At 44.2% G+C, this 72089-nt stretch overlaps 1 protein-coding gene, 1 long non-coding RNA gene and 2 pseudogenes across 2 annotated transcripts; 2 read left to right on the plus strand and 2 right to left on the minus strand.

The window, feature by feature from the left end:
- Nucleotides 1-16278: 16278 nt before the first annotated feature.
- Nucleotides 16279-20236, minus strand: LOC140721521 (uncharacterized). Its single transcript, XM_073036336.1, has 3 exons — nucleotides 20224-20236; nucleotides 18833-18866; nucleotides 16279-17509 (listed from the first exon to the last, which is right to left on the minus strand). Exons 1-3 carry the CDS (start codon nucleotides 20234-20236, stop codon nucleotides 16279-16281), a joined length of 1278 nt encoding a protein of 425 aa, XP_072892437.1.
- Nucleotides 20237-25512: 5276 nt separating this feature from the next.
- LOC140721501 (uncharacterized) lies at nucleotides 25513-49403 on the plus strand. The gene is made up of 3 exons (XR_012097393.1): nucleotides 25513-25751; nucleotides 38030-38133; nucleotides 49079-49403. It is a non-coding gene; the product is annotated as an uncharacterized lncRNA (long non-coding RNA).
- On the plus strand, nucleotides 39925-42195 carry LOC140721568 (uncharacterized; annotated as a pseudogene).
- Nucleotides 49404-59518: 10115 nt separating the features above from the next.
- On the minus strand, nucleotides 59519-64521 carry LOC140721522 (uncharacterized; annotated as a pseudogene).
- Between the last annotated feature and the right edge of the window lie 7568 nt (nucleotides 64522-72089).

Raw genomic sequence — 72089 nt, forward strand, 5'->3', positions numbered from 1 at the left:
CAGGTGTAGTCTATTGCTGCTGGCTTGTTTCTAAAGCATTATGGTTCATAACAAATTTGGGACCTGCGTCCAGGATATGAACAAATTTGGGGGCTATTGATCGATTAATTATCGATTTGACTGGGGAAATCCCTTTTGATTTATTTGTCTGTGGAAATCAGCAGCAATGGATACTGATAAATTTCTGGAAGCGCCAACCCCTGAGGCATTAGGAAAAGCCAAAAAGAATGAATTGCTGACTGTTGCAACTGGGCTGAACTTTAAGGAGTAAGGGGGTGTGAAGGAACAGGGTAAGCATAAAACTGGGAGAGCAGGTAAAGTTCAAAAATAGGGGTTTTATTCTATAATCTAGGCGTCCACCCCCTTTTTCAGAGACTGGGATCCCTGGTTCAATCGGTAATGATGTTGTGCATTTCAATGTGTTCACCTCTCAGTCCTCGATTCTCTAAATTAAAGGGTTATCACATTTGATCTTTCTTCATATGATGACTCCACAACTCCAGGGATCAGTCTGGTGAATCTTTATTGCACTCTCTATAACAAACATTCTCTAACCTCTTTGTTAATCCTCTGTGGAATTAATTTCCATTTTCTGCAGCTCCGTGTTGCCCCAACCACTCACCTCCCACCCCAGTCACTGTTTCCACCTTCCCACCTCCTCCCTCACATGGATCCACCTCTCACTCCACATCTCTTGCCCCATCCGTACCCCTCACCTCGTTTTTCTGACTATTTCTGTCCACTCTCAGTCCAGAGGGAGGGTCTCAGCCTGAAATGTTAACGGTCCATTTCTCTCCACACTGAGTTCCTCTGACAGTTTGTTCTTTGGTCTATATAACCCGTGTTAGTATGGGGAGTGGGATTCCAAGTACAATCTCAACAAAACACACATAATTGTCACGTTTCCCGGATCATTGGCCCCATTTGCAGGTCAACAGTCTGCCGGTGTTTGCCCCCCAATGTGGTGAATCCCTCTACTCGCCACCACCGTGGGCTCAGACGGTTCCACAGATTTCCACCGGGACAAACATCCTGTCCGCCCCACTCACACCATCTATTTCCTATCAATAAAATCCCTCCTCTCCTTCCCCGGGGCACCGGCATCAAATCGACGGGCCGAACGGTCTCCTACCGCGCGGCGATACATCAGACTCCGGCCGCAGGAGACGCTTCACAAACGCCCCAACTTCCCTCGGAGGGAAATGGAAATAAATCAGAAAGCGGACATTTACTCCGCTGTGATGGGGAGTTCGAGGTCGAAGCGGGGGTAACGCCCTCTCGGCTTGTTCGCCTCTGTGACGGCTGGTAATGAGTGATTGACATCGCTTTGCACTAATGGGAATAGCGCAGCTCCTGAATTCTCAGCTGTCAGCGGTGAGGGAGGGAGTGGTCATGTGATAATTAGCCCAGCTGTTAAACTGATAATGCTCGAGCTCACTAGCACGTGGATGACACCGCGCACGTAAGGGCAGATCCCGGTGTCAGAAGCGAGGGGGTGTCGTCGTTACGTCACCTGTGGTGGTGCGCTCGCATTTAAAAGCACCTTAATGGGCGTTCCTTGTGATTTCGGTGGGACAACAACATTAATCACGGGTTTCATCACTGAATCCAGTGTTGTGGGATGTAAAGTCCCCTGTTATGTGTCCGGCGGTGCCGTGTTGTTGGTGGAGTGGGCAGCGTGGTAGTTGTCTCGATTCGGGTCACAACACCAGAATTGCCAGCGGGGTCCACACACAGTGTATTAGTCAACAGAAAACCTCTCGTCCCTGCAGTCTCCGTCTCCTGGTAAACTCAACACCCTGACAGTGTGGACCATAGGTTTCCTTCCTCACCCACCCCGTTTTTATTCACTTTATGAACATACAATCAAACCGTGCACGGTATATACTCTGTGCATATACGTTGTTACTATTGTGTTGTGTTGTATTGGAGCCGGAGTAATAATTATTTCGGCCTCATTTACACTTGTCTGCTGGAAATCTTGAATAAACATTTCAGCAGCTGCAGCGTCACATTTCTCTCAGCGTTATTGCGGCAGAGCGCCACCTGGTGACAATGGAGTCCACAAATCAGGGGGTCCTGTTATTGTGGTAAATCACCACCAAGTGGCAGTGTTATCCACAAAAGGGAGAGGTTTACAACGGTAAGGAGGGGTGTAGGGGGCTGGAAGCCAACTGCATGTGTATGAAGTGCCAGACCTGCCCCAAACCACTCTCCTCACCACTAGTCAGGGTCCCAAACTGTCCTTCCATATGAGGCAACTTTTCAACATCGTGCCTGTTGGGGTCATCTACTGTTTCCAGCTTTCCAGGTGTGGCCTCCTCGACATTAGTGAGACCCGATGTAGCCGCTGCATTCTGCACTCTGTCCCGATGAGGTTCTGCAGATGTTGGAGATGCAGAGTAACAGACACAACATGTTGGAGGAAGTCAGGAGGTCAGGTAGCTTCTATAGAGGGGGTAAAGCAAAACAGAGATTTCCTGCCGAGACCCTTCATCAGGACTGGAAGTGGGAAAAGCCGGAATAAGATGGTGCGGGGAGTGGAAAGAGTCAAAGCTGGTAGGTGATAGGTGAAGCCAGATAAGAGTGAAGGTGAGTGGGTGGGGGAGGTGGGAGATGAAGTGAGACGCTGTGAGGTGGTTGGTGGAAAATGCAAAGGACTGAAAAAAAAGGAATCTGATAGGACAGGAGAGTGGATAATGGGGGAAAAAAGTAAAAGCAGAACCAGAGGGAGACAATCCGCAGTGGAGAAGAGAGAAGTGTGGAGACAGAGTGGAGGAGACGGGCGTGTGGGTTGATGAAAAAAAAAGGTAGAGGTAGAAGTTAAAGATATCGATGTTCATGTCATTGAGGTGTAAACTACCCGGATGTAATATGAGTTGTTGCTCCTCCAACCTGAGAGTGCACTCATCGTGTTAGTTAAACAATGAACCGGAAGGGAGAGTGGATTAATAATTTCCCCCTGGGATCCCTATTAAATCAATCCTCTCTCACCTTAAACCGGTGCCCTCTGGTTGTTGATTCCACAAAAGTGGGGAAAAGGACTGCGCACATTCCCCATTTCTGTACACTCATAGTTTGGAACACCCGCATAAGGTCACCTCAATCTCCTGCACTTCAAGGTGTGAAATCCCAACCTGCCCAACCTCTCTCCAGAGCTCAGTCCCTCGAGTACCGACACCATTCTCGTAAATCTCCCCTGCACTCATTCCAGCTTGACGTCCTCTCTCCTGTAGCAGAATGACCAAACACGAGGAAATCTGCAGATGCTGGAAATTCAAACAATGCACACAAAATGCTGGTGGAACACAGCAGGCCAGGCAGCATCTACAGGGAGAAGCACTGTCAGTGACGAAGGGTCTCGGCCTGAAAAGTCGACAGTGCTTCTCCCTAAGAATGCTGCCTGGCCTGCTGTGTTCCACCAGCATTTTGTGCAGAATGACCAAAACTGAATACAATAATCCAGGCGCGAATACCCTAAACCTAATGAAACCTCACTGGCCTCTTCTCCAGACCATGAGCCATGAGATATCGGACAGAGGCTGCTCAGCCAATCGAGTCTGCTCCGCCATTCCTTCGTGTACAATTGATTACCTCTCGCAACCCCATTCTACTGCCTTCTCCCCATAATCTTTGAACATCCCTTTAAAATACACTCAATGACTTGGCCGCTACTCCGTTCATGGGAATGAATTCTAAAGATTAAAATTCTTCCTCATCTCTGCTCTCAGTGGATGCCCTATACATTGAGGGCTGTCCTCTGGTCCCAGACTCACACAGTACAGGGTGCATCTTCTTCACAGCCACTCTGTCGAGGCCTTTCAATATTTAATAGGTTTCAATGAAATCCCTTCTCTTTCTTCCAGACCAGCGAGTACAGGGTCAAAGCCGTCTAATGCTCCTCATACTTAACCACTTCATTCCGGGAATCATTCCCATGAACGTTCTTCGGACCAGCTCCAATATGAGAGTATCATTTTCTCAGATAACCGGTCGGAAACTGTTCACAATACACCAAGAGCGATCTGACCAATGCGTTTTAAAGCTACAGTGTCACATCCTTGTTCTTATATGCTAACATTACAGTTGTCATCCTTCATCAACACAATCTGCAAGCAAACCTTTAGGGACTCCTGCTCAAGGACTCCCAAGTACCTATGCACCTCTGATTTTTGAATTTTCTCCCATTTATTTTTTTCTACGCCCCTATTCCTTCTACAAATTGTACATGACCATACACTTACATACACTGTGTTACATCCGCTACTTCGATGCCTGATCGCCAGACCTATCGACGTCCTTCTGCAGACTCCCACTTCTCTCTAAACTACCTGCCCCGTACGTATCCTTGAATCAACTGCCACGTTCGTCACCAAGGTATCAAATCCGTTATCCATATCATTCAGATTTGAAATGAAAAGATGCGATCTCAATACCAGCCCCTACGGAACATCATTAGATACCGACAGCAAAACAGAATTGCGCACATTATTCTGACCCTGTCTCCCTTGTCGGTCAGACAATCTTCGATCCATAAAAAGTATCTTTCCTGTAATTCCGTGAGCTGTGATCTTATTAAGCAGCCTCACATGCAGCACCTTAAAAACATAGAGAACCTGCAACAAAATACAGGCCCTTCGGCCCACAAAGCTGTGCCGAACATTTCCTTACATTTCCTTTTGGACAGGAAAGGAGTGGAGGGTTATGGGCTGAGTGCGGGTAGGTGGAACTAGGTGAGCCTAAGAGTTTGGCACGGACTAGGAGGGCCGGAATGGCCTGTTTCCGTGCTGTGATTGTTATATGGTTACCCTAGAACTACTTAGACTTACCTATAGTCCTCTATTTTTCTAAGCTCCGTGTACCTATCCGGAGACTCTTAAAAGACCCTATCGTATCCGCCTCCACCACCGCCGCTGCCAGCCCATTCTATGTACTCACTACTCTCTGCGTAAAAAAAACTTTACCCCTGATATCTCGTCTGTACCTATTTCCAAGCACCTTTAAACTGTGTTCTCTTCTGTTTGCCATTTCAGCCCTGGGAAAAAGCCTCCGACTATCCACACGATCAATGCCTCTCATCATCTTGTACACCTCTATCAGGTCACTCCAAGGAGAAAAGGCCGAGTTCACTCAACCTATTCTCATTAGGCATGCTCCTCAATCCAGGCAACATCCTGGTAAATCTCCTCTGCACCCTTTCTATGGTTTCCACATCCTTTCTGTAGTGAGGCGACCAGAATAAAGCAAATTACTCCAAGTGGGGACTGACCAGGGTCCGATACAGCTGCAACATTACCCCTCGGCTCTGAAACTCAATCCCATGGAAGTGCAATGCACCGCATGCCTTCTTAACCACAGAGTCAACCTGTGTAGCAGCTTTGAGTGTCCTATGGACTCGGAACCCAAGATCCCTCTGTTCGTCCACACTGTCAAGAGTCTTACCATTCATACGATATTCTGCCATCATATTTGACCTAACAAAATGTACCACCTCACACTTATTTGGGTTGAACTCCATCTGCCAATTAACAGCCCAGTTTTGCATCCTATCAATGTCCCGCTGTAACCTCTGACAGCCCTTCACACTGTCCACAACACTCCCAACCTTTGTGTCATCAGGAAATTTACTAACCCATCCCTCCACTTCCTCATCCAGCTCATTTATAAAAATCAGGAAGAGTAGGGGTCCCAGACAAGGCCCCTGAGGCATACCACTGGTCACGGACCTCCATGCAGAATATGACCCATCTACAACCACTCATTGCTATCTGTGGCAAGCCACTTCTGGATCCACAAAGCAATGTCCTCTTGGATCCCATGCTTCATTACTTTCTCAATCAGCCTTGCATTGGGTAGCTTGTTAAAGATCATCTGAAAATCCAAGCAAACAACTTCCTCCGCCTCTGCTTTAACAATCTTGCCTATTATTTCCTCAATGAATTCCATGAGATTTATCCGACACAATTTCCTCTAAAGGAATCCTGCTGACTTTTGCCTACTTCATCATGCGTATCCAATTACAGTACCCAAAAACACTCACCCTTAATACACTCGAACATATTCCTGACCACTGAGATCAGACTAACTGTCCGATAATTTTCGTTCTTCTGCCTCCCTGTCTTCTTAAAGAGTGGAGTGACATTTACAACATCCTAGTCCGCCGGAACTGTTCCAAAATCTAGTGACTCGTGATAGACCATTACTCATTACTTTAAGAGAACACTAAGGGGGAACTTATTCGTTCAGAGGCGGGGAGAGTGTGCACCGAGCTACCAGAGCAAGTGGCAGGGACGATGTCAATCTTTAGGAGAAGCTATGAAGCTCATGTCCAAGGATGAGAAGGATATGGAGGGCTATGGTCCAGGTGGAAGTTGTTGGAACTCGGCAGATTAATGCTTTAGCACGGACTAGATTGGCCGAATGGCGTTTGCCTGTGTTGTAATGTTCTATGACTCTAATACTTTCACAGTCTCTTCAGCTACCTCCTTCTGAACCTGGGGTGTACACCTTCTGGTCTAGGAGTCTTATCGACCTTCAGGCCTTTCAGTTTCCAAAACACCTTCTCTCCTTGGTAAAAAACATTTATCCTCACTTCTGCCCCAGATACTGCTGAATGTTTAGCATTTATGTAATAAATTTAATGACACAATTGTAGTGGGTGACTTCAGTCTGCAGGAGGATTTGTAAAGTCAGATTGGTGTCAGATCGCAAGAACATGCCTAGGAAATGGCTTTTTAAGTAGCTGATGGTTGAGCCTACTCGGAGAACTGCGATCTTAGATTGGGTGTCGTGCAATAACCCAAATCTGATCAGGGAGGTTAATGTAAAGGAACCATTAGAAGGCAGTGATCATAATATGATTGAATTCCTACTGCAATTTGTGAGGGAGAAGCATAGATCACAAGCGTAGTATCGCAATGGAATAAAGGGAAGTACAGAGGCATGAGAGAGGTGATTCCCCAGGTGGATTGGAGAAGGATATTGGTGGGGATGACGCCAGAGTAGAAATGGCTGACGTTTCTGGGAATAGTTCATAATTTACAGGATAGGTATGTCTCGCAGAAGTAGTTCTCAAACAACGGGGCTGGGCTGCCGTGGCTGACAAAGGAAGCTAAGGACTGTATAGAAGCGAAGGAAAGTACATATAAGGTAGCAAATGTGAGGAGTGAATTAGATAATTGGGTATCTTTTAAAATCCAACAACAGGCAACTAAAAAAAAGCTATTTGATGGGGAAAGGTAGGAAGGCAAAAGAGAGCAAATTATAGTCCAGTTAGCCTAATCTCAGTGGCTGGGAAAGTGTCGGAGTCTATTATAACAGATGAAGTTTTGGGGTACTAGGAGACTAATGATAAGTCAAAGCCTGCATAGCTTCTGTGCAGGGAAATCTTGCCTGACAAGTCTGTTAGAGATCTTCGAGGAAGTCATAAGCAGGATGGACAAACGAGAGGCGGTGGATATCATTTACTTGGATTTTCAGAAAGCATCTGATAAGGTGTCACACATGAGATTGCTTAACAGGATAAAAATCAGAAGAAATACAAGCATGGATAGAGGAATAGCTGACAGCCAAGAGGCAGCGAGTGGGATTAAAAGGAGCCTTGTGTGGTTCGCTAGCAGTGACTGCTGGTCTTCAATGGTCAGTATTCAGTCCACTACTTTTCAGATCATCTGTCATTGATTTGGATAATGGAACTGATGGCTTTGTGGCAAGGTTTGCGGATGATACAAAGATAGGTGGAGTCGTGGGTAGTGCTGAGGAAGCAATGCGATTGCGGCAGGACACAGGCAAATTTGAAGAATGGGCAAGAAAGTGGCAGATGGAATAGAATATTGGGAAATGTACGATAATGCACTTTGGCAAAAGGAACAATAGTGAACTATTATCTGATTGGGGAGAAGGTTCAAACCACAGAAGTACAGAAGGAAATATCAGTCCTCGGGCAAGACTCACATAAGGTTAATTTACAGGTTGAGCCTATGGTAAAGAAGGCAAATGCAATGCTGGCATTTATTTAAAGTGAAGTAGAATATATAAGCAAGGAGTTAATGCGAGTACTTTATACGTAGGCTGCAGTTAGAGTATTTGGGACCCATATCTCAGAAAAGGTGTGTTGTCGTTGGAGAGAGTCCAGAGGATGATTCCGGGAATTAAGGGGTTAATTATGAGAAGCGTTTCCCAGCCTTGGGCCTGTACTCCTGCAGTGACCTATGTTTAATAAATGTACGGGGGGGGGGGTGGGGGTGTAAAATCTCACTGAATCCCACCGAATGTGGAAAGCTCTAGATCGGGTGGATGAGGAGAGGACTTTCAGCATGGTGGAGGTAGCCATGACAGAGGGCACAGCCTCAAACCTGAGGAGCGACCTTAAGGGGGATTTCATTTAGTCAGAGAGCAGTGAACCTGTGGAAGTCCCGGACACAGACGGTGGTGGGGTCCAAGTCTGTGGGTACATTTAAGGCAGAAGCTAATAGTTTACAGATCAGTCGGGGCATTACAGGATATGCCGAGCAGGCAGGTGTATGGGGTTGAGTGAGAACCGGGATTAGCCATGATAGAACGTCAGTGCAGACTTGATGGGCTGAATGGCCTAATTCTGTTCCTATGTCTTATGGTATAATACTGCTAGTGTCTTACACAGTGAATATTGACACAAAATACTTGTTACGTTCAGCCGTTATTTCTTTGCTCCATTACTAACCCGCCAGCATCATCGTCCAGCGGTACAATATCAACTCTTGCCTCTCTTTTACTCTTTCTATATCTGAAAGACTTCTGGTACTTGATATTATTGGCTCACTTACCTTAATTTTTCATCTTGTCTCTCCAGTGTGTGTGTTTTTGTTGTCTCCTGTTGGTTATGTAAAAGCTTTCCAATCCTCTCACTTCCCACTGTTTTCCTGCTGTATTATATGGCGCCGCTTAAAATCTGCGGATGCTGGAAAGCCAAACAACACAAACACAAAATGATGGAGGAACCTAGGAGGCCAGGCAGCATATATGTGAAATAGTAAACAGTCGACGTTTCGGGCCGGGACCCTTCGTCAGGACTGGGAACAAAAATATGAGACCTCAGAGGAAGAAGTGTGGGGGTGAAAGGGGTGGAAGATGTGGTAGGTGAAACTGGGAGAGGAAGAGTAGTGAAGGAAAAAAATTCTTAGGATATAATTTCCTAAACAATTCTTGAAAAACCATTGCTAATGCCTCCACATCTCTTCAGCTACTTCTTTCAGATCTCAGGTGACCTACTTACCTTCAGACCATCTCTGCTTTGCAAGAACCTTCTCCCGAATAACGTAACTTTACACATTCTGACCACTGACTGACTCCTCTTGAGACCAACACGATGCTAATTTTCCTAATCACCTGCATGACAATCCCCCATGACTATTGTAACATTGCCCTTTTGGTACGCATTTTCTATCTCCCATTGTAATTTGTGGACCACATACTTACTACTGTTTGGTTGTCTCTATACAATTCCCATCAGGGATTTTTTTTCCCATTTGCTGTTCCTTAATTCTACCCACAGATTCTACATCTTCCAACCCTATGTTACCTCTTTCTAATGATTTTATTTAATATTTTACCAACTAAGCCACACAACCCCACTAGCAGCTTGTTCTTTCAATAAGCATAGAAGTATCTGGGGAACAAGAGGACCCGCAGATGCTAGAAATCTAGAGAAATACACAAAAACTGCTGGAGGAGCTCAGCATATCAGCCAGCATCCTCAGAGATTTGAGGGGCGAAGAACATCTCAGACAGAACTACATTCAGCTCGACTTCTTCAGTCTGCAGCGAATTCAAGTGAAACCTCTTCGCCCACAGAATGGTGACTGTTTGGAACCCATCACCACAGGGAGAGCGAGAGGGGAACAACAGGTGAGGATTTGAAAGATCTGTTGCGGAACAGAATCAATGGCAGGGTCCAGCCGGCCTGAGTCGACTCTCTGCTGTACACTAAGTGTGTAATAAATTCACTAAGTACCGGAGACAGTGTTTAAGATAGAATTGATTCATTTGTCACAGATCTAGTCCCATTAAAGGTGAATATGCAGCAGAAGAAACTCCTCCCGTGCCTGGTGAGCAGCAGCAATAATTGCAGAGTTCAGCACCTACAATCACTCTCGAAATTGCATTCAGCAACGGTGATGGACAAACATCCAGAATGCGGCTTATTGAAACTTTGTCCCCAGTGTGAACCCGGTAGTGTGTCGTAAGTGTAACACGCTGTAAGGTTTCACTGCTGATGTAACGGCCTCTCTGTAGCAGCAATGTTTAGGTTACGACTAGAGATAACAGGGTGTTGGAGTGCAGGGTTATCCAGTGACTAAAATATTCGTTCTTGTGAGTCTGGAAGAGAGATTTTTGTGGTCTTTTTCTGGGAAGAGATGAGAAGAAGAGAGTGGGCCCATTTTCTTTTTTTTTTTTGTTTACTTCAACAACCATACAGTCAAAATAAAAATTATAAAGCTCAATCGTTTAATCACATATTGTGTAGTGTTTGTTATTTTGGGGTGCTGATTTTTAACAGGGGACACATCACGCAGCATCCCAAACGAGATATCTTAAGTTTGGACAGGCTGGGGGACAATCACCCCCTATATTAAGCTGCCTGCCGAAGCAAGAGTTGCATAAGGTTAGACGACTGAGTGAATCGCTTCCCACATTCACAGCATGTGAACGGCCTCTCCCCAGTGTGAACTCAATGATGCACATTAGGTTGATTTCGCTGAATCTCTTCCCAAAGTCTGAGCAGGAGTTCGGCCTCTACCCCGTGTGAGCTCGCTGGTACCTCTGTAGTTGAGATGACCGAGTGAATCCCTTCCCACACACTGAAGTCTGAATTATGCTTCTTCGTCGATGCTATGCTGCAGGCTCCGTGTAGCCGCGTACCCGACATGGCACCTTAGGCTGTACTGGCGCCCATTCCTAAAAATGTAACTAAGCGTCGCAGCGACGCAGAACGCAAGAACTGTGATTGGCCCGCTTGGTAGCAGACAATTCCCATTTCTTTTTCAATGTTTTTATTAAGTTTCAAAATTAATAAGCATAGCAATAATAGTAATGATACAAAAAGATCGGGATTACATTAATAATGGTTAACATGTAAAAGCAGATTCCAAATGACAAATATAGTGTAACCTCCCAATCTCATAGTAACTAACCATGAAAAAGATATTTTATAAGGGGAAAACACCCTAAACTAGAAAAAAAAACTAAACTAAATAAAAACAAATAGAAAAAGATTGGGCTATCATATCACAACGGCTGAAATTATTTGTCGTTAACTCCACTTCTCTATACATGAACAAAAACTTATTACACAAGATTCAGAAAGGGTCAACTTACATCATATGCAAATATTGCATAAATGGTCTCCGAGTCTCTTCAAATTTAACCGAAGGATCCACAGTACCACTCGTATTTTTTTTTCCAAGTTTAGACATGCTAAGGCTTGGGAAAACCTTTACAATGTAGTAGGGGGATTGGAATCTTTCAAGTAAAATGGATCTTCTGGCTATTAATGTAACAAATGCAATTAGACGACAAGCTGATGAGGATAGTTGACTACAGTCTATCACTGGTAGTCCAAATATTGCAGTAACTGGATGTGGTTGTAAATCAATACGCAGAACTGCTGAGATAATATCAAAAATATCTTTCCAATACTGTTTTTAGAAGAGGACAAGACCAGAACATATGTGTCAAAGAAGCTACTTCGGAATTACATCTATCATAAACAGGATTTATATGGCAGTAAAAACGAGCTAACTTACCCTTGGACAAATGAGCCTTATGAACCACTTTAAATTGTATGAAGGCATGTCTGACACACACTGAAGAGGTAGATAGATAGATAGATAGATAGATAGATAGATAGATAGATAGATAGATAGATAGATAGATAGATAGATAGATAGATAGATACTTTATTCATCCCCATGGGGAAATTCAACTTTTTTCCAATGTCCCATACACTTGTTGTAGCAAAACTAATTACATACAATACTTAACTCAGTAAAAAAAAAAATATGATATGCATCTAAATCACCATCTCAAAAAGCATTAATAATAGCTTTAAAAAGTTCTTAAGTCCTGGCGGTAGAATTGTAAAGCCTAATGGCATTGGGGAGTATTGACCTCTTCATCCTGTCTGAGGAGCATTGCATCGATAGTAACCTGTCGCTGAAACTGCTTCTCTGTCTCTGGATGGTGCTATGTAGAGGATGTTCAGAGTTATCCATAATTGACCGTAGCCTACTCAGCGCCCTTCGCTCAGCTACCGATGTTAAACTCTCCAGTACTTTGCCCACGACAGAGTTGAAAAATTTTCTCCCATTTCTGTATAGGTAAAGGTATCTGATGTTCTCTTTCCCACCCATTCTTAATTTTATCAGAAATACCTAAGCGTATTTTCATAATTAAATCATGAATAAATTATACTAAAGTCTTCTGATAGGGATTTAAACTGATTTTTTCCCGTAACTTCAATTCGATGTAATATTGGAAAGGAAGGTAAAATAACATTAAAAAAGTTTCTAATCTGTAAATATCTGAAAAAGTGTGATCCAGGCAAATTATATTTAGTAGAAAACTGTTCAAGACATAAAACAATCATCCATAAATAAGTCACGAAAACATAATTTTCCCTTTCTTTTCCATAAAATAAAAGCTTGATCAATTCTAAATGGTTGAAATTAAAACATAGATGTAATAGAACTTGGAAGGATATATTTATTCAGTCTAAAAAGTTTACAAAATTGAAACCATATTCCTATTGTATGTTTAATTATTGGATTTACCATTTGTTTATTCAATTTAGTAAGTGCAAAGGGGAGCCCAGCCCCTTAAATAGAAGCCAGTGAAAACTCCAGTACAGACCCACGCTCGAGGTTCATCCATCCTGGACATTGCATTTCATCAAACTCTTGTGTCCAAAACATTAAATATCGAATATTAATTGCCCAAAAATAAAATCTAGGATCCGGCAAAGCCAAGCCGCCTTCCTTTTTTGATTTCTCTAAACCTTTCTTAGTTAACCTGCGATTTCTATTCTGCCATGTATATGAAATTTTAGAATTAATAATATGAAAAAAAAGATTTAGGGATAAAAATTGATACTGCCTGAAAGAGATACAGAACTTTAGGTAAAATAATCATTTTAATATCATTAATGCAACCAATCATGGATAAGGACAATGGGGACCATTTAGTAAACAATTGTTTAACATGATCAATTAAGGGTAAAAAAATTAACTTTAAAAAAATCGTTGTGCTTCTTAATAATTTTAACACCCAAATAAATAAAATAATCAGCAGCCAATCTACATGGTGATTGTCTTTAAATTGAGACTTGCATATTTAATGGAAAAGCACACTTTTATTAAGATTCAGTTTATAAGCAGAAAAACTAAAAAATGAGCAAATTGTGTTATTACTACAGGAATGGATTTCTCTGGATTAGAAATATATAGCAACAGGTCACCTGCATATAGTGATACTTTATGTGTCCCATTCCCATAAGTAACAGTGAATATGATGGGTAAATCATGAATATCGTTTGCCAAGGGCTCCAGGCCAAAATCAGATACTAAGGGGCTCAAAGGACAGTCTTGTATAGTACCTTAGAAAAGCCTAAAGAAAGCGGACCTCTGTTGATTAGTGAAACAGAAGCCAAAGGTATATGATATATCAATTGGATCCAATATATAAATTTTGGGCTAAAATTGAATTTCTGAAGTATATTAAAGAAATATTCCCATTCAAATGTATCAAACACCTTCTCGGCATCGAGCGAGATAACACATTCTGGAGTCTTAGATAAGATAGTGTATACAATGTTCATTAACCTCCAAACATTAAAATGTAAATAACGATTTAAAAAAAATCTTATCTGATCCTCGGAGACAATTGTGGCAATGTCTTCTCCAATCTAATTGCTAATATTTTATATAGGATTTTAGATTCCACATTCAACGAAGATCTAGGTCTGTATGATGCACATTCAGTGAGATCTTTATCATTTTTAGGAATTAAAGAAATAGATGCTTCATAAAAGGATTGTGATAATTTACTACAAATAAAGCATTTTTTAAAAAATTACCTAATCGGCGAGAAAGTAAATCAGAAAAAAGATTTTTAAAATTCAGCTGTATACATCCGGACCAGCTGCTTTATCAGAATTAATTGAATAAATTTATTCAATTTTTATTTCCCCTTCAGTAATGGGTGTGCCTAATACTAAATGTTCATCAACTGATAATTTCAGAATATTTAATTTCCTTAAAAATTCATGCATTATGGTAGAATCATCAGGAAATTCTGATTGGTATAAAATCCTTGAAAAAAATTGTTAATTTCATCATGGTCAACTGTCAAAATACCATCTCGTTTACGAACCCTATTAATCTGAAGTTTCGCCAAAGCAGCTTATAATTGGTTAGCCAATAATTTACCCGAATTATCACCATGTATATATATATATCTATATATATATAGATATATATATATATATATAAATGACACTTAGTTTTAAGTAACTGATTCTCAATCGGGGATGTTAATAACAAGCGATGTTTCATCTGAAGTTCAACTCTCTCTTTATGAAGCTCCAAATTGGGAGCAATAGAATATTTTCTATCAGTTTCTTTAATCTTATCAACCAATGTACGTATTTCATTATTAATTTGTTTTCTCAATCTAGTAGAGTATGAAATAATTTGTCCTGGGATATATGTTTTGAAGGTATCGCAAAATATCCCACAGAAAATTGTTTTGCTTCATCCACGGATTTAAACCATTTGAATGATTTATCAGGCAGAGCAACCATTAGGCAAGCGGGATATAACAAAGCTGGACAAAGATTCCTCTGATATAATTCTGACATCACCATTTTAAAACGCAATCTTTCTTGTATAACCACAGGACAACAAAGATTCTGATGCTCAGTAACTCCTTTCTAACGAGCAATCCGAATGAATTCCTCCTTAGTATTCACATTGTGACATCGAAGAATTACATGACATGGTTTTAACCCTTTTGATGGTTTTGTTTGCAGCGCCTGATGTGCGTGGTCGAGTGCAGGAAGAGAAGAAAAAACCTCCGAGCCAGAGACCTCCATTAAGAATTGAGAAAAAAAACTGAGTAAGATCCCGGCTCTCAACGTCCTCACTGAGTCTATTATTCGCAAATTCAGTCTGTGGCTTCGACTCTCCAAATCAATAATCTTGACTTTGTTCTGCTCCAATGTATGAGTGGTCAAAGATCATTTCTTTTACAAAGAATTCAACTTGTGATCTCTCTGTTTTTCAGCTTTAATAAGCTCTGAAATTTGCCGCTGCTGTTTTTTGTTCTTCTTTTCAAGTGTTGCCAATCTACCTTTGCTCTCCTTTAACCATACTTCCAAGGTAGTAAATATTTCATCAAGTTTTTCATCCAAAAGATTTGAGATAACCTGTAAAGTAAGTTGAAACATTTTAGGCTGTTCAAAGACATCTTCTTTCTTTCCATTTCCATAACTGGTTTCCTTGCCTTCAGCTAATGCCTTTCTTCCTCTGTAAGCCATTTTAGTCGATTAAAATTCAAACTCAAACATATAAAAGTGTTATAAACACTTTGATAAAGATATTAAAGGGTGGTAAGTAACTTTAAAATGAACGGAGCAAAGCCCGAAAGCTACCTACTCCATGTAGCGCCTCCAAGAGAGTTTTTTGCCTAATGTAGCCTAACGCGCCCATTCCCAAAAATCTAGCTATGCATCGTGGCGACACAGACTGCAAGAACTGTGATTGGTCCACTTGGCAGCAGCCAGTTTCCTCCTCTGCATTTCCTGTTGCTTCAAATTTGGAAAGTGGACCACGTCGAGGAGAGATTAAGTGAGGAAATCAGAAAATAAGTACATTTGCACGACTCTTCACCGGCACACAATAAAGACTTGAAAATGCAATCAAATTTGTGGAAGGAAATTTCCACAAACATCGGTTCGAAATAGAAAAACTTCTCTGTTTTCTGCGCTGCAGTAATTTCAATAAGAGTAACTCTTGTTCAACATCTATTAGCTCCAACTCCAACAAGATGAACTCAGCAGTCACCATCGTTCCCAACTCCACACGAGTCAATTCAACACAGTGGCCTAGAACACCAATGCCAACTAGTGTTCTGGCAGAGTGACACAGACACATAAACACAAAAGTAGAAATACTCACAACTGTGTAGACGACATGCATGGGCTACTGTGTATGCTATGCCGTAGCGCCTACTGAGAGGTATAATTCAGGCTTGAGCAGATGAATGGCTACTTCCCAGAGTGAACTGACCAGTGTGCTTGTAGGTGGGATGACTGAGTGAATCCCTTCCGAGAGGAGTAGTAAACGGCCTCTCCCCAGTGTGAACTCGCTGGTGTCTCAGTAGGTGAGATGACAGACTGAATCCCTTCCCACATTCTGAGCAGCTGAACGACCTCTCTCCAGTGTGAACTCGCTGGTGTAGCTTCAGTTTGGATGAGCAAGTGAATCCCTTCCCACAGTCTGAGCAGGTGAATGGCCACTCCCCAGTGTGAACTGACTGGTGAGCCTTAAGTTTAGTTGAGCACGTGAATCCTTTCCCACAGTCCAAGCAGGTGAATGGCCTCTCTCCAGTGTGAACTCGTTGATGTACCTTCAGATGAGATGACTGAGTGAATCCCTTCCCACAGTCTGAGCAGGTGAACGGCTTCTCTCGAGTGTGAACTCGCTGATGTTGCTTCAGTTCAGATGAACGAGTGAATCCCTTCCCACAGTCTGAGCAGGTGAATGGCCTCTCTCCAGTGTGAACTCGCTGATGTACCTTAAATTCAGATGAGCAAATGAATCCCTTCCCACAGTCTGAGCAGGTGAACGGCCACTCCCCAGTGTGAACTGGCTGGTGTCTCAGTAGCTGAGATGACAAAGTGAATCCCTCCCCACAGTATGAGCAGATAAATGGCCTCTCCCCAGTGTGAACTAACCTGTGTGCTTGTAGGTTGGATGACCGAGTGAATCGTTTCCCACAGTCCAAGCAGGTGTACGGCCGCTCCCCAGTGTGAACCCGCTGGTGAGCCATTAGGGTGGATGACTGAGTGAATCCCTTCCCACACACTGAGCAGGTGTATGGCCTCTCCACAGTGTGAGCTGACTGGTGTCTCAGCAGCTGAGTTGACAAAATGAATCCCTTTCCACAGTATGAACAGGTAAACAGCCTCTCCCCAGTGTGAACTGACCTGTGTGCTTGTAGGTGGGCTGACTGAGTGAATCGCTTCCCACAGTCTGAGCAGGTGAATGGCCTCTCCCCAGTGTGAACTCGCTGATGTACCTTCAGTTTAGATGACTGAGTGAATCTCTTCCCACAGTCTGAGCAGGTGAACGGCCGCTCCCCAGTGTGTACTCTCTGATGTACCTTCAGTTTTGATGAGAAACTGAATCGCTTCCCACAGTGCGAGCAGGTGAACGGCCGCTCCCCGGTGTGAACTCGTTTGTGAGCCATTAGGGTGGATGACTTAGTGAATCCCTTCACACAGTCTGAGCAGGTGAACGGCCGCTCCCCAGTGTGAACTGACTGGTTTGTCCACAGGTGGGAAGACCTACTGAATCCCTTCTCACACACAGAACAGGTGAATGACCTTGTCCCAGTGTGAAATTGCTGATGTCCCTTTAGTTGAAATATCCGTCTGAATTCATTCACACCGTCTGAGCAGATGAATGGGAATCGCCTGTTTAAAATGACAGGCATGCCAGTCAGTCAGATGACCGAGTGAATCCCTTGCTCCACTTCTTAAATATCTGGACAGAGACAGCAAAACCGGCGTGGTGTGTTTTAGATTCCCGTAGAGAAATTTCTTGTCATTTGTAACCTGTAAAAAGATTTTAAAAAATGCATCAGTGGGTGTAGGACAACATTTCAGATGAGATCACTTGAGTTGTCATGGTGTGATCTGACATCACACTGTTACAGTAAGGTTCAACACAAGCTGGAGAGAGAAATGATCTTCCAACTGGGCACAGTGCTGGTATCTGGAATGAGCATTGAACGCTCTGATGTTCTTCCTGTCTCTATAAGAATGGGGCATTTCTGCCATCTTCAATCTGTGACCTTGCTCAGTTTGACTCTCTCCATTGCTATTATTCCCTGTTCCCACTGAGCTGCATGGATGCCTGGCCCCACAGTAACTGAAACAGTAACTGTAAAAAACTTACACTGATATACCCTCGGTATCTATTTCCAAGCACCTTAAAACTCTGCTCCCTCGTGTTAGACATTTCAGCCCTGGGAAAACAAACTCTGGCTATGCACATGAACAATGCCCCTCATCATCTTATACACCTAAAAAAGGCTTTCAACATAAACAAGGAAATTACACAACGGCCGAAAGGTTATCGGGGACCAAATTCTCCACAACCACAAACTGTTCCTGCTGCTACCATCCAGGAAATGGTACCACAGCAAAAGGATCAACAGGCTCCGGGACATCATCACCACCAGGCCATCAGACTGGTTAATTGATTTCTATGCTTTCTTGACTGTCCTATATACAAACTAATTATTATAAATTACACCTTGCACCTTTAGATGGACACATAACATAAAGATTTCTACTCATCTATATGAAGGATATAGATAATAAAGCCAATTCAATTCAATTCAATTCACCCTCTCCACTATCTATTGTCATTCTGGCTCCAATCCTCCTTGCTACTTACTTTAAGTGCATCACCCACCCCGCCCACATTACCTCTAGCAAGCCTTACCACTAGGATATTAGTCACCTCTTGTTCTGTCCCCTGAACTAACGAATCCTCTCTCATCTCTTTGACTTTTCTCTGTCAGGTAATTCCCCCCAACAGCTTCTAAATTGATTTACCTGTTGTTGTGTGAGATGGCCACAGGAGTACTCTGCGATGGCTATTTAACCTCATTCCCCTTCCTGACTTTCACCCAGTTTCCTGTGTCCTGCACCTTGGGTGTAACTCACCTCTCTTCATGTCATATCCATCACTCCCCTCCAACTGCTGGATGATCTGGAATTCACCCATTTTAAGATCCAACATCTTAAAGTGCAGGGTTACAAGCTGCAGTTGGTTGCATATCTTCTAGGTGAGGACATCAGGGACACTGGAGGTCTCCCCTCCCTCCCTCCAATACCCCCTCTCACTTGTAATAACCAGTGTGCACATAAATCTTGTACTGTGCATTTTTTACCCAGTGACAACACGTGCACAGTGAATTTTACATAGAGAGATATTAATTTTCACAGCTAGCAAATCACTGTCAATAGGAACTTTGATCTCCTCTGGGTTTGATCGAGTTCATCTGCCCTCTCACTCAACCTATGTAGCAGGCCTGTAACGGGTAATGAAGGATTTTCTCACCAAAGCTTTTGCATATTGTCCATATGTGGTTTGCTTGCTAAATTATGCTTTAAAAAGTCAGATTTCCAAATATCACTCCACTTCTTCCCTCTTGCAAATTCTCCAGCAACTTTTGCATCACCACAATACACACAAGTATCACCAGTTTCTGTATTCTACATAAATATTCCCCCTGAACCCTCCCCCAATGACTGAAGGTAGTGAACTCAGTGATGGCAATGCCAATGAATATGAAGGGAAGGGCAGTTCTCTGTCTCACTGGAGTCTGGCACATTTGTGATGTGAAAGCTACTTGCTGCCCAGGGCAAAGGTGTTTGGTATCATCATGTACCCAGAGAGAATGGGTCAGAACATGTTCTCACCGGTAGCAAAGTCCAGAACGAGACGAGGTAGCTCAAGCAACACACACAAAATGCTGGAGGAACTCAGCAGGCCAGGCAGCATCTATGGAAAAGAGTACTAATGCTGAGTTCCTCCGGCATTTTGTGTGTGTTGCTTGGATTTCCAGCATCTGCAGATTTTCTCTTGTTAGTGATTGGAGATAGAACAAAGGTGATTTTCTCAACTGGTGATGTTAAAGACCCGATGTTGTTCCCTTTCTCCGAGTTCCCAATCCTTGCATTTAGATAGCTGGAGCTCATTCTGTCTGAGAGATCCATCGGTTCCAATGCCCTCATCAACCGGAAGCTCCCCGGGGCCCGTGTAAGGAACGTGGGGCTGAGAGAGAAGGACGAGAGCAGGACTGTCCGGGATTGCTGGTTACGGTGTTCGGAGTTCACAGGAATTGTCCTGAAATCGGTGTTTAAGATAAAAAAAAATGGATATTTGCTCTTACCTGCACCCGACATTTTCAAAGCCTTCTGTGTACCTCGCGCATGCGTGATACTCTGAGACGTCACAGCCCTGACGCCTGCGCATTTCATCGGTGCTTCAACGCCGGTCAAAAGTTTTTAACGCCGGGCATTATGGGTAATGAGGGTGCCATGAAACATTTCTTCAAGCAGCGGTTCAATGTCCTTACCTCATTTTTTTTCGTGTGTGTATAGAAAAATCTGCAGCTGTTTTAACGCAGAAAGCGGCTCACAGAAACAATATACTCAATATCAACGTGTATCTAATGCCAAAGTAAAATGCAGATATTTAACACAGGAGATTCGGCAGTTGCTGGAAATACAGAGACGCACACACACAAAACGCTGGAGGAACTCTGCAATTCAGAGAGCAACTAAACAGCGGAGTACACAGGCTAGGCATGCGGAAGGGGCTCTGCCTAAACGTTTTCTATTTATTCCTCTCCAAAATTTCTGCCTGATCTGTTGATTTCCAGCAGTATTTTGCAGAAATGAACCATCTTTTTTTCTCGGTCAATCAGTTTCCAAATGTTTCTGATCTTTCGTTTGTAGCCATATCCTGCTGGTTTGATTTCTCTTCCTCCTTGTAAACTCTAGACCCCATCTCTCTCTCTGGAGCCCCAAAGCCCTGACTCAGGCTGGCAACTCTTCGGTTTCTGACTCTGCACCATCGAAGATTCACTCGCTAGTCTGCTGTCAGACTTTAGAGGTGCATTGTGTTACGAGACCGCAGGTTCGTTTCCTGTGAGTGTCGCTTTAAGTGCCTGAGTGAGGCGGGGCTGTGACGTCAGACACAAGCTGCGGCAGCCTGAGGGAGCGGGAGCAGGAGAGGGAGAGGGAGACAAGCTGTTGGAACTTCAGCGTGTGACTGCTATAGGCTGCAACTCTTCCATGCCCAAAAGGTTGGGTTGATCTGATCATCGGCACGCAGTGCACAACGGATGTGTGACTGTCACTTCGTATCATCCATATGTGTGGATTTGCTGGAGTATCCTGTGGTATCACTTTTGTTGGCCCTTACCTGGAATCGGGGTGTTCTGTGGTAACCACTTGAAGACAATATTCCTGTCACTGTCACCTGGTGATATTTCTAAGTGGATTTCGGAACTAATCGACGGATAAGATCTTCGGCGACTGTTATTACGTTTCCCCAGCGTGGAATGTGTGTGGAATTCTTCGTAATTGCCTTCTCTCTACATGTTCGTGTGGATTTACAAATCTCTCCTCTCACTCACTTATTCCGTGGATTACTGAACTTTTCCACTTTACCATCTGAAGACTTTAAGCATTGTTTCCCGAGCTTGATCGTTTGGGAGCTATATATACGCATTACACTGTTAACTTCTGTTTATTTCTTTTAATCCTTTATATTTGGAGTAGATACTAATGAAGAGAGTGGTTTTCACATCCAAACCAGACTCCATTAGTGATCTATTGCTGCTGGTCCGTAACAATTGCAACAACCCAGCTGTCTGAGGCACAATCCTTTAAAATTGGTGAAAATGACCCAAAACGTTGAAAAGAGCAGGGAAGAAGGAGTTTAACCATCTTCGTCCAGAGCCCTGAAGAACGTCACAACCACAGTGAGCTCATCGTCTTAATCAGCCCGGAGAAAATCATGCAGGGAATTCATGCAGGTGTATAAGATGATGAGAGGCATTGGTCGTGTGGATAGCCAGAGGTTTTTTTTCCCAGGGCTGAAACGGCTAACACGAGGGGGAATAGGTTTAAGCTGCTTGGAAGTAGGTACAGAGGAGATATCAGAGCTAAGATTTTTAAAGCAAAGAGTGGTGTTTGTGTGGAATGCACTGCCAGCGATGGTGGTAGATGCGGATACAACAGGGTCTTTTAAGAGACTCTTAGATAGGTACACGGACCTTAGGAAAATAGGGGGCTATGCGGTAGGGTAATTCTAGATAGTTTCTAGAGTAGGTTACATGGTCGGCACAACCATGTGGGCCAAAGAATCTGTAATGTGCTATAGATTTCTATGATTCTATGATAGATTTTGATATTCTGATATGGAACAGAAACATGGGCAGGGACCTGAGACACGGAATTTGATACAGAAGTGATTTATCTGTCACAGATCTACAATATTAAACACCGGTCTAGTTTAAGAACAGCAGAACAGCAGAACAGACTCCTCCAATGCTCAGTGACCAGGGTTCAGTCCTGGGTGCGATGAGCAGCCGCAAGAACTGCAGAATCTGACAGTAACAGTCCCTCATGAACCTGCAGCTGCCTTCAGTCACCGTGATGGTTAAACATTTAACACAGAGCTGGTTTGAACTTCCTCCCTGATGTGAAGTTGCTGGTGTTGCAGCAGCTGGGATGATTGAGTAAAACTCTTCGCTCACTCCGGACAGAAATGTGGCCTCTATTTATTGTGAACTCACCGGAGCATCACAAGGTGGGTTAACTAAATGAGTCTCTTCACACACATGGAGCAGGTGAACGGCCGCTTCCCAGTGCGAAGCTGTCGGTGTATCTGCGATGGCCGACTGAATCCCTTCCAAAATGAGAGCTAGTGAATGACGTCACAGTGCTATCAACGTCATCGCGATGTATCCAGACAGATCGCGGACAGGGACACGTGTTCGGGCTCTCCTTGTAGCGAGTGAGGCGCTGTCTTCTCCAGCATCTCCGCCTCCACATTCAAGGATCGGCGGCATTCAAGCGCTGGTGAACTGACAGATACAGCGGAACTAACGTGCTGTTGTGTTGGGATTCCCAAACACAAATCCTTTGAATTTTCTACACTGTTAAATGTAGAAACTACGTCAGTGGGTGAAGGACAACATTTCAACTCAGATAATTTTAGTCTCCTTGGTGCCTTCTGAGAAAAACTATGTTACAGCTCAAAACAAGTGGGAGGAATAAGACTTCATCTTCTAACTGGCTAAAGTTCCCGCATCAGGCACAATATCAAACTCTCTGCTTCCCTCTCTGTATCAAAATGGATCATTCCTCCCCTTCATCAGTCTGACTTGGCTCAGTTTGTCTGTCTCCTTCGCTTTCTGAGCATGCGCCACACACCGACTGAGGTCAAATTTTATTTACACGGCTGTGACTAGAGACTTTCTGATTAGTATGTCCCTCCCGGCATTTGACGGTGGTAAACTCAGAGTCAGCAATGGTATTGAACATCGGGAGTAGGTGATTAGGCTTTTCCGTTGGAGATCGATAAACTGCCGGTAGTGTGTGTCTGGATGAGTGGGTCGTTTTCAGACTGGAAGGAGGTAGCGTTTGGAGTACCCCAGAGATCAGTCTCTGCCCACAGTTGTTCACAGTTTAATGTCCTGGCGGAGGCAGCGAGATGTGAGATGTCCCAGTCTGCTGGTGACGCAGAAAGAGTGGAGTTGGGGGAGGGGAGGCTATTCACATGCAATTTCGTAGCTTTGCAATCAGTACATAGTGCACTGTGGGGCTGCAGTGACGGGTTCCAATCTGCTAATTAAATTTGCTGACAACACTACTTTGATCGGCCGAATCCCAAACAATAACGAGGCAGCATATAGAGAAGTCATCACAGCGACACAGTTGTGTCAAGAAAACAACCTCTCTCTCATTTTGACGAAAACAAAGGAGCTGGTTGTGGATTATAGGAGGAATGGAGACAGGGAGCACATTCAACATTTCCAAGTCTGTTATTGACACAAAATGCACATTTTAATATTGATCTCGACACGATGTATTTTATATATTGTTAATGACACAAAACATATTTACAGATTGTTACTGACAGAGAATCGTATAATTTGTGTTCCGTGTGCTATCTGAATGTACTTGCCTGTGATGCTGCCACAGGTCAGTGTTTCTCTGTCCCTGTACCTTCCCGTACTTGTGCACTTGGCAATAAATTCAACAGGACCTGAGAAATCTCAGTGAGATTTGATTAGTGATGATCATCTTGGCAGCTCGGTAGGTCGAATGTATGAGACAGTACACTGTTAAATGCAAAACCCTGAACAGTGTCGATGATCAGAGGGATCTTAGACTCCAAGTTCATCGCTTCCTGAAAGAGACTGCACAGATTGATCGGGTGGTTAAGAAGGCAAATGGCACGGTTGTCTTTATTAGTTGAAGCATTGAGTTCAAAAGTCGGGAGTGGTGTTGCGGCTGTTACGAGCCTGCGGTCGTACTGTGACTGTTTCTTTAACAGCGCCGGCGTGAGGAGGCGGGACTATGACGTCAGTCACAGGCTGACAGCGCTGACTGTGGACTGAACCATAAGAGAGAGAGCGATCGGCAGACAGGCAGTCGGCCAGTCTAAAGAGAGAGAGAGAGAGACTGGAAAAGCTGATCGCTTCAGTTAGTCGCAGCTGAGGCTTGGAACTCTCCTATGCCCACAAGAGTGGGTTGATCATCGGTACACGGAACCACAACGAATGTGTGTGGCTGTCACTTCGTATAATCCATAGGAGTGGGTTTTGGAATATATTGTGTTAACCCTTGCCTGGGTATGTTGTGTGGTAACCCCTGGAAGACGGTATTCCTGTGACAGGTCACTTTCGCTGATAACTCGGATGTGGACGGATTCAACGGATAAGAACTTCGACGGCGGTTATTTTGAAATAACGGCCTTTTCTCTACGTTTCGCCCTGGATTACAAATATCTCTGTCCCATCATTTATTCCGTGGATTACTGAACTTTCCTACTTTACCATCTCAAGACTCTAAGCTTTGTTCCCTCAGGCTCGATAGTCTGGGAATTACATTTATACATATATACACTTAACACTGTTAACTTTCCTTTATTTCGGTAAGTTACTATATTATAAGTAGATACTAATAAACAGATTGTTTTAACCATCAAAACCAGACTCCAGTGTGAACTCTATTGCTGCTGGTTCGTTTCTAAAACGTTTCAGTTCGTAACACAGTTTTATAAAAGTAGTTAGACCACATCTGGAGTGTTTCATACAGTTCTGGTCGCCCCCATTCTCGGAAGGATGTCGGGGCTTTGGAGAGGGCGCAGAAGAGGTTTACCAGGACACTGCCTGGATTAGAGGGCATGAGCTATAACGGGAGGCTGGACAAACTTGTGTTGTTTTCTCCAGAGCGGCGCAGGCTGGGGTGAGACTTGGTGGACGTTTATAAGATTACGAGGGGAATAGATAGAGTGGACAGACGATATATTTTTCCTGGGGGTTGAAATGTCTAATACATTTAAGGTGAGAGGAGATGTGAGCGGCAAGTTTGCTTCTTTCCACAGACTAATGAGTAGCTGGATTCTCTGCCTGGGGGGGGGGAGGGGGTCACCACTCCTGACACGTGATCCCGTTTGCCCCTCCCATTTAACCGCAGATGGGCAGCATCTGCGCGTCTGTTTCCGAGGCCCCGCCTCCCGATGATGTAACAATCTCTTCGCGCATGCTCACAGTCTCCGGGTGGACGGAGTTATCCTCTCCGCTCAGAGCTGAAGTGGGTCGGCTATGTGTTCGGGAAAGCCTTTCGTCTCTTCCGTCGGGATCTCTGTCTGCGGGCCGAAGGTATCACTTTCCCATCGGTGAGTATTGAGACCAATCCCGAGCGGGGAGATCCGATGTTGGTCGTGAGCTCCGAACTGAGGGCTAGTTACTCATTTATTTTCCAATTATCGGGGCTCGTCAGAAATGTGTCGACTTCACTTAATCTGCATTGAACGATCCAAACCAGGAGCCCTGGTTGTCTGTTTCCGCAGAATTGAATTGGAAGTCCCGCCGACAGGTCACGTGAGGCTGTGTGCTGCACATTTGCCCCGCCCTCCGCTTTGTGACGCCAAATCACGTGGTGTGATTTTGCCCACTGAGTTCCATTAACTTCCCCGAACTCGCCTCGTTTCCTGAAGCTCCTCACATTTGTCCTGGAGCTTTATGGCTGTTGTGTCTTCTCCCGGACTGGGGTGGGTGAGAAAGGAGAACGTCCCAGGTTGTGGGGATCTTTGATTTCACAGCCTGCTTTACCGAGGGACTGGGAAGTCTAGTGGGGAGAATGGTTTCTGTGATGTGCCGATCTGTATCCAAAGGTCTCTGCCGTTCCTCACAGTCACGGGCGGAGCAGTTACCATGCAAAGCGTGAAGTGTCCGGATGGGAAACTTTCTATGGGGTGTTGATAAAAATTTGGTGAGGGTCAAAGAATATATGACAAAGTTCTTGTTGTTTCTTCTAACTTTGTTATTTCTGAATGTTTTATACAGTAGTATGTATCATTAATTCAGTAGCTGTGGTGTGTTCTGACGTCTCCGGATCGGCTTTTCCGTGTTTACAACAGTGGAAATAGACCCGTGAGTCTGGTGTTCAAATCGTGTTTGGAAATCCCCCCCCCCCCCCCCTCACTGTCACCAGTCTGTCATTCGGTGGAAATCAGGCAGAATCTCAAGTTGCTGAAGATCTGCACTAAAAACTAAATGTTTGAAGTCATTCTGACAAAACATCATTAGATAGATAGATAGATACTTTATTCATCCCCATGGGGAAATTCAACATTTTTTCCAATGTCCCATACACTTATTGTAGCAAAACTAATTACATACAATACTTAACTCAGTAAAAATATGATATGCATCTAAAATCACCCTCTCAAAAAGCATTAATAATAGCTTTTAAAAAGTTCTTAAGTAGTTTACTTAAATGCATTGAGTCCTAACCCCGGCACTTTAACATATCTTACTCCTGGCGGTTGAATTGTAAAGCTGAATGGCATTGGGGAGTATTGACCTCTTCATCCTGTCTGAGGAGCATTGCATCGATAGCAACCTGTTGCTGAAACTGCTTCTCTGTCTCTGGATGGTGCTATGTAGAGGATGTTCAGGGTTTTCCATAATTGACCGTAGCCTACTCAGCGCCCGTCGCTCTGCTACCGATGTTATACTCTCCAGTACTTTGCCCACGACAGAGCCTGCCTTCCTTACCAGCTTATTAAGACGTGAGGCGTACCTCTTCTTAATGCTGCCACCCCAACACGCCACCACAAAGAAGAGGGCGCTCTCCACAACTGACCTATAGAACATCTTCAGCATCTCACTACAGACATTGAATGACGCCAACCTTCTAAGGAAGTACAGTCGACTCTGTGCCTTCCTGCACAAGGCATCTGTGTTGGCAGTCCAGTCTAGCTTCTCGTCTAACTGTACTCCCAGATACTTGTAGGTCTTAACCTGCTCCACACATTCTCCATTAATGATCACTGGCTCCATATGAGGCCTAGATCTCCTAAAGTCCACCACCATCTCCTTGGTCTTGGTGATATTGAGACGCAGGTAGTTTGAGATGCACCATATCACAAAGTCCTGTATCAGTTTCCTATACTCCTCCTCCTGTCCATTCCTGACACACCCCACTATGGCCGTGTCATCAGTGAACTCCTGCACATGGCAGGACTCCGAGTTATATTGGAAGTCTGATATGTACAGGGTGAACAGGACCGGAGAGAGCACGGTCCCCTGCGGCGCTCCTGTGCTGCTGACCACCGTGTCAGACCTACAGTCTCCCAACCACAGATACTGAGGTCTATCTGTCAAGTAGTCCACTATCCAATCCACCATGTGAGATTCTACTTCCATCTCCATTAGTTTGTGCCTTAAGATCTTGGGCTGGATGGTGTTAAAGGGACTAGAGAAGTCCAGGAATGTAATCCTCACAGCACCACTGACCCCATCCAGGTGAGAGAGGGATTTGTGCAGCAAATACGTGATAGCATCCTCCACTCCCACCTTCTTCTTATACGCAAACTGAAGAGGATCCCGGGCGTGCCTGGTTTGTGGCCTCAGATTCTGTATTATCAGCCGCTCCATGGTCTTCATCACGTGCGACGTCAAGGCAACAGGTCTGAAGTCATTCAACTCCTTTGGTTGTGGTTTCTTCGGTACCGGGACAATACAGGATGTTTTCCACTGTCTGGGTACTCTTCTCTGCTCCAGGCTCATGTTGAAGATGCGCTGTAGTGGTTCTCCCAGCTCAGTCGCACAGGCCCTCAGTAATCGTGGGGAAACTCCATCCGGTCCAGCCGCCTTGCTGGTACAGATCTTCCTCAGTTGACCTTCCACCTGTGCAGCCGTAATCCTGGGCGTGGGCAAGGTCTCCTGTGAGTGGCTATTTTCCTGTGAGGGAAGTAAGAGGGAGGACAAGTAGAAAGACAAGCCTGGTGTGGAGTTCTGCGGTGAGGATGAGATTGTGCTGTCGAACCTATTGAAGAAGTTGTTCAGCTGGTTCGCTTTCTCCACATCTCCACTTATGTTTGCCCCCCCGCTTTGCACCGCATCCGGTGATGATCTTCATCCCATCCCACACCTCCGTCATGCTTTTTTTCTGCAGCTTTTGTTCTAGCTTCCTCCTATACTGCTCCTTTGCCCCCCTTATCTGTACTCTGAGTTCCTTCTGAACTCTTTTAAGCTCCAACCGATCACCATCTTTAAAGGCCCTCTTCTTCTGATTTAGGAGGCCTTTGATGTGACTAGTGATCCAGGGCTTATTATTGGGATAGCAGCGAACAGTTCTAACAGGAACAACGACATCCACACAAAAGTTAATATAGTCCGTTGTGCATTCAGTGACCTCCCCAACGCCCCCACAAAGCCCCCCTTGCAGTACATCCCAGTTAGTAGTACCGAAGCAGTCTCTCAGGGCCTGTTCAGCTTCAGGAGTCCACTTTCTAAAAGAGCGTGTAGTAGTGGGATGCCTCATCACAATTGATTTATATCTGGGCTGTAACAAAACCAGGTTGTGATCAGCTTTCCCCAGTGCAGGCAGCGGGGATGCACTGTATGCATCCTCTACGTTTGCATACAGTAGGTCAATCGTCCTATTACCCCTGGTGTAACAATCCACGTACTGGGAGAAAGCAGGTAGTGGGGTGAACCAAATTGGTAAGGGTGCTGAGGAAGAGGATTTCTTAGAATGTGTGCGGGATGGTTTTCTGAACCAACATGTCGAGGAACCAACTAGAGAGCAGGTCATTCTAGACTGGGTATTGGGCAATGGGGAAGGGTTAATTAGCAATCTTGTCATGCCAGGCCCCTTGTGTAAGAGTGACCATAATATGGTGGAATTCTTCATTAAGATGGAGAGTGACATAATTAATTCAGAACCAAATGTTCTGAACTTAAAGAAGGGCAACTTTGAAGATATGAGACGTGAATTAGCTAAGACAGACTGGCAAATGATATTTAAAGGGTTGATGGTGGATAGAAAATAGGTGCAGGAATAGGCCATTCGGCCCTTCGAGCCTGCACTGCCATTCAGTATGATCATGGCTGATCATCCAACTCAGAATCCTGTATCTGCTTTCTCTCCATACCCCTGATCCCTTTAGCCACAAGGGCCATATCTAACTCCTTCTTAAATATAGCCAATGAACTGGCCTCAACTGTTTCCTGTGGCAGAGAATTCCACAGATTCTCCACTCTCTGTGTGAAGAAGTTTTTCCTCATCTCGGTCCTAAAAGCCTTCCCCTTTATCCTTAAACTGTGACCCCTCGTTCTGGACTCCCCCAACATCAGAAACAATCTTCCTGCATCTAGCCTGTCCAATCCCTTTAGAATTTTATACATTTCAATAAGATCCCACCTCAGTGTTCTAATTTCCAGCGAGTATAAGCCTAGTCGATCCAGTCTTTCTTCATATGAAAGTCCTGCCATTCCAGGAATCAATCTGTTGAACCTTCTTTGTACTCCCTCTATGGCAAGAATGTCTTTCCTCAGATTAGGGGACCAAAACTGCACACAGTACGCCAGCTGTGGCCTCACCAGGGCCTTGTACAGTAGCAGTAGAGCCTCCCTGCTCCTGTACTCAAATCCTCTTGCTACGAATGCCAACATACCATTTGCCTTTTTCATCGCCTGCTGTACCTGCATGCCCACTTTCAATGACTGGTGTACAATGACACCCAGGTCTCGTAACACCTCCCCTTTTCCTAATCAGCCATTCAGATAATAATCTGTTTTCCTGTTCTTGCAACCAAAATGGATAACCTCATATTTATCCACATTAAATTGCATCTGCCATGAATTTGCCCACTCACCTAACCTATCCAAGTCATCCTGCATCCTCTTAGCATCCTCCTCACAGCTAACACCGCCGCCCAACTTTGTGTCATCCGCAAACTTGGAGATGCTGCATTTAATTCCCTCATCTAAATCATTAATATATATTGTAAACAACCGGGGTCCCAGCACTGAGCCTTGCGGTACCCCACTAGTCACTGCCTTCCATTTTGAAAAGGTCCCGTTTACTCCCACTCTTTGCTTCCTGTCTGCCAACTAATTCTCTATCCACATCAATACCATACCACCAATACCGTGTGCTTTAAGTTTACACTCTAATCTCCTGTGTGGGACCTTGTCAAAAGCCTTTTGAAAATCTAAATATACCACATCTACTGGCTCTCCCCTATCCACTCTACTAGTTACATCTTCAAAAAATTCTATAAGATTCGTCAGACATGACTTTCCTTTCACAAATCCATGCTGACTTTGTCCGATGATTTCACCTCTTTCCAAATGTGCTGTTATCACATCTTTGATAACCAACTCTAGCATTTTCCCCACCACCGACGACAGACTAACTGGTCTATAATTCCCCAGTTTTTCTCTCCCTCCTTTTTTAAAAAATGGGGTTACATTAGCCACCATCCAATCCTCAGGAACTAATCCAGAATCTAAGGAGTTTTGAAAAATTATCACTAATGCATCCACTATTTCTTGGGCTACTCTGGGATGCAGACCATCTGGCCCTGGGGATTTATCTGCCTTTAATCCCTTCAATTTACCTAACACCACTTCCCTACTAACATGTATTACCCTCAGTTCCTCCATCTCACTAGACCCTCGGTCCCTTACTATTTCCGGAGGGTTATTTATGTCCTCCTTAGTGAAGACAGAACCAAAGTAGGTATTCAGTTTGGTCTGCCATGTCTTTGTTCCCTATGATCATTTCACCTGTTTCTGACTGTAAAGGTCCTTACATTTGTCTTGACCAATCTTTTTCTTTTCACATAACTGTAAAAGCTTTCACAGTCAGTTTTTATGTTCCCTGCCAGCTTTCTCTCATAATCTTTTTTCCATTTCCTAACTAAGCCCTTTGTCCTCCTCTGCTGGTCTCTGAATTTCTCCCAGTCCTCAGGTGTGCCACTTTTTCTGGCTAATTTATATGTTTCTTCTTTGGACTTGATACTATCCCTAATTTCCCTTGTCAGCCATGGGTGCACTACCTTCCCTGGTTTATTCTTTTGCCAAACTGGGATGAACAATTGTTGTAGTTCATCCATGCGATCTTTAAATGCTTGCCATTGCATATCCACCATCAACCCTTTAAGTATCATTTGCCAGTCTATCTTAGCTAATTCACGTCTCATACCTTCAACGTTACCCTTCTTTAAGTTCAGAACCTTTGTTTCTGAATTAACTATGTCACTCTCCATCTTAATGAAGAATTCCACCATACTATGGTCACTCTTACCCAAGGGGCCTCGCACAACAAGATTGCTAACTAACCCTTCCTCTTTGCTCAATACCCAATGTGGAATGGCCTGCTCTCTAGTTGGTTCCTCAACATTCATATGCAATGGCAAGCATTTACAGATTGCATGGATGAACTACAACAAGTGTTCATCCCAGTTTGGCAAAAGAATAAACCAGGGAAGGTAGTGCACCCGTGGCTGACAGGGGAAATTAGGGATAGTATCAAGTTCAAAGAAGAAACATACAAATTAGCCAGAAAAAGTGACACACCTGAGGACTGGGAGAAATTCAGAGTCCAGCAGAGGAGGACAATGGGATTAATAAGGAAAGGGAAAAAAGATTATGAGAGAAAGCTGGCAGGGAACATAAAAACTGACTGTAAAAGCTTTGAGAGATAAGTGAAAAGAAAAAGATTGGTTAAGACAAATATAGGTCCCTTACAGTTAGAAACAGGTGAATTGATCATAGGGATCAAGGATATGGCAGACCAATTGAATAACTACTTTAGTTCTGTCTTCACTATGGAGGACATAAATAATCTTCTTGAAATAGTAGAGGACCGAGGGTCTAGTGAGATGGAGGAACTGAGGGAAATACATGTTAGTAGGGAAGTGGTGTTAGGTAAATTGAAGGGATTAAAGGCAGATAAATCCCCAGGGAACTCAGAGTACAGATAAGGGGGGCAAAGGAGCAGTATAGGAGGAAGCTAGAACAAAAGCTGCAGAAAAAAAGCATGAAGGAGGTGTGGGATGGGATGAAGATCATCACCGGATGCGGTGCAAAGCGGGGGGGCAAACATAAGTGGAGATGTGGAGAAAGCGAACCAGCTGAACAACTTCTTCAATAGGTTCGACAGCACAATCTCATCCTCACCGCAGAACTCCACACCAGGCTTGTCTTTCTACTTGTCCTCCCTCTTACTTCCCTCACAGGAAAATAGCCACTCACAGGAGACCTTGCCCACGCCCAGGATTACGGCTGCACAGGTGGAAGGTCAACTGAGGAAGATCTGTACCAGCAAGGCGGCTGGACCGGATGGAGTTTCCCCACGATTACTGAGGGCCTGTGCGACTGAGCTGGGAGAACCACTACAGCGCATCTTCAACATGAGCCTGGAGCAGAGAAGAGTACCCAGACAGTGGAAAACATCCTGTATTGTCCCGGTACCGAAGAAACCACAACCAAAGGAGTTGAATGACTTCAGACCTGTTGCCTTGACGTCGCACGTGATGAAGACCATGGAGCGGCTGATAATACAGAATCTGAGGCCACAAACCAGGCACGCCCAGGATCCTCTTCAGTTTGCGTATAAGAAGAAGGTGGGAGTGGAGGATGCTATCACGTATTTGCTGCACAAATCACTCTCTCACCTAGAGGGGGTCAGTTGTGCTGTGAGGATTACATTCCTTGACTTCTCTAGTGCCTTTAACACCATCCAGCCCAAGATCTTAAGGCACAAACTAACGGAGATGGGAGTAGACTCTCACATGGTGGATTGGATAGTGGACTACTTGACAGATAGACCTCAGTATGTGCGGTTGGGAGACTGTAGGTCTGACACGGTGGTCAGCAGCACAGGGGCGCCGCAGGGAACCGTACTCTCTCCGGTCCTGTTCACCCTGTACACATCAGACTTCCAATATAACTCGGAGTCCTGCCATGTGCAGAAGTTCGCTGATGACACGGCCATAGTGGGGTGTGTCAGGAATGGACAGGAGGAGGAGTATAGGAAACTGATACAGGACTTTGTGATATGGTGCAACTCAAACTACCTGCGTCTCAATATCACCAAGACCAAGGAGATGGTGGTGGACTTTAGGAGATCTAGGCCTCATATGGAGCCAGTGATCATTAATGGGGAATGTGTGGAGCAGGTTAAGACCTACAAGTATCTGGGAGTACAGTTAGACAAGAAGCTAGACTGGACTGCCAGCACAGATGCCTTGTGCAGGAAGGCACAGAGTCGACTGTACTTCCTAAGAAGGTTGGCGTCATTCAATGTCTGTAGTGAGATGCTGAAGATGTTCTATAGGTCTGTTGTGGAGAGCGCTCTCTTCTTTGTGGTGGCGTGTTGGGGAGGAAGCATTAAGAAGAGGGACGCCTCTCGTCTTAATAAGCTGGTAAGGAAGGCGGGCTCTGTCGTGGGCAAAGTACTGGAGAGTTTAACATCGGTAGCTGAGCGAAGGGCGCTGAGTAGGCTACGGTCAATTATGGATAACTCTGAACATCCTCTACATAGCACCATCCAGAGACAGAGAAGCAGTTTCAGCGACAGGTTACTATCGATGCAATGCTCCTCAGACAGGATGAAGAGGTCAATACTCCCCAATGCCATTAGGCTTTACAATTCTACCGCCAGGACTTAAGAACTTTTTAAAAGCTATTATTAATGCTTTTTGAGATAGTGATTTAGATGCATATCATATTTCTTTACTGAGTTAAGTATTGTATGTGATTAGTTTTGCTACAACAAGTGTATGGGTCATTGGAAAAAAGTTGAATTTCCCCATGGGGATGAATAAAGTATCTGTCTGTCTGTCTGTCTGTCTGTCTGTCTGTCTGTCTGTCTGTCTGTCTGTCTGTCTGTCTGTCTATCTGTCTATCTATCTATCTATCTATCTATCTATCTATCTATCTATCTATCTATCTATCTATCTATCTATCTATCTATCTATCTATCTATCTATCTATCTATCTATCTATCTATCTATCTATCTATCATGGTCTGCATCCCAGAGTGCTTTAGAAAGTAGCCCAAGAAATAGTGGATGCATTAGTGATAATTTTTCAAAACTCCTTAGATTTTGGATTAGTTCCTGAGTATTGGAGGGTGGCTAATGTGACCTCACTTTTTTAAAAAATGAGGGAGAGAGAAACCGGGGAACTATAGACTGGTTAGCCTGACATCGGTGGTGGGGAAACTGCTAGAGTTGGTTGTGAAAGATGTGATAACAGCACATTTGGAAAGAGGTGAAATAATAGGACAACATCAGCATGGATTTGTGAAAGGAAAATCATGTCTGGCGAATCTTACAGAATTTTTTGAGGATATAACTATTAGAATGGATAGGGGAGAACAAGTGGATGTGGTATATTTGGATTTTCAAAAGGCTTTTGACAAGGTCCAACACAGGAGATTAGTTAGCAAACTTCAAGCACACGGTATTGGGGGTATGGTATTGATGTGGATAGAGAATTGGTTGGCAAACAGGAAGCAAAGAGTGGGAGTAACTGGGACCTTTTCAGATTGCCAGGCTGTCACCAGTGGGGTACTGCAAGACTCAGTGCTGGGACCCCAGTTGTTTACAATATATATTAATGATTTAGATGAGGGAATTAAATGCAGCAACTCCAAGTTTGCAGATGACATGAAGCTGGGCGGCAGTGTTAGCTGTGAGGATGCTAAGAGGATGCAGGGTGACTTGGATAGGTTAGGTGAGTAGGCAAATTCATGGCAGATGCAATTTAATGTGGATAAATGTAAGGTTATTCACTTTGGTTGTAAGAACAGGAAAACAGATTATTATCTGAATGGCTGATTAGGAAAAGGGGAGGTGTAACGAGACCTGGGTGTCATTGTACACCAGTCATTGAAAGTGGGCATGCAGGTACAGCAGGCGATGAAAAAGGCAAATGGTATGTTGGCATTCGTAGCAAGAGGATTTGAGTACAGGAGCAGGGAGGCTCTACTGCTACTGTACAAGGCCCTGGTGAGGCCACAGCTGGCGTACTGTGTGCAGTTTTGGTCCCCTAATCTGAGGAAAGACATTCTTGCCATAGAGGGAGTACAAAGAAGGTTCAACAGATTGATTCCTGGAATGGCAGGACTTTCATATGAAGAAAGACTGGATCGACTAGGCTTATACTCGCTGGAAATTAGAACACTGAGGTGGGATCTTATTGAAACGTATAAAATTCTAAAGGGATTGGACAGGCTAGATGCAGGAAGATTGTTTCTGATGTTGGGGGAGTCCAGAATGAGGGGTCACAGTTTAAGGACAAAGGAGAAGGCTTTTAGGACCAAGATGAGGAAAAACTTCTTCACACACAGAGTGGTGAATCTGTGGAATTCTCTGCCACAGGAAACAGTTGAGGCCGGTTCATTGGCTATATTTAAGAGGGAGTTAGATATGGCCCTTGTGGCTAAAGGGATCAGAGGTATGGAGAGAAAGCAGGCACAGGGTTCTGGGTTGGATGATCAGGCATGATCATACTGAATGGCGGTGCAGGCTCGAAGGCCCTAATTGCCTACTCCTGCACCTATTTTCTATGTTTCTATGTGTGGAAAATTAAAATCTCCCACAATCACAACCTTGTGCTTACTACAAATATCTGCTATCTCCTTACAAATTTCCTCCTCCAATTCTCACTCCCAATTAGGTGGTTTATAAGACACCCCTATAGGTGTTACTATACCTTCCCCATTCCTCAATTCCACCCAAATAGGCTCCCTAAATGAGCCCTGTAATCTGTCCTGTCAAAGCACCGCTGTAATATTTTCTCGGACAAGCATTGCAATACCTTCCCCTCTTGCCATTCTGATTCTGTCACACCAGAAGCAACAAAATATTGGAATATTTAGTTGCCAATCACACCCCTCCTGCAACCATGTTTCACTAATAGATACAACATCATCTTTCCAGTTATCAATCCATACTCTTAGCTCATCCACCGTTCTTACAATGCTTCTAACATTAAAATAGATGCATTCAAGAAACTTTCCACCTCTTCCTCTCTGTTTATCCCTAACGGTGCAAATAACTTTATTCTCTATTTTCTTGCCTTCTCCCCTACATCTTCAGTCTGAGCGCTCCTACATCAGGGAGGAAGTTCAAATCATCTGTGTGTTAAAAGTTTAGCCATCATGGTGACTGAAGGCAGCTGTAGGTTCATGAGGGACTGTTACTGTCAGATTCTGCAGTTCTTGCGGCTGCTCATCGCACCCAGGATTGAACCCTGGTCACTGAGCATTGGAGGAGTCTGTTCTGCTGATGTTAGCCTTAAACTGGACTGGTGTTTAATATTGTGGATCTGTGAAAGATGAATCAGTTCTGTATCAAATCCCGTGTCTCAGGTACTTACTGTCTCTACCACACTCACAATGTACACTAGAAAGGCCACTCAGCCCATCTGGTTCCTGCCCATGTTTCTGTTCCATATCAGTATATCAAAATCTCTCCCTGTCATTCCCCTCTCACTCTCCCTGAGATGACAGGTTGCAACTAGTCACCACTCCGTGGGATAGGAGATTTCCCGTGAATTTCATGGAAACATATAAATGCACAACACATTACAGATGCTTTGTCCCACATTGCCGTGCCGATCATGTAACTTACTCTAGAAACTGCTCAGAATTACTCAACCACAGAGCCACCTATTTTCCTGAGCTCCATGTACCTATCTGAGAGTCTCTTAAAAGACCCTATTGTATCCGCCTCTACCACCGTCGCTGGCGGTGCATTCCACACACACACCACTCTTTGCTTAAAAAAGTTAGCTCTAACATCTCCTCTGTCCCTACTTCCAAGAAGCTTAAACCTATTCCCCTCATGTTAGCCATTTCAGCCCTGGGAAAAAGCCTCTGGCTATCCACACGACCAATGCCTCTCATCATCTTATACATCTGCTTGATTTTCACCAGGCTGAATAAGAGGATCTCACTGTGGTTTTGATGTTCTCTCTCTCTCCCTCTCTCTCCTTGTGTCTGACGTCACAGCCCCGCCTCACTCAGGCACTTAAAGCGACACTCACAGTAAATGAACCCGCGGTCTCGCAACACAATGCACCTCTAAAGTCTGACAGCAGACCAGTGAGTAAATCTTCGATGGTGCAGAGTCAAAAACCAAAAAAGTTGCCAGCCTGAGTCAGCGCTTTGGGGCTCCAGAGAGAGATGTGGTCTAGAGTTTACCAGGAGGAGGAGGAATCAGAGCAGCAGGATGTGGCTACAAAAGAAAGATCAGAAACATTTGTAAACTGGTTGACCGATAAAAAGGTGGTTAATTTCAGGCAGCAAATGTGGAGAGGAATAAAAAGACAATGTTTAGGCCGAGCCCCTTCAGCATACCTAGCCTGTGTACTCCGCTGCTTAGTTGCTGCCTGAACTGCACAGATCCTCCAGCATTGTGTGTGTGTGCGTCTCTGTATTTCCAGCAACTGCAGAATCTCCTGTGTTTTATATCTGCATTTTACTTTGGCATTAGATACACGTTGATATTGAGTATATTGCTTATGGGAGCCGCTTTCTGCGTTAAAACAGCTGCAGATTTTTCTATACACACGAAAAAAAATGAGGTATGGACATTGAACCGGTGCTTGCAGAAATGGTTAATGGCATCGTGATTACCCATAGGGCCATGCGTTAAGAATTTTGCCGGCGCTGAAGCACCGATGAAATGCGCCAGCATCAGGCTGAGGACGTCCCTGAGTTTCACGCCTTGAAAATGTCGGTTGCAGGTAAGAGCGATTCTCCGTGATTTTATCTTAAACACCGAATTCACAACAATTCCTGTGAAATCCGAACACCGTGGCCAACAATCCCGGGACAGTCCTGCTCTCATCCCTGTCTCTCAGCCCCACGATCCGTACACGGGCCCCGGGGAGCTTCCGGCTGATGAGGGAATGGGAACCGATGGATCTCTCAGACAGAGCTGAGCTCCAGCTATCTAAATGCAAGGATTAGCAACTCGGAGAAAGGGAACAAAATCTTTTACATCACCAGCTGAGAAAATCACCTTTCTTCTACCACCGATCACAAACAAGAGAAAATCTGCAGATGCTGGAAATCCAAGCAACACACACAAAATGCCAGCGAAATTCAGCATTAGTACTCTTTTCCATAGATGCTGCCTGGCCTGCTGAGTTCCTCCAGCATTTTGTGTCTGTTGCTTGTTCTACCACCTCTTGTTCTGGACTTTTTTACCCGTGAGAACATGTTTTGTCCCATTCTCTCTGAGTGCATTATGATATCAAACACCTTTGTCCTGGGCAACAAATAGCTTTCACATCACAAATGTGCCAGACTCCAATGAGACAGACTACTGCCCTTCCCTTCATATTTAGTGGCATTGCCATCACTGAGTTCACCACTGTCAGTTTTTGTCTGATGTGTGTATTGTGGCGATGCAAACATTGCTGGAGAATTGGGGGAGGCTTCAGGGGAATATAGAAACTGAGTTCACCACTGTAGTCATTGGCGGGGGGGGGGAGGGTTCAGGGGAAATATTTATGTAGAATACAGAAACTGGTGATACTTGAGTCCCCTGTGTGTATTGTGGTGTTGCAAAAGTTGCTGGAGAATTTGCAAGTGGGAAGAAGTGGAGTGATATTTGGAAATCTGACTTTTTAAAGCGTAACTTAGCAAGCAAACCACATATGGACAATATGCAAAATCTTTGGTGAGAAAATCCTTCATTACACATTACAGGCCTGCTACATAGGTTGTGTGAGAGTGCAGATGAACTGCATCGAACCCAGAGGAGATCAAAGTTCCTATTGACAGTGATTTGCTAGCTGTGAAAATGAATACCTCTCTATAAAAAAATTCACTGTGCACATCTTGTCACTGGGTAAAAAAAATGCACAGTGCAAGACTTATGTACACACTGGTTATTACAATTAGAGGGGGTATTGGAGGGAAGATGGGGAGACCTGTAGTGTCCCTGATGCCCTCACTTACAAGAAATGCATCCAGCTGCAGCTTGTAACCCTGCACTTTAAGGAGTTGGAACTTGAAACGCATATGGGGATTGATGGTCATTTCAGATACCAGCACTCTGCCCAGTCAGGAGATGATTTCTCTTCCAACTTGGGTTTAACCTCACTGTAACAGTGTGATACCAAATCAAACCTTGGCAACTCAAGTAATCTCATCTGAAATGTTGTCCTACACCCATTGATGGATTTTGTAAATCTTCTACAGGTTAAAAACGAGAAGGAATTTGTCTCCAGGGATCCCAAACACAGCACGCCAGTTTTGTTGTCTCTGTCTAGATATTTAAGAAGTGGAGCAAGGGATTCAATCAACCATCCTTCCTGCTCAGACTGTGGGGAGGGATTCACTCTGTCATTTCAACTGAAGGTACATCAGCAAGTTCACACTGGGCGAGGCCATTCATCTGTTCTGTGTGTGAGAAAGGATTCTGCCGGGCATCCCACCTGTGGAACCAAGAGTGAGATCACACTGGGCAGAATTTCAGAGTCATCTGCTGAATTTCGGGGAAGGGATTCTCTCGATCATCTGACCTAATGGCACACCAATGTGTTCACACCAGGGGGCAGCCATTCACCTGCACAGTCTGCGGGAAGGGATTCACTCAGTCATCCACCCTACTGGTACATCAGCGAGTTCACACTGGGGAGAAGCCATTCACCTGCTCAGAATGTGGGAAGAGATTCACTCAGTCATCCACCCTACAGATTCATCAGCGAGTTCACACTGGGGAGAAGCCGTTCACCTGCTCAGTCTGTGGGAAGGGATTCACTCAGTCATCCAGCCTACTGAGTCATCAGCGAGTTCACACTGGGGAGAAGCCATTCACCTGCTCAGACTGTGGGAAGAGATTCACTCAGTCCTCCCACCTACTGAGTCATCAGCGAGTTCACACTGGGGAGAGGCCATTCACCTGCTCAGTCTGTGGGAAGGGATTCACTCATTCATCCCACCTACTGAGTCATCAGCGAGTTCACACTGGGGAGAAGCCGTTCACCTGCTCAGAATGTGGGAAGAGATTCACTCAGTCATCCCACCTACTGAGTCATCAGCGAGTTCACACTGGGGAGAAGCTGTTCACCTGCTCAGTCTGTGGGAAGGGATTCACTCGGTTAGCTAACCTACAGAGTCACCAGCGAGTTCACACTGGGGAGAAGCCATTCACCTGCTTAGAATGTGGGAAGGGTTTCACTCATTCATCCAGCCTTCTGAGTCATCAGCGAGTTCACACTGGGGAGAAGCCGTTCACCTGCTCAGAATGTGGGAAGAGATTCACTCAGTCATCCACCCTACAGATTCATCAGCGAGTTCACACTGGGGAGAAGCCGTTCACCTGCTCAGAATGTGGGAAGAGATTCACTCAGTCATCCACCCTACAGATTCATCAGCGAGTTCACACTGGGGAGAGGCCGTTCAGCTGCTCAGAATGTGGGAAGAGATTCACTCAGTCATCCCACCTACAGAATCATCAGCGAGTTCACACTGGGGAGAGGCCATTCACCTGCTCAGAATGTGGGAAGGGATTCACTCAGTCATCCAACCTACTGGTACATCAGCGAGTTTACACTGGGGAGAAGCCATTCACATGCTCAGAATGTGGGAAGGGATTCATACTGTCATTCTACCTACAGAGACACCAGCGAGTTCACACTGGGGAGAGGCCATTCACCTGCTCTGTCTGTGAGAAGTGATTCGCTCAGTCATCCAACTTACTGGTACATCAGTGAGTTCACACTGGGGAGAAGCCATTCACATGCTCAGAATGTGGGAAGGGATTCATACTGTCATTCTACCTACAGAGACACCAGCGAGTTCACACTGGGGAGAGGCCATTCACCTGCTCAGTCTGTGGGAAGGGATTCACTCAGTCATCTAACCTACTGGTACATCAGCGAGTTCACACTGGGGAGAAGCCGTTCACCTTTTCAGTCTGTGGGAAGCGATTCACTCAGTCACACCATCTGCAGAATCATCAGCAAGTTCACACTGGGGAAAAGCCGTTCACCTGCTTAGACTGTGGGATAGGATTCACTCAGTCATCACAACTACTGGCACACCAGTCAGTTCACAGTGGGGACTGGCCGTTGTTATGAATCCCTGGGTTTTGTTTGCTGTATACTGTTATTTTAAGAGAGAGAGAGATTAAGAAGGCGAATCAGTCTGACTTGCAGCTTGTTTACATCGCTCGCAGCTTGTTTAGTTTTAACCGAGGACACAGACACTCAGAGTCAGATGGAGACGAAGGAGGAAAAACTGAAGGATCGAAACCAGGGAACTAGTGGCCAAGGGTCACTGTTTAGAACTTTCCTATGCCCACAAGGTGGGTTAATTATCGATTCATGTACATAGAATGTGTGGTTGTCACCTTGTTTGATCCATAGGAGTGGATCGGATTTGGTGTATCCTGTGGAGACCCCTTATGTGTTAACCCTTGCCTGGCTGTGGTGTGGTAGTTCACTTGAAGACGATACACCTTCTGACAAGTCACTTTCGGTGAGAATTTGTATGTGGATTTGGAACGATGATGGATAAAATCTACAGCAACTGTTCTCTCGTTTTACCACCGTAGAACCTGTGGAATTCTACATATTTGCGTTCTCTCGCCATTTACCATGGATTACAAATCTCTCTCTCATCATCTATTCTGTAGTTGAACGGAACTTTCATACTTTACCATCTCAAGACTCCAAGCCTTGTTTCCCCCGAGCTCAATAGTTTGGGAGTTACATTTACACACATCTATAAACTTAACACTGTTAACTTCTGTTTATCTTGTTTAAGTTGCAATATTACAAGTAGATTCTAATAAAGATAGATTTAACATCAAAACCAGACTCCAGGTGTAGTCTATTGCTGCTGGTTCGTTTCTAAAGCATTATGGTTTGTAAAAAATTTGGGGCGTGGGTCTGGGATATGAACAGATTTGGGGGCTATTGATCGATGAATTATCGATTTGATTGGGGAAATCCCTTTTCATTTATTTGTGTGGAAATCAGCAGCAGTGGAGATTTATAAATTTCTGGAAGCGCCAACCCCTGAGGCATTAGGAAAAGCCAAAAGGAATGAATTGCTGACTGTTGCTAATGGGCTGAATCTTAAGCAGGTAAGGGGGTGTGAAAGACGAGGGAAGCATAAAACTGGGAGAGGAGGTAAAGGTAAAACAATAGGGGTTATATTATAAAATATAGGCATCCACCCCCTTTTTCAGAGACTGTGATCCCTGTTTCAACCGGTAAAGATGTGCATTTCAATGTGTTCATCTCTCAGTCCTCGATTCTCTAAATGCAATGGTTATCACATTTGATTTTTCTTCATATGATGACCCAACCATTTCAGGGATCAGTCTATTGAAACTTCATTGCACTCTCTATAACAAATACTCTCTAACCACTTTGTTAATCCTCTGTGCAAAAAATGTCCATCTTCTGTAGCCCCGTGTTGCCCCAACCACTCACCTCCTACCCCTGTCATTGGCCCCACTTGCAGGTCAACCGTCTGCCGGTGTTTCGCCCCCAACGTGAATCCCTCTGCTCGCCACCAGCGTGGGCTCAGACATTTCCACAGATTTCCACCGGGACAAACATCCTGTCCGCCCCCTCTCACACCATCTTTTTCCTTTCAATAAAATCCCTCCTCTCCCTCCCCAGGGAACTGGCATCAAACTGACGGGCCGAGCGGTCTCCTCCTACCTCTCGGCGACACATCAGACTCCAGCCACAGAAGACGCTTCACAAACCCCCCAACTTTCCTTGGAGGAAAATGGAAATAAATCAAAAAACGGACATTTACTCCGCATGATGTGGAGTTTGAGGCCGGAGCGGGAGGCGAACTCAGCGGGGGTAACGCCCTCTGGACTTGTCCACCTCTGCGACTGGTGGTAACAAGTGATTGACATCGCTTTGCACCAATGGGAATAGCGCAGCCCCTGAATCCTCTGTTGACAGCGGTGGGGGAGGGCTGGTCACGTGATTATTAGCCCAGCTATTAAACTGATAAAGCCCGAGCTCACCAGCGCATGGATGACGTAAGATGCTGTGCACGTAAGGGCAGATCCCGATGTGGGAAGCCCATGCGTGACGTCAGGCGCGACGGGGGTCTGTGTGACATCACCTGTGGGGATGCGCTCGCATTTAAATGCACCTTAATGTGTGTTTCTTATGATTTGAGAGGGACAACAACATTAATCACGGGTTTCATTACTGAATCCAGTGTTGTGAGATGTAAAGTCCCCTGTTTTGTGTCCGGCTGTGCCGTGTTGTTTGGGGGCTATTGATCGATTAATTATCGATTTGATTGGGGAAATCCCTTTTGATTTATTTGTGTGTGGAAATCAGCAGCAGTGGATATTGATAAATTTCTGTAGGTTGGATGACTGAGTGAATCCCTTCCCACGTATTTCCTCATCCAGGTCATCCACTCTTGGTCTTCCTGGAATCATTCTTTGAAACTTCTCCGGACCCACTCCAATAAGAACACATCTTTTGCTCAGATAATAAGTCGGAAGTACAGGTCGGAATCTGCTCACCATACACCAACAGTGATCTGCCCAATGCGTTATAAAGCTATAGTATCGCATCCCTGCTCTTATATTGCTAACATTGCAGTTGTCATCCTTAATCAACTCCATCTGCAAGCAAACCTTTAGCGCCTCTTGCTCAAGGACTCACAAGCACTTATGCACCTCTAATTTTTCCAAGTTTCTCCCATTTATTTTTTTCCTACACCCAATTACTTCTACCAAATGTACATGACTTGCATACACTGTATTTCAACTGCTACTTTGCTGGCATTCTCCAGACCTATCGAAGTCCTTCTGCAGACTCCCGCTTTGCTCTAAACTACCTGTCCCCTACCTATCTTTGTATCAACTGCAATGTTCGTCACCAAGGTATCAATTCCATCATCCATATCATTCAGATTTAACATGAAACGATGCGGTCTCAATACTGACCCCTGCAGAACAGCATTAGTTACCGACAGCAAAACAGAATTGCCCACATTATTCTGACTCTTTCTCCCTTGTCAGTACAAGTTTCTTTCCTGTAATTCCATGAGCTGTGATCCTGTTAAGCAGCCTCACGTGCAGCACCTTAGAAACATAGAAACCCTGCAGCACGTTACAGGCCCTTTGGCTCACAAAGCGATGCCGAACATGTCCTTGCTCTAGAAATGCCAAGGGTTACCTACAGTTCTCTATTTTTCTCAGCTCCGTGTACCTATCCAGGAGTCTCTTAAAAGACCCTATGGTGTCCGCCTCCACCACCATTGCCGGCAGCCCATTCCAAGCGCTCACCACTCTCTGTGTAAAAAACTTACCCCTGACATCTCCTCTGTACCTACTTCCAAGCATCTTCAAACTATGCCCTCTCGTGCTAGCAATTTCAGCCCTGGGAAAAAGCCTCGAACTATCCACACGATCAATGTCTCTCATTTTCTTGTACACCTCCATCAGGTCACCTCTCATCCTCCATCACTCCAAGGAGAAAAGACTGAGTTCACTCAACCTGTTCTCAAAAGGCATGCTCCCCTATCCAAACAACATCCTCGTTAATCTCCTCAGCACCTTTTGTATGGCTTCCACATCCTTCCTGTAGTTTGGCGACCAGAACTGAGCACAGTACTCCAAGTGGGGTCTGACCAAAGTCCTATATAGCTGCAACATTACATCCCGGCTTTTAAACTCAAGCCTGGGGTTGATTAAGGCCAATGCACAGTATGGCTTCTTAACCACAGAGGCAACCTACATAGCAGCTTTGAGTGTCCTATGGACTCCGTCCCCAAGATCCCTCTGTTCCTCCACACTGCCAAGAGGCTTACCATTAATACTATATTCTATCATATTTGACCGAAGAAAATGAACCACATCACACTTCTTTGGGTTGAACTCCATTTGCCACTTCTCAGCCCAGGTTTGCAGTCTATCAATATCCCCCTGCAACCTAACCCAACCTTTGTGTCATCAGCAAATTTACTAACCCATACCTCCACTTCCTCATCCAGGTCATTTATAAAAGTCACGAAGGGTAGGGGTCCCAGAACCGATCCCTGAGGCAGACCACTGGTCACCGACCTCCATGCAGAATATGACCAGTCTACAACCACTCTTTGTCTTCTGTGAGCAAGCCAGTTCTGGATCCACAAAGCAATGTGCCCTTGGATCCCATGCCTCCTTACTTTCTCAATAAGCCTTGCATGGGGTACCTTGTTGAAGATCATCTGAAAATCCAAGCAAACAACATACGCTGCCTCTGCTTTATCTATCTTGCCTGTTATTTCCGCAAAGTATTCCAAGAGCTTTGTCAGTCAAGATTTCCTCGAAAGAATCCGGCTGACTTTGGCCTACTTCATCATGTTTCCCCAATTACAGTACCCAAAAAAACACACTCTTAGTACACTCCTACATCTTCCTGACCACTACGGTCAGACTAACGGTCCAATAATTTTCTTTCTTGTGCCCCCTCTCTTCTTAAAGAGTGGAGTGACATTTGCAAATTTCTGGTCCACCAGAACCGTTCCAAAATCTAGTGATTTCTGATAGATCATTACTCATCACTTGAAGAGAAAACTAAGGGGGGAACTTCTTCATTCAGAGGCGGGGAGAGTGTGCACCGAGCTGCCAGAGCAAGTGGCAGGGACGATTGTCATCTTTAAGAGAAGTTTGCTTAGATCACTGGATGAGAAGCATATGGAGGGCTATGGTCCAGGTGGAAGTTGTTGGAACTCGGAAGATGAATGCTTTAGCACGGACTAGACAGGCCGAATGGCATTTTCCTGTGTTGTAGTGTTTTATGACTCTAATGCCTTCACAATCTCTTCAGCTCCCTCTTTCTGAACTCTGCGGTGTCTTATCTACCTTCAGGCCTTTCAGCTTCAAAAACACCTTCTCTCCTTGGTAAAAGCATGTATCCTCACTTCTGCCCCAGGTACTGCTGAGTGTTTGGCATTTATGTAATAAATTTAATGACACAACTGTAGTGGGTGACTTCAATCTGCAGGAGGATTGGGAAAGTCAGATTGGTGTGAGATCGCAAAAGAGGGGATGTATTGAATGCAAACGAAATGGCTTTTTAGAGCAGCTGATGGTTGAGCCTACTCGGGGAACTGCTATCTTAGATTGGGTGTTGTGTAATAACCCAGATCTTATTAGGGAGGTCAATGTAAAGGAACCATTAGAAGGCAGTGATCATAATATGATTGAATTCCTACTGCAATTTGTGAGGGAGAAGCACAGGCAAGATGCATTGTATCTCAATGGAATGAAAGTGAATTACAGAGGCGTGAGAGAGGTGATTCCCCAGGCGGATTGGAGGATGCTGGTGGAGATGACGCCAGAGCAGAAATGGCTGACGTTTCTGGGAATAGTTCATAATGTGCAGGATAGATATGTCCCACAGACGTAGTTCTCAAACAGCGGGGCTAGGCTATCGTGGCTGACAAAGGAAGTTAAGGACTGTATAAAAGCATATAAGGTAGCAAAAGTGAGTAGTAGGTTGGATAATTGGGTAGCTTTTAACATCCAACAACAGGCAAATTTAAAATAAAAGCTATAAGGGGAAAGGTGAAATATGACAGCAAACTATACAATAATATAAACCAGTTATAAAATATACGAAAGGGAGGCGAGAGTTGATATTGGACTACTGGAAAATGATGCTCATGGGGTACAAATGGGGAAGAGCTGGTAGATGAACTAGACAGGTACTTTGCATCCGTCTTGTCTGTGGAAGACACCACCAGTGTGCCAGAGATCCGTGAGTGTCAGGGAGCAGGACTGTGTGCCATTGCTATTACAAAGGAAAACGTGCTAGGCAAACTCAGGTTCCTAAAGTGGATAAGTCACCTGGACCAGATGGACTACATCCCAGAGTCCTGAGAGAGGTTGCTGGAGAGATAGCAGATGCATTGGTCATGACACGTTAAGAATCACTTGATAACAGATGAGGTTTTGGGGTACTAGGAGACTAATGATATAATAAGTCAAAGCCAGCATAGGTTCTGTACAGGGAAATCTTGCCTGACAAGTCTGTTACAGATCTTCGAGGAAGTCATAAGCAGGATGGACAAAAGAGAGGCAGTGGATATTATTTACTTGGATTTTCAGAAGGCATCTGATAAGGTGTCACACATGAAACTGCTTAACAGGATAAAATCAGAAGAAATACTGGCATGGGCAGAGGAATGGCTGATAGTCAAGAGGCAGCAAGTGGGAATAGAAAGGGCCTTTTCTGGTTGGCCAGCAGTGACTTGTGTTCTTCAGGGGTCAGTATTCGGTCCGCTACTTCTCACATGGTTTGTCAGAGATCTGGATAATGGAACTGATGGGGTTGTGTGGCTCAGACTGTGGGAAGAGATTCACCATATCATCTCACCAAGTGACTCGCCAGTCAGATCACACTGCAGTGAGGGACTTCACCTGCTCAGTCTGTGGGAAGAGATTCACTCAGTCATCTAACCTACAGAGACACCAGCAAGTTCACACTGGGGAGAAGCTGTTCACCTGCTCAGACTGTGGAAAGGGATTCACACAGTTAGCTAGCCTACAAGCACACCAGTCAGTTCACACTGGGGAGTAGCCGTTCACCTGCTCAGTCTGTGGGAAGGGATTCACCACATCATCTCACCTAGTGACTCACCAGTCAGTTCACACAGCAGAGAGAGGTTTCAACCGCTCAGATTGTGAGAAGGGATTCACTCAGTCATCTGATCTGCTAGCACACCAGTGAGTTCCACTGGGGAGAGGCCTTCGACCTGTGAATGTGGGAAGGTATTTACACGAGCATCTCGTCTACTAAAACACCAGCAAGTTCACACCAGTTAGAGGCTGATCGTCTGTTCAGACTTTGGGAAATGATTCTCTCAACCGTCTCCACCAAGGCTGCATCATTGTGTTCCACTGGGGAGAGGCCATTCACCTGCTGTGAATATGGGAAGGGATTCACTCAATAATCTAACCATGTAACACACGACTGGGTTCACATTGGGGAGAAAGTTTCAATTAGCTGTAGGCTGGATATTTGTCCATCCCCTTTGCTGAATGCAATTTCGAGAGTGACTGGGGGAGTCTAGTACAAGAGGGCATGACGTAAGGTTTGCAGGGCGCCCATTCAGAACAGAGATGCGGAGAAATTTTTTTAGTCAGAGGGTGGTGAATCTGTGACATTTGTTGCTATGGCTAGCAGTGGAGGCCAAGTCATTGGGTTTGTTTAAGGCAGAGATTGATAGGTATCTGAGTAGTCAGGGCATCAAAGGTTATGGTGAGAAGGCGGGGGAATGGGACTAAAGGGCACATTGGATCAGCTCATGATGAAATGGTGGAGCAGCCAAATGGCCGATTCTGCTACGGTGTCTTATGGTCTTATGTGATTTTCTTTCTCATGTGCGTTATCCCTCTTCCTCCTTCTGTCCAAGGTCGTGTTAATCTAAGTGGGTTTGAGTGTAAATAGTCTTTTCTAAACTTGTCATTTCAGTTCTTACTTACCTTTGTACATTTTACTGATTGAAATGGGACTAAGATATTTTCATTAAAAAAAGTCAATGTCGGTATTGATGGAAGTGTTTATTGCCGTTGTTGTAATTGTTAACTATTGAGCTCTGTTCGGCAGTTTTTTTTTAAAGCCTTGCAATAAATTTTGTCAAAGGTTTTCACAATATTGCACTACTTTCTGTTGTTTTTGCTTGTTGATTTTTCAGATACGTGGTTATCACGAGTCCCGGTGAAGGGTCATGGCCGGAAATGTTGATTCCCATCCATAGATGCTGCCTGACCTGCTGAGCTTCTCCAGCACTTTGTGTGAATTTCTCTCTATTTCTTGCATCTGCAGGTCCCCTTGTTTCCCAGATCTTTATATGTTTAGTGAAATAACAAGCTGGTCGTGGGGTTGTGTGACTCTGTTGGTGAAATATTAAATAAAATCATTAAATAAGAGGTGGCATAGGGTTGGGCGGTGTAGAATCTGTGGGTAGAATTAAGGAACAGCAAATGTACAAAAAAATCCCTGATGGGAATTGTATAGTGACCCCAAAACAGTAGTAAGTATGTGGTGCACAAATTACAATGGGAGATAGAAAATGCGTGCCAAAAGGGCAATGTTACAATAGTCATGGAGGATTGTCATGCAGGTGATTAGGAAAATCAGGATGGTGTTGGTCTCAAGAGGAGGAATTCCTAGAATGGCGACAAGATGCTTTTTTTTTAGAGCAGCTCTTGTTTGAGCCCACTTGGGGATCAGCTATTCTGGATTGGGTGTTGTAATGAACCGGAATTAATTAGGTCACTTGAGTTCAAAGAACCCTTCGGGACAAGTGATCTTAATCTGATCAAATTCACCCCGACTTTAGAGAAGGAGAAACTAAAGACAGATGTGGAATAAAGAGAATTAGAGAGGCATGAGAGAACAAATTGTCAAAATTGATTTGAAAAGAACACGGGCAGGAATAAAAACAGAGCAACAATGGCTGGAATTTCTAGAAGCAATTCAGAAGTCACAGAGAGGAAGTGGTATGCTAAAGGTAAGGTGACAAAACCGTGGCTGAGAAACCAAAGACAACACATAAAACAAAGAGAGGGCACAGAACAAAAATTACTAGAAGTTGAAGGATTGGGAAGCTTTTAAAAGCAAACATAATGCAACTAAAATCATTAAGAAGGAAAAGTTGGAATACTTAGGTGAGCTAGCCAGCAATATTAAAGAGGGTACTATTTTTTCTTCAGATACATACAGTGCAAAAGAGGCAGAATTGGATATCAAACCACTGGGGAATGATGCTGGAGAGGTAGTAATTGGGTGGGGGTGAAAGGTGATGGCTGATGTACTGAATCAGTATCGTACTCTTTGGAAGACGCTGGCAGGAGTATCGAAGTCCCAGATGTCAGTGGTCAGAATGTGTAAAGTTACGTTACTCGGGGGAAAGTAGAAGGAAGGGCGATGAGCTGTGATTTTTTTACTGGAAGGAGAAATCGATATTCATGCCTTCAGGTTGGAGCTATGCAGTTGGAATATGATGTGTTTCTCTTCAACCCTGAGGGTGTCAGGTTATTGGAGCCGAAGTAATAATTATTTCGACATCATTTACACGTGTCTGCTGGAAATGGAATTAAACAACCCTGAATCTTGAAGAAACATTTCAGCAGCTGCAGCGTCACATTTCTGTCTCTCAGCGTTATTGCGGCAGAGCGCCACCTGGTGACAATGGAGTCCACAAATCAGGGGGTCCTGTTATTGTGGTAAATCACCACCAAGTGGCAGTGTTGTCCACAAAAGGGAGAGGTTTACAGCGGTAAGAAGGAGTGCAGGGGCTGCAAGTCGATGAAGTTCCAGACCTGCCTCTAACCACTCTCCTCACCACGAATCAGAGTCCCAAACAGTCCTTCCATATGAGGCAACTTTTCAATATCGTGACTGTTGGGGTCATCCATCGTTTCCAGTTTTCCAGTGTGGCCTCCTCGACATCAGTGAGACCCGATGTAGTCTCTGCATTCTGCACTCTGTCCCGATGAGATTCGGCAGATGTTAGAGATGCAAAGTAACAGACACAAAATATTGGAGGAAGTCAGGAGGTCAGGTAGCTTCTATAGAGGGGGATAAATCAAAACACAGATTTCCTGCCGAGACCCTTCATCAGGACTGGAAGTGGAGAGAAGCCGGAATAAGATGGTGCGGGGAGTGGAAAGAGTCCAAGCTGGTAGATGATAGGTGAAGCCAGATAAGAGTGAAGGTGAGTGGGTGGGGGAGGTGGGAGATGAAGTGAGACGCTGTGAGGTGGTAGGTGGAAAATGCAAAGGGCTGAAAAGGAGGAATCTGATGGGGGAGGAGAGCGGACAATGGGAAAAAAGTAAGGGGGAACCAGAGGGAGACGATCCGCAGTGGGGAAGAGAGAAGTGAGGAGACAGAATGGAGGAGACTGGCGTGTGGGTTGATGAAATGAAAAGGTGGAGATAGAAGTTAAAGGTATCGATGCTCATGCCATCCGGATGGAATATGAGGTGTTGCTCCTCCAACCTGTGAGTGCACTCATCGTCTTAGTTGAACAATGAACCGGAAGGGAGAGTGGATTAATAATTTTCCCCTGGGATCCCTATTAAATCAATCCTCCCTCACCTTAAAACCGGTGCTCTCTGGTTGTTGATTCTACAAAAATGGGGGTGAAGAAAAATAAACAGAAAAACATATAAAACCTACAGCACCATACAGGCCCTTTAGCCCACAAATTTGTGCTGAGCATGTCCCTACCTTATAAATTACTGGGGTTACCCATAGCCCTCTACTTTTCTAAGCTCCATGCACCCATCCAGGAGTCTCTTAAAAGACCCTATCGTTTCCCCCTGCACGAACACTGCCGGAGCCCATTCCATGCACTTATCACTCGCTGCGTAAAAAACGTACCCCGACATCTCCTCTGTACCTATTTCCAAGCACCTTAAAACTGTGCCCACTGTGGCAGCCATTTTAGCCCTTGGAAAAAACCGCTGACTATCCACACGATCAATGCCTCTCATTATCTTATACACCTCTATCAGGTCACCTCTCATCCTCAGTCGCTACAAGGAGACAAGGCTGAGTTCGCTCAACTGCGCACATTCCCCATTTCTGTACACTTATAGTTTGGAACACCTGCATAATGTCGGCCTCAATCTCCAGCACTTCAAGGTGTGAAGTCCCAACCTGTCCAACCTCTCTCCAGAACTCAGTCCCTCGAGTATCGGCAGCATTCTCGTAAAATTTTCTGCACTTATTCTAGCTTAACGTCCTCTGTCCTATAGCGGAACGACCAAAACTGAATACAATAATCCAGGCGTGGATACCCTAACAATACCCTAACCCTAATGCAACCTCACTGGCCTCTTCTTCAGACCATGAGCCATGAGATATGAGACAGAGGCTGCTCAGCCAATCGAGTCTGCTCCGCCATTCCTTCCTGTCCAATTGATTACCTCTCGCAACCCCATTCTCCTGCCTTCTCCCCATAATCTTTGAACATCCCTTTAAAATACACTCAATGACTTGGCGTCTACGCTTGAGTAGCTTTTAAAATCTGGAACAGGCAACTAAAAACAAGCTATATGAAGGGGAAAGGTGAAATATGAGAGCAAACTAGACAATTCAATAAACCATTATAAAATGCGAAAGGGAGGCGAGAGTTGATATTGGACCACTGGAAAATGATGATCATCTGGTAGAAATGGGGAAGAGATGGTAGATGAACTTGGTAGGTATTTTGCATCCGTCTCCGTGGAAGACACTAGTAGTGTGCCAGAAAGAGTGTCATTGCTATTACAAAGGGTAATATGCTAGGCAAACCCAGGTTCTAAAAGTGGATAAGTCACCTGCACCAGATGGACTACATCCCAGAGTCTTGAGAGAGGTTTCTGAAGAGATAACAGGCGCAGTGGTCATGACTTCTCAAGAATCGCTGGATCCTGGCATGGTCCCGGAGGACCAGAAGAATGCAAAAGTTATTTTACTCTTTGAGGAGGGAGGAAGGCAAAGGAAAGCAAATTATAGTCCAGTTAACCTAACCTCATAGTTTCTGCATAGGGAAATCTTGCCTGACAAATCTGTGAGAGTTCTTCGAGGAAGTCATAAGGAGGATGGACAAACGAGAGGCAGTGGATATCATTTACTTGGACTTTCAGATAGCATCTGATAAGGTGTCACACATGAGACTGCTTGATAGGATAAAAATCAGAATAAATACTGGCATGGACAGAGGAATGGCTGACAGCCAAGAGGCAGCGAGTGGGAATAAAAGGAGCCTTGTCTGGTTGGCCAGCAGTGACATGTGGTCTTCAGGGGTCAGTATTCGGTCCGCTACTTTTTACATGGTTTGTCAGTGATCTGGATAATGGAACTGATGCGGTTGTGTGGCTCAGACTGTGGGAAGAGATTCACCACATCATCTCACCTAGTGACTCACCAGTCAGTTCACACTGCAGTGAGGGATTTCAGCTGCTCAGTCTGTGGGAAGAGATTCACTGATTCATCCACCCTACAGAGACACCAGCAAGTTCACACTGGGGAGAAGCTATTCACCTGCTCAGATTGAACTGGCAAAAAGTGGCTGATGTTATACAATATTTCGAAATGTACGATAATGCATTTTGTGAAAAGGAACAATGGTAAATAATTATCTGATTGGGAGAAGGTTCAAAAACAGAACTACAGAAAGAAATGTGAGTCCTCGGGCAAGTCTCCCAGAAGGCTAACTTACAGGTTGAGTCTGGGGTAAAGAAGGTATTTACTTAAAGTGTAGAATATCTAAGCAAGGAGATAATGCTGGTACATTATAAGACACTACTTAGGACGCACTTAGAATATTTCGGATCCATATCTCAGAAAAGGTGTGTTGTCGTTGGAGAGAATCCAGAGGATGTTCAAGAAGATGATTCAGGGAATGAAGGGGTTAAGATAAGAGGAACATTTGCCAGCCTTGGGCCTGTACTCCTGCACTGACCTATGTTTAATAAATGTGGATGATGGGGGTAAATTTCACTGAAACACACCAAATGTGGAAAGGTCTAGATAGTGTGGATGAGGAGAGGACTTTTCATATGGTGGGGGTAGCCATAACAGAGGGCACAGCGTGAAAACTGAGCAGCGACCTTTTAGAGTAGTTAAGGAGGATTTTAGTTAGTCAGACAGCAGTGAATCTGTGGAATTCTCTGACACAGAAGGCGGTGCGGGACAAGTCGGTGGGTACATTTAAGGCAGAAGATAAAAGTTTGCTGATCAGTCAGGGCATTACAGGATAAGCCGAGGAGGCAGGTGCATGGGGTTGAGTGAAAACCGGGATCAGCCATGATAGAATGGCGGAGCAGGCTTGATGGGCTGAATGGCCTAATTCTGCTCCTATGTCTTATGGACTTATACTGCAGGTGTCTTACACAGTGAAGATTGACACAAATTACATTCGGCCACTATTTCTTTGCTCTATTCCAAAGTCACCAGCATCATCTTCCAGCGGTACAATATCAACTCTTGCCTCTCTTTTACTCTCTATGTATCTGAAACACTTCTGATACTTGATATTATTGGATCACTTACCTTAATTTTTCATTTTCTCTCTCTTGTGTGTGTTTGTTGTTGTCTCCTGTTGGTTATGTAAAAGCTTTCCAATCCTCTAACTTCCCACTGTTTTCTTGCTGTATTATATGGCGCTGCTTTTTCTTTTATCAAAAAAAAAACAGGAGAAAACGTGTGGATGCTGGGAATCCAAGCAACACATACACAAAGTGCTGGAGGAATCTAGAAGGCCAGGCAGCATATATGGGAAATAGTAAACAGTCGACGTTTCGGTGCGAGACACTTCATTAGGACTGGGGAAAAAAACAGATGAGATGTCAGAGGAAGAAGTGTGGGGGTGAGAGGGGTGGAAGAAATGGTAGGTGATAGGTGAAACTGGGAGAGGGGGAGTAGTGAAGGAAAAAACATCTTAGGATATAATTTCCTTAACGTTTCTCGAAAGATCATTGCTAACGCCTCCACATCTCTTCAGCCACCTCTTTCAGATCTCTGGGGTGTACACCATCTGGTCCAGGTGAACTATTTACCTTCAGACCATCTCTGTTTCCCAAGAATCATCTCCCGAGTAACATATCTTTGCAATTCTGACCACTGACATCTGCAACTTCCATATTCCTGCGTCTTTGACAGATAAGACTACTGTACAAACCCCATTTCCAGAAAAGTTGGGATATTTTCCAAAATGCAATAAAAACAAAAATCTGTGATATGTTAATTCACGTGAACCCTTATTTAACTGACAAAAGTACAAAGAAACGATTTTCAATAGTTTTACAAACCAACTTAATTTTATTTTGTAAATATACACAAATTTAGAATATGATGGCTGCAACACACTCAACAAAAGTTTGGACAGAGTTAAAATAAGATTGAAAAGTGCACAGAATATTCTTTTCTTTCTTTCTTTTTCAGTCTTTTTATTATTATTATTAATATCAACAAAATAAAATTGATACATAGATAATGGGATTACAAACGTACACATTTCAAATGAACATGAAAGAATACATAAGCAATGATTACAGTATAAATGAGTATTCCCAAATCATGGACGATACAATTTACAAATAAACAAGGCAAACCTAGGTATATCATAATATATATTAAAAAAAACAGAAAAAAGGAACCAAGAAAAAAAATGCAAAAAAACTAATCTAATAATCTAATAAGGAAAAAAAGAAAAAAAGAAAAAAGAGAAAAAGAAAAAATGGAAAAAAGAAGGGCTGTTTATAATATCTTACAAAAATACAATATCATCAGTGTCGTCAACTCCGATCCTCTCAACATATATAAAATCGAAACTGGAAAAACAAATAGGCTTGGAACAGGGTCATATTACATCATATGAAAATATTGAATAAATGGTCTCCATATCTTTTCAAATTTAATTGAAGTATCAAATACAACACTTCTATTTTTTTCTAAATTTAGACATAACATTGTTTGAGAAAACCAATGAAATACGGTAGGAGGATTAATTTCTTTCCAATTCAACAAAATAGATCTTCTAGCCATTAATGTAAGAAATGCAATCATCGACAAGCGGAAGAGGATAAATGGAGTGAGTCCATCATTGGTAAACCAAAAATTGCAGTATTAGGATGTGGTTGTAAAACAATGTTCAATACCGCAGAAATAATATCAAAAATGTCTTTCCAATATTTTTTCAAAAGCGGACACGACCAGAACATATGAGTTAAAGACGCTATCTCAGAATGACATCTGTCACAAATAGGATTTATACAGGAATAAAAATGAACCAATTTATCCTTGGACATATGAGCCCTATGCACAACCTTAAACTGTATTAATGAATGTTTAGCATATATAGATGATGTATTAACTAATTGAAGAATTTTATCCCAATTCTCAATAGGGATAGTAAGGTTAAGTTCTCTTTTCCAATCATTTTTAATCTTATAGAAGGGCTCTGAACGTATCTTCATAATAATATTGTTAAGTTTTGATATTAGCCCTTTCTGAGAAGGATTTAGTTCAAACAAATTCTCCAAAATACCTGAAGACACAAAATTTGGAAAAGTAGGAAGTACAGTATTTAAGAAATTCCTAATCTGTAAATATCTAAAAAAAAATGAAATCTAGGCAAATTAGATTTATTAGATAATTGCTCAAAAGACATTAAAAAATTATCCAAAAATAAATCGGAAAATCGTAGTAATCCTTTAGTCTTCCAAGCTGAATAAGCTTGGTCTATAATAGAAGGATAAAAAAAGCAATTGGATACAATAGGAATATTTAAAACAAACTGAGTCAACCCAAAAAAATTCCGAAATTGAAACCATATACGTAAAGTATGTTTAACTATCGGGTTGTCAATTCGTTTCGGCAATTTAAAAAGAGCAAAGTGAAGTGAAGTCCCTAAAATAGAACCCAATGCAAATCCTTGTGCAGATTTAATTTCCAGGTTCACCCAATGAGGGCTAAAAGATATATCCCAATCCTTTATCCAACATATCAAATATCGGATATTAACAGCCCAATAATAAAATCTAAAATTAGGCAATGCCAATCCACCTTCCTTCCTTGCCTTCTGTAGATATATTTGACCTAATCTAGGATCAGAATATTCAAGTAACACCGGTTTGGAAGACTCCACATTAAGCAGGCTAATTGGTAGCAGGTGAGGTATCATGACTGGGTATAAAAGTAGCGTCCATCAAAGGCTCAGTCTTTGTAAGCAAGGATGGGTCGTGACTCACCCCTTTGTGCAAAAATTCGTGAGAGAATTGTTAGTCAGTTCAAAAGGAACATTTCCCAACGCAAGATTGCAGAGAATTTAGGTATTTCAACATCTACAGTACATAATATTGTGAAAAGATTCAGAGAATTCAGAGACATCTCAGTGCGTAAAGGGCAAGGTCGGAAACCACTGTTGAATGCGCGTGATCTTCGAGCCCTCAGGCTGCACTGCCTAAGAAACCGTCATGTTACTGTGACAATTATAGCCACCTGGGATCCCGAGTACTTCGGAAAACCATTGCCACTTAACACAGTCCATCGCTGCATCCCGAAATGCCACATGAAACTGTATTACGCAAGGAGGGAGCCATACATCAACTCTATGCAGAAACGCCGGCGAGTTCTCTGGGCCCAGGCTCATCTCAGATAGATCGAAAGACTGTGGAACCATGTACTGTGGTCAGATGAGTCTACATTTCAGCTACTTTTCCGTGCCAAAGATGAAAACGACCATCCTGATTGTTATCAGCGAAAGGTGAAAAAGCCAGCATCTGTGATGGTATGGGGGTGCATCAGTGCCCACGGCATGGGTGAGTTGCATGTATGTGAAGGTACCATCGACTCTGAGGCGTATATTAGGATTTTACAGAGACATATGTTGCCGTCAAGGCGACGTCTCTTCCCGGGACGTGCATACATATTTCAGCAGGACAATGCCTGACCACATTCTACACGGGCTACAACAGCGTGGCTTTGTAGACACAGAGTGCGTGTGCTTGACTGGTCTGCTGCCAGTCCAGATCTATCTCTTATTGAAAATGATTCACATCATGAAGAGGAGAATCAGACTACGGAGACCACGGACTGTTGAGAAGCTGAAGTCTTATATCAAGCAAGAATGGACAAAATTTCCAATTGCAAATGTACAACAATTAGTATCCTCAGTTCCAAAACGATTAAAAAGTGTTATTAAAAGGAAAGGTGATGTAACACAATGGTAAACATGCCTCTGTCCCAACTTTTGTTGAGTTTGTTGCAGCCATCACATTCTAAATCTGTGTATATTTACAAAATACAATTAAGTTGGTCAGTAAAACTATTGAAAATCTTTTTTTTGTACTTTTGTCAGTTAAATAAGGGTTCACGTGAATTAACATACCACAGATTTTTGTTTTTATTGCATTTTGGAAAATACCCCAATTTTTCTGGAAATGGGGTTTGTACAATACTTATTCTGTTCATCTGCCATCACCTTGCACCCCCACCCCATTACTACCTCTCCAGCATCATTTTCCAGTGTTCTGATAACTAATTCCACCTCTCTTTTCCACTATAGGTACCTGAAGAAGAAATTGGTATCCTCTTTAATATTATTGGCTAGCTCACCAAAGTATTCCATCTTTTCCTTCTTAATTATTTTAGTTGTATTCTGTTTGTTTTTTAAAAGCTTACCAATCCTCTAACTTCCTGGAATTTTTTGCTCTATGCCCTCTCTTTGGTTTTTATGTTGTGTTCGGTTCCTCTTATCAGGCACGGTTTTGTCAACTTACCTTTAGAATAGTACCTCCTCTTTGTGATGTATCCTGTGCCTTCAAAATTGCTTCCAGAAATTCCAGCCATTGCTGCTCTGTTTTCATCCATGCCCGTGTTCTTTTCAAATCAATTTTGAGCATTTTTTCTCTCATGCCTCTCTAATTCTCTTTATTCCACATCAACTTTAGCTTCTCCTTCTCTAATATCAGAGTGAATTTGATCATATTAAGATCACTTGCCCCAAGGGTTCTTTGGACTTAAGTGACCTAATTAATTCATTACAACACCCAATCCAGAATAGCTGATCCCCAAGTTGGCTCAACCACGAGCTGCTCTAAAAAAAGAATTCTAGGAATTTTTCCTCTTTAGACCAACACCATCCTAATTTTCCTAATCACCTGCATGATAATCCCCCATGACTACTGTAACATTGCCCTTTTGGCATGCATTTTCTATCTCCCATTGTAATTTGTGGACCACATACTTACTACTGTTTGGAGGTCTCCACCCAATTCCCATCAGAGATTTTTTTTACTCTTGTTGTTCCTTAATTCTACCCACAGAGATTCTACATGTTCCTACCCGATGCCACCTCTTTCTAATGACTGTATTTAATATTTTACCAACAGAGCTTGTTCTCTCAAGAAACATATAAGTATCTGGGAAAGAAGAGGACCTGCAGATGCTAGAAATCTTGAGAACTGCACACAAAGTGCTGGAGGAGCTCAGCATGTCAGGCAGCATCTATGGATGCGAATCAACATTTTGGGTCAAGACAGACCCTTCATCAGGACAGTTGATACCCATGTATCTGGAATATCAACAAGCAAATAAAATAGAAAGTAGTGCGAAATAGGGAAAACCTTTGAAAAACAGCTCAAGGCTTAAAAAGCCCTGCCAAACAGAGCTCAGTAGTTAACAAATACAACAAAGGCAATAAACACTTTCATCAATACCGGCATTGACTTATTTTTAATAAAAAAATATATTGGTCCCATTTCAATCAGTAAAATTTACAAAGGTCAATAAGAACAAGAAAGCTTTAGAAAAGAGTATTTACACTGAAACCCACTTAGATTAACACTACCTTGGACAGAAGGAGGAAGAGGAATAACACACTTGAGGAAAGATCACACAACAGTCAGATAAAACTTCTATATTTTCAAGAAAAATTTACCGGATTCAGCACTCCATGTAATTGTGAAAAGAAATACAGATCAGAAAAATTAAATGAGAGGCCAACTCAGTAAAATGAATCAACACTCTGGAAGAAAACATTAACCAGTGGGATGAGTATGGCATCGCAATGATCTGAGCAGATGAGATGGGGACAAAGAAGCATTGAGGACCTGTCTGACAGTTGGACACCTCTTCCCAGAAACAGAGGGGTTCCCTGCAGAAGTATGGGACAAGGTGGTTAACAAAAGAAAAAAAAATCAAAAATACATGAAATACAAATAAACAAGGCTTTAAGTGCAGAAAATGCCAAGAAGAACCAGACACAATCCAACACATTCTCAAAAATTTAGAAAACTTTAGAAAAGTCGACACTGAAACACGACCTTGGACAGAAGGAGGAAGTGGAATAACAAACATGAAAAAAAACACACAACAGTCAGATAAAACTTCTAAGTATATATTTTCATCAAAACTGAACAGGATTCAGCACTCCATGTGTGTATATGCAATAGTGATAAGAAATACAGACCAGAACACGTACATGAGAGGCCAACTCAGAAAAATGAATCATCACTCTGGAAGAAAACATTAACCAGTGGAATGAGTATGACCCTCCATGGGAGACATCCCAACGATCTGAGCAGATGAGATGGTCACAAAGAAGCATCGAGCACCTGACTGAGAGTTGGAGACCTCTTCCCAGAAACAGAGGAGTTCCTTGCAGAAATACAGGACAAAGTGGTTAACAAAAGGGGGAAAAAAACATGAGATACAAACAAACAAGGCAGTAAGTGCAGAAAATGCCAAGAGAAACCAGACACAGTCCAACACATTCCCGGATTCTGCAGGAATTTAACTCAATCTGATTATTTATAAAGATACAATATCATTCACCAAATTCTTGCTTTAAATACTGACTCATGATTGCCCTCCATCACTTCATACAGGCACCGTAAGTTCAAGCCTGATCCAGTTTTAGAGTCAAAATCTTACAAATTATAATACATTATTTCAGATAGGACAATCCATAATAACCATCTGGATAGCATATTACAGGATAAACAAGCAGGAACAACTCCCTCGATAGCTGAAACCATACCCAACACACAGATGTCACCACGGGTATAGTTTGTGTCATCAGTCTGACAACCAAAAGATTTTCTCTGCCAATCAGCTTCCAAACGTTGCTGCTCTGTCACTCGTTGCCACGCCCCGCTGCTGGTTCCCTTCTCCTCATCATACATTCTTACATCGACCATCATCCAGAGCCCCAAACTCTACCCTGTGCAGACCCCCCTCGGGTTTCTGACCCTGCTCCGTCTGCAGAGAATTCAAGGGAAACCTGTTCACCCACAGAGTGGTGACTTGTTTGGAACCCATCACCACAGGGGGAACAGGAGATGAACAACAGGGAAGGATTGAAAAGGACTGACCTGGAACAGAATCACTGGCCAGGTCCAGCCGGCCTGAGTTGACTCTCTACTGTACACTATGTGTTATAAATTCACCAAGTACCTGAGACAGAGTTTAAAACAGAACTGATTTATTTGTCTCAGATCCAGAATATTAAACTCCATTCCCATTAAAGGTGAATGTGCAGCAGAAGAAACTCCTCCCATGCCCAGTGACCAGGGTGCAGAACTGGGTGTGGTGAGCAGCAGCAATAATTGCAGAGTTCAGCACCGACAGTCACTCTCGAAATTGCATTCAGCAACGGTGATGGACAAATATCCAGCATGCAGCTTATTGAAACTTTCTCCCCAGTGTGAACCCTGTAGTGATTAACAAGTGTAACGTGCTGTAAGGTTTCACTGCTCATGTAATGGCCTCTCCGTAATGTTTCACTGCTGAGGTAATGGTTTCTCCGTAGCAGCAATGTTTAGGTTACGACTAGAGATAACAGGGTTTTGGAGTGTGGGGCTATCCAATGAGAGAAATATTCTTTCTTGTGAGTCTGGAAGAGAGATTTTGTGGTCTTTTGCTGGGGAGAGATGAGAAGACGTGAATGGAGAGAGTGGGACCCTTTTCTTTTTTTTGTTTTCTTCACTAACTCTATAGTCAAAGTAAGAATTATGCATCTCAGTCATTTAATCACATATTGTGTACCGTTTGTTATTTTGGGGTGCTGATTTGCATTGCACAGCATCCACCCAAACGAGATTTCTTAAGTTTGGCCAGGCTGGGGGGCTATCAATCCTATATTAAGCAGCTAGCCGATGCAAAAGTGAAATAAGTTTAGATGACTGAGTAAATCCATTCACACGTTCACACACAGCAGGTGAATGGCCTCTACCCAGTGTGAACTCGTTGATGTACCTTCAGTTTAGATGAGCAAGTGAATCCCTTTCCGCAGTGTGAGCAGGTGAACAGCCTCTCTCCAGTGTGAACTCTCTGATGTACCTTCAGTTTAGATGAGCAAGTGAATCCCTTCCCCGAGTCTAAGCATGTGAACAGCTTCTCCCCAGTGTGAACTGACTTGTGTATCAGTAGGTACCATGGTTGACCGAATCCCTTTCCACAGTCTGAGCAGGTGAATGGCCTCTCCCCAGTGTGACCTGACTGGTGTGCTTGTAGGTGGGATGACTGAGTAAATCCCTTCCGCAGTGTGAGCAGGTGAACGGCCGCTCCCCAGTGTGAACTCGCTGATGTACCTTCAGTCTGAATGACCGAGTAAATCCCTTCCCACAGTCTGAGCAGGTGAACGCCTCTCCCCAGTGTGTACTGACTTGTGTCTCTTTAGGGTGGATGACCGAGTGAATCCCTTCCCACATTCTGAGCAGGTGAACGGCCTCTCCCCAGTGTGAACTCGCTGATGTACCTTCAGTTTAGATGAGGAAGTGAATCCTTTCCCACAGTCTAAGCAGGTGAACAGCTTCTCCCCAGTGTGAACTGACTTGTGTACCAGTAGGTCAGATGACCGAGTGAATCCCTTCCCACAGTCTGAGCAGGTGAACGGCCTCTCCCCAGTGTGAACATACTTATGTACCAGCAGTTCAGATGACAGAGTGAATCCTTTCCCACAGTCTGAGCAGGTGAATGGCCTCTCCCCAGTGTGTACTGACTTGTGTCTCTGTAGGATGCATGACCGAGTGAATCCCTTCCCACATTCTGAGCAGGTGAATGGCCTCTCCCCAGTGTGAACTCGCTGATGTACCTTCAGTTTAGATGAGTAAGTGAATTGCATCCCACACTCCAAGCAGGTGTGCGGCCTCTCTCCAGTGTGAACTGACTGGTGTGCTTGTAGATGGGATGACTGAATGAATCCCTTCCCACAATCTGAGCAGGTGAATGGCCACTCCCCAGTGTGAACTCCCTGATGTATCTTCAGTTTATATGAGCAAGTGAATCCCTTCCCACAGTCCGAGCAGGTGTATGGCATCTCTCCAGTGTGAACTCGCTGATGTACCTTCAGTTTATATGAGCAAGTGAATCCCTTCCCACAGTCAGAGCAGGTGTATGGCCTCTCTCCAGTGTGAACTCTCTGATGTACCTTCAGATAAGATGACGAAGTGAATGCATTCCCACAGTCCAAGCAGGTAAATGGCCGCTCCCCGGTGTGAACTCGCTGGTGTGCCATTAGATTAGATGACGAAATGAATCCCTTCCCACAGTCTGAGCAGGTGAATGGCCACTCCCCAGTGTGAACTGACTTATGTACCAGCAGTTCAGATGACAGAGTGAATCCTTTCCCACAGTCTGAGCAGGTGAACGGCCTCTCCCCAGTGTGAACTGAGTTGTGTCTCTATAGGGTGGATGACCGAGTGAATCCCTTTCCACATTCTGAACAGGTGAATGACTTCTCCCCAGTGTGAACTCGCTGATGTACCTTCAGTTTAGATGAGCAAGTGAATTGCATCCCACACTCCGAGCAGGTGAATGGCCTCTCCCCAGTGTGAACTGACTGGTGTGCTTGTAGGTGGGATGACTGAGTGAATCGCTTCCCGCAGTGTGAGCAGGTGAACGGCCTCTCGCCAGTGTGAACTCGCTGATGTACCATCAGTTTAGACGAGCAAGTGAATCCCTTCCCACAGTCTGAACAGGTAAATGGCCTCTCGCCAGTGTGAACTCGCTGATGTTCCTCCAGTTTAGTTGAGGAAGTGAATCCTTTCCCGCAGTCTAAGCAGGTGAACAGCTTCTCCCCAGTGTGAACTGACTTGTGTACCAGTAGGTCAGATGACCAAGTGAATCCCTTCCCACAGTCTGAGCAAGTGTATAGCCTCTCTCCAGTGTGAACTTGCTGATGTACCTTCAGATAAGATGACAAAGTGAATCCCTTCCCACAGTCCGAGCAGGTGAACGGCCGCTCCCCGGTGTGAACTCACTGGTGAGCCATTTGGTCAGATGACTGAGAGAATCCTTCCCCACAAATTCCGCAGATGACCAGCCTCTGCCCAGTGTGTACTGACTGGTGTGTCCACATGTGGGAAGACCGACTGAATGCCTTCTCACGCACAGAACAGTTGAATGGCCTTGTCCCAGTGTGAACTGGCTGATGTCCTTTCAGTTGAAATGATTGACTGAATGCATTTCCACTGTCTGAGCAGATGATCAGGTCCCGCCTGTGTAAAGTGACGGGCATGCCAGTGGGTCAGTTGATAGCGTGAATCCCTCTCGACAGTCTGAGCAGGAAGGATGATCGAGTGAATCCCTTACTCCACTTCTTAAATATCTGGACAGAGACAGCAAAACTGGCGTGTTGTGTTCGAGATTCCCGTAGACAAATTCCTTGTTGTTTGTAACCTGTAAAAAGATTTACAAATTCCATCAATGGGTGAAAGACAACATTTCAGATGAGATCACTTGAGTTGTCAAGGTGTAATCTGACATCACACTATTACAGTGAAGTTCACCACAAGTTGCAGAGAGAAATCATCTTCTAACTGGGCACAGTGCTGGTATTTGGAACGACCGTTAAAATCCCTGATGTCCTTCCTGTCTCTATAAGAATGGGGCATTTCTGCCATCTCCAATGTGTCACCTGGCTCAGTTTCACTCTCTCTATTGGTATTATTCCATGCTCCATATTATTCCATGATCACACAAACCAATCTTCCATCCTTGGACTCACCTTACACCACACGCTGTTGGAGCAGTGCTGCCAGGATAATCAAGGACACGACCCACCCAGCCAACCCACTTTTTGTCCCACTTCCCTCCCCGAGGTTAAGGAGCATGAAGATTAATACGGCCAGATTTGGGAACAGCTTCTTTCCAACTGTGATAAGACTGCTGAATAGATCCTGACCCAGATCTGAGCCGTACCTACCAAATATCTGGACCTGACTTGCACTACCTTACTTTCCCTTTTCCATTTTCTAATTATGATTTATAATTTAATTTTTTGTTATATTTACTTCGATTTGTACTTCAGGGAGCGGGAAGCGCAGAATCAAATATCACTGTGATGCTTGTACGCTATAGTATCAATTGTTTGGAGACAATAAAGTATAAAGTATAAAGTTCCTGCTGAGCTGCATGGCTTTCTGGCCCCACAGTAACTAAAACACACTCACACAAATAGCCTGCAGTTCATTCCACACACCCACCACTCTCTGTGTAGAAAACTTACCCCTGGCATCCCCTTGGTATCTATTTCCAAGCACCTTAAAACTATGCCCCCTCGTGTTAGCCATTTCAGTCCTGGGAAAAATCCTCTGGCTATCCACACGCTCAATGCCCCTCATCATCTTATACACCTAAAAAAGGCTCTAAACATAAAGAATGAAACTATACATTGCTTAGAGGATTTGTCAGAAGTATACAAAATTATGAGGGTATAGATAGGGCAAATGCAAGCAGCTTTTTCCACTGAGGTTGGGTGGGATGAAAACCAGAGGTCATAGGTAAGTGGGGAAGGTGAAAATTTAATGGGAATATTTGGAAAAGCTCTTCACTGAAATGGTTGTGAGAGTGTGGAATGAGATGCCAGCACAAGGGGTTCATGTGAGCTCAGTTTCACCATTTGAAAGAAGTTTGGATGGGAGCCTGGATGGTAGGGGTATGGAGGACGATGGTCACAGTCAGGTAGTTGCAATAGATACCTTAAATGTTTTTTTTAGCATTGACTAGATGGGCCAAATAGCCTGTTTCCGTACTGAACTCCTCCATGTTTCTGTGACAGAGAAGCTGGCCAAACTTGTTTGGAAAGGAAAAGGTAGGAGTGATCGATATCTGAGGTCTGAACAACATCTGACTGGTGTCAAGAAAACAAACTCTCCCTCATTGTCACAAAAACAAAGGAGCTGATTGTGTACTACAGGAGGAATGGAGACAGGCGAACCCCTATTGACATCAATGGATCTGGGGTTGAGAGGGTGAACAGCTTTAAGATCCTCAGCATAAACATCACCAAGGATCTCAAATGCTCTGTACGTACTGGCTGTGTTGCGAAAAGAGCACAGCAGCACCTCTTTCACCTCAGATGGTTGAAGTTGCTTGTTGTGGGCCCCAAATCCTAAGAACTTTCTACAGAGAGACAATAGAGAGCATGCTGACTGGGTGCAGCACTGCCTGGTATGGGAACTGTACTTCCCTCAATCGCAGGACCCTGCAGAGAGTGGTGCAGACAGCCCAGTGCATCTGTAGATGTGAACTTCTCACTATTCAGGAGATTTACAGAGACAGATGTGTAAAGAGGGCCCAAAGGATATTGGGGACCCAATTCACCACAACCACAAACTGTTCCTACTGCCATCATCCAGGAAACGGTACCACAGCAAAAGGACCAACAGGCTCCAGGACATCATCTTCCACCAGGCCATCAGACTGCTTAATTCATGCTGATATAATTGCATGTTGATGTTATATTGACTGTTCTATGTATAAACAATATATTATAAATTACTATAAATTACACATTGCACATTTAGATGGAGAGTAACGTAAAGACTTTTACTCCTCATGTGTATGAAGTATGTATGTAATAAAGTCAATTCAATTTGACTCAATTTACCCTCTCCACTATCCGTTCAGTCACTCTGGCTCCCATTCCCCCTACAACTTATTTTAACCACTTCACCCTCTCACCACACTAGCTCCAGCAAGCCTTAATACTAGGATATTAGTCCCCTCCTTGTTCCATTCTCATAACTAATGAATCCCCTAACACTTATTTGACTTTCCACTGCCAGGTAATCCCCCCAAAAGTTTCTAAAGTGGTCCACCTGCTGATGTGTGTGATGTCCGCAAGATTACTCTTCGATGGCTGTTTAACCTCATTCACCTGCCTGTCACCCAGTTTCCTGCGTTCTGCACCTTGGGTGTAACTCACCTCTCTTCATGTCACATCTATCACCCCCTCTGACTCCCAGCTGATCCAGAATTCAACAATTTCAAGTCCGAGCTCCTTCAAGTGCAGGGCTACAAGCTGCAGCTGGATGCACATCTTGTAGGTGAGGGCATCAGGGCCACTGAAGGTCTCTGCACCTTCCCTCCAATACCCCCTCTAATTTCTAATGACCAGTGTGCACATAAATCATGTACTGTGCATATTTTTACCCAGTGACAACATGTGCACAGTGATTTTTATATAGTGAGGTATTCATTTTAAGAGCTAGGAAATCACTGTTGATAAGAACTATGATCTCCTCTGGGTTTGATGGAGTTCATCTGCTTTCTCACACAAACTATGTAGCAGGACTGTAACAGGTAATGAAGGACTTTCTTACCAGAGCTTTTGCACATTGTGCATATGTGGTTTACTTGCTAAATTACACTTTAAAAAGTCAGATTTCCAAATATCACTCCACTTCTTCCCACTTGTAAGTTCTACAGCAACTTTTGCATCGCCACAATACACACAGGTGACACCAGTTTCTAGATTAGACAAAAACATTTCCCCCGAACCCTCCTGATGAATTAAGGATATATTAAATAAAATCATTTTGAACCTATGTAACCTCTGGCTAAAAGAATAATTGGGATTGAATAGGAATATTTGAACCAAAGTAAACACTGTCTTCAGTGGTTAGCTAAGGCAGGCTCATTATCAGTTCTCTGTGGCTTGCAGAGTGACATACTGAGCGATGATAATATACACTGTACCCTCATTAGTTGATAACATTATACATTGTACCCTCTTTTGAGTAAAGGGAGGAGGACTCTCTGATAAGGACAGGAATAAACATCTGTTTGTAATTAAGTCAGGGCCTTGCAAAGGGAATAACTGATAAGGACTGGATAGTATATCCATCTGTAATTAAAACCTTCAGTCAGCAAACTCTCTTATTTAATTAAGTTTGGAGCCAACAGACTTAGTGGGCGTACCAGTTCAAATAACATCTTGCAATAGGAATGTATGGGGCTTACTATGTATAAATATATGGCTGTAACCTGACTAAATCAGTCCACTTGTCAGAAGGTGGCAGTGCTTACGTGCCTTCCCTTTGACAACTGGGTCTCAAACTCCTGCTGGAAAATGAACTGTGGTGACGATAAGAAGCTGGTCTCCCGAGTTTTATTCAACTTCAACATTTGGAGTCACAAACACGATCCCAATATAGGGAGTGCTGAGCAGATGGGCTGAATGAAGATGTAAAGTGGAACAGTATATTATCAGCAAGTTGGAGGAATAATACATGTGAGAAAGGGATAGAGGTCTTTACTGCAGAAGGAACGCCAAGGTTGGGAGCCACTAAAAGCGGAGCGTGAATGGGTGGATGGGCACTAAAAAACGAGAGCAGGAAAAACAACGTAAGCAAACCAAGGTCGGCCCAGATAGGAGAGAAGGGCAGGAATATCAGTCTGAAGTTCGAACTGATGGGGACACAAGGGATCCCAAACCCATGTCTGTCATATCGACCCTGTTTGAGGACAGTGACCGTGATGAGGAGTGGGCACTCACCGTACCTCTCCTACCTTACCAGGGGCCAAGTGCACCCAGTGCTCCCGAACCCCAATCCTCCCAGTACCCAGATACGGTGGCCACTCAGGTAAAACAGCGGCATAGGGAAGGGATGTCACTACATCCTGAGATCCAGAAAGGGAATACCCAGGATTATTCCAAGACAGGGAGGGAAGAATCCAATAAATCCCCAGAGTTAGTGACTCCACAAAGACAACTGCCCACCCAAATGCTGCCCAATCCACGAGCAGGAGGAGGGACAGCCCTAGTGATTCCTGTATATGCACCCTGGAAGCCTCAAGAAATGATAATGATCATGAATCAGGCCCCAGATAGAAAATAAAAACCAGCACAGTTTGCTCAGTGTGTCCGCAGTACTACACAAACGTTTAATGCAACCCCACAAGATTTATTCGGTCTCTGCTGCATGATTCTCTCAGCTGTAGAGGGGCGGAAATGGAAGGCAGATTTGAGAGACCAAACCTATCATGAGTTACAGGCGGGAAACCATAATGGGAATGAACAGACTGACCAGATTATTCAAGCCTTGGAAAGGGCTCTCCAGCAACCTGTAAACATCACTAAAGTACTTGAATGCAAACCTAAGCCTGGGAAATCGGGACCAGACTATTGGGAGCGATTGTGGCCTGCTACTGCACTTTCGCAGGAGACCAAGCCTTTTAATAATGGGAATCTGTCCCCGAGTTTAATGCCCTACTGCTCCAATGCTTACCAACTAAGCCAACATGATTAAAACAGATAATATGGATTGGCCTGACAATGACCGAAATCGAATGTGATGAGCTTTGACATATTATTAGAACCTGATTTTTGATTCCTGATCAACACCGAAAGGAACTAATATTTAAAGTGAACATGTTCAGCAAGAAGAAGGATGCAAACAGGCTATATCTGGGGATCAGAAATGGGAACAAAAACCTACCAAGGGACGGGTGGGGACAACAACCCGTTTAGAAATTGACAAGCAAAGATGCTTCCAACCATGAGTCCCATCCCTCAGGAAGAGCCCAATGTAATATTGACAGTTGCTGGAATTTCAATTCCGTTTATGACTGATGTGGGGGCAATCACAACCACTCTTGATCAGGAAATAGTATCGGAAAAGGAATTCCAGCTATCAGACGCTACAATCACTCTGTCTGGTTTCGAAGGCACGGAACGTATGTATTCACGTACCCAGCCATTGCAGGTGGAATTCCAGGGGAACCAGTGTGAGGTTTCATTTACAGTCACCACCAGACGGGGGTGTAATCTCGTAGGGAGAGACTTGCTCTGTCCGTTGGAAGTCGAGATTCTATGCACGGACAAGGATATCACGCTGGAACTGCGAACAACTGATAGCTTCCTCTGACCACCCAGTGGTGGGCACTTTATCTGGACTCCAGTACATTTGAACCCCTTCTGCCAGTGGCCAGCTCTCATGTGACTCTGTGTTATGACCCTACATGGTGCTCAACTGAGGAAAGCTAATATTATGCACCCCTCGAGTGACAGAAATTCCCAGTCATGGTGATTGGAGAGGTTAAAGGAGGAGATGGCATTGCATTACTGGCTGAAGTTCCAGATTTCTTTTGGCGACAGACAGTACTGGTGTTTCCCAATAGGGTTAGGGTCAGGGTTTGCCCTGGGTTCAAGTCAAAGAGCCTAGGGCTCCTTGCCCACAACCTGACAAAACAGGCCTCCAGCACCGAGGGAGACTGGCAAGCGGGCCAACTCCGATACTGGAAGGAGTCTAAGGTGAAGACGGGACATCTGGTAAGACATTCTTTTAATAGTGACTGAACCCAAGACGTTTACCCCATCTCTGGGCAATTTCAGTCCATGAAGTCAGCACTCCTCTCTGGATCACAGTGAAAGAAGGACAGACTCTCCCATCCATTCTGCAATACCCCCTCTAGCCCGTCCGGATCACTGTGAAAGAAGGACAGACTCTCCCATCCATTCTGCAATACCCCCTCTAGCCCGTCCGGATCACTGTGAAAGAAGGACAGACTCTCCCATCCATTCTGCAATAACCCCTCTAGCCCATCCAGATCACTGTGAAAGAAGGACAGACTCTCCCATCCATTCTGCAATACCCCCTCTAGCCCGTCCGGATCACAGTGAAAGAAGGACAGACTCTCGCATCCATTCTGCAATACCCCCTCTAGCCTGTCCGGATCACAGTGAAAGAAGGACAGACTCTCCCATCCATTCTGCAATAACCCCTCTAGCCCATCCAGATCACTGTGAAAGAAGGACAGACTCTCCCATCCATTCTGCAATACCCCCTCTAGCCCATCCGGATCACTGTGAAAGAAGGACAGACTCTCCCATCCATTCTGCAATACCCCCTCTAGCCTGTCCGGATCACTGTGAAAGAAGGACAGACTCTCCCATCCATTCTGCAATACCCCCTCTAGCCCGTCCGGATCACTGTGAAAGAAGGACAGACTCTCCCATCCATTCTGCAATACTCCCTCTAGCCCGTCCGGATCACTGTGAAAGAAGGACAGACTCTCCCATCCATTCTGCAATACCCCCTCTAGCCTGAGGCAACGTTTTATGAGGATGGAAGCTCTTTTGTGGATCCAGCAAGGAAACAATGCGATAGTGACGGACAGAAATTGAACAGGCCTCTTTTGAAGCAGCTGTCTCCACCCCGAAGGCTGAGCTGTTTGCTCTGACTCGTGCCTGTATCCCAGCAACAGACAGAAGTGGGAACGTTTACACAGACTCCCGTTATGCGTTTGGAATTGTACATGACTACGGGGCTCTCTGGAAACGTGGGGATTCCTGACTTCCTCTGGCCACCCCATTAGTAATGCCACCTTTGTAAACAACTTACTCACCGCTCTACAGCTACCTCGAGTTTTGTTCTTCTCAGGGGGACGCCTCTGAGGAGGAGTGAAAACTGTGGTCCCAGATGGGGTGCCAGAAAGACCCCGACCTGGGTTTTTGGATCACCTAGCGGGACAGGTTTGTGTTCCTACACAGTTTTTACCAATACTGGTCGATTATATACATAATTGTACACACCTGGGAAAGGAGGGAATGGTTGGTAACCTGTACCCTGCACACCGGGTACGACTACCCTGCCAGGTGGATCTTTCTCGTGTCTACAATTTGATTTTATTGAATTGCCTAGAGCACATTGCTATAGATACTGCTTAGTTATTATAGATGTGTTTAGTAGATGGATTGAAGCTATTCCAACTACCATTAATACTGCTGTGACTGTTGTGAAGGTATTATTACGGGAAATAATTCCCAGGTACAAGCCGGAGATGCTGAGTTCAACAATGGCCCACACTTTATGGTGAAAGCAAACGAAGGGGTATGTAACAAACTAGCTATCAAGCAACAATTCCACTGTGTATACCACCCACGGGCTGCTGGCAGAGTGGAAAGAGCCAATGGCACTCTG

This window comes from Hemitrygon akajei, unplaced genomic scaffold (assembly GCF_048418815.1).
Source record: "Hemitrygon akajei unplaced genomic scaffold, sHemAka1.3 Scf000057, whole genome shotgun sequence".
Lineage (NCBI taxonomy): Eukaryota > Metazoa > Chordata > Chondrichthyes > Myliobatiformes > Dasyatidae > Hemitrygon > Hemitrygon akajei.

Coding starts and splice junctions, on each gene's coding strand:
- LOC140721521 (XM_073036336.1), bottom strand. Junction 17,510..18,832: donor AATTACCTGACAGAGAAAAG/TCAAAGAGATGA, acceptor TAAGTCATCCAC/CCTAATGGCTCACAAACGAG.